The 61568-nt window shown below is 47.7% G+C and overlaps 4 protein-coding genes across 4 annotated transcripts; 2 read left to right on the top strand and 2 right to left on the bottom strand.

The window, feature by feature from the left end:
• Positions 1-1308: 1308 nt before the first annotated feature.
• On the top strand, positions 1309-36332 carry XNDC1N (XRCC1 N-terminal domain containing 1, N-terminal like). Its single transcript, XM_023736494.1, has 19 exons — positions 1309-1353; positions 3284-3425; positions 4213-4368; positions 5701-5879; positions 9844-9929; positions 10173-10345; positions 14291-14478; positions 17740-18412; positions 20018-20214; positions 21224-21388; positions 22956-23130; positions 25992-26048; positions 26202-26419; positions 27468-27580; positions 31510-31702; positions 32261-32388; positions 32511-32589; positions 34896-35025; positions 35941-36332. Exons 1-19 carry the CDS (start codon positions 1309-1311, stop codon positions 36330-36332), a joined length of 3489 nt encoding a protein of 1162 aa, XP_023592262.1.
• A 798-nt stretch (positions 36333-37130) lies between these two features.
• ART5 (ADP-ribosyltransferase 5) lies at positions 37131-40172 on the bottom strand. The gene is made up of 4 exons (XM_023736484.1): positions 40037-40172; positions 38403-38928; positions 37310-37342; positions 37131-37234 (listed from the first exon to the last, which is right to left on the bottom strand). Exons 1-4 carry the CDS (start codon positions 40091-40093, stop codon positions 37131-37133), a joined length of 720 nt encoding a protein of 239 aa, XP_023592252.1. The 5' UTR covers positions 40094-40172.
• A 5394-nt stretch (positions 40173-45566) lies between these two features.
• Positions 45567-50762, top strand: ART1 (ADP-ribosyltransferase 1). The gene is made up of 5 exons (XM_004381931.2): positions 45567-45863; positions 46520-46637; positions 46924-47692; positions 48863-48904; positions 50544-50762. Exons 2-5 carry the CDS (start codon positions 46575-46577, stop codon positions 50639-50641), a joined length of 972 nt encoding a protein of 323 aa, XP_004381988.1. The 5' UTR covers positions 45567-45863; positions 46520-46574; the 3' UTR covers positions 50642-50762.
• A 1229-nt stretch (positions 50763-51991) lies between these two features.
• Positions 51992-55414, bottom strand: CHRNA10 (cholinergic receptor nicotinic alpha 10 subunit). The gene is made up of 4 exons (XM_012557183.1): positions 55234-55414; positions 54732-54886; positions 53271-53803; positions 51992-52505 (listed from the first exon to the last, which is right to left on the bottom strand). The coding sequence occupies exons 3-4, from the start codon at positions 53545-53547 to the stop codon at positions 52048-52050; spliced, it is 735 nt and encodes a 244-aa protein (XP_012412637.1). The 5' UTR covers positions 53548-53803; positions 54732-54886; positions 55234-55414; the 3' UTR covers positions 51992-52047.
• Between the last annotated feature and the right edge of the window lie 6154 nt (positions 55415-61568).

The following is a 61568-nucleotide window of genomic DNA, read 5'->3' as shown; positions in this document are numbered from 1 at the left end:
AACAGAGAGCCCCAGATGGAGCAGGAGAAAAGTGGGGTGCAGAACTCAAATTCTAGTAAGAAGACCAGACTTAATGGTCTGACTGAGACTGGAGGAACCCCGGAAAGCATGGCCCCTGGATTCTCTATCAGCCCAGAACTAAAACAATTTCCAAGGCCAACTCTTCAGACAGATTGGACTGGACTGTGGGATATAAAGTGATACTCGTGAGGAGTGTGCCTCTTAGCTCAAGCAGATACAAGAGACTAAACGGGCAGCTTCTGTCCAGAGGCGAGATGGGAAGCCAGAGAGGGTTAGGAGCTGGTTGAATGGACATGGGGAATCAGGGGTGGAAAGGAAGAGTGTGCTGTCACAGTATGGGGAGAGCAGTTAGAGTCACATAACAGCGTATGTATAAATTTTTGTATGGGAAAAAATAAAAAAACCACCTCAGACCAAGGAGTTGTTGAAGCTAGGTGATAGATGCATGAGTTCATCATACTAATATGTGTGCTTTTGAGTAGATTTAATATTTTCCTTTAAAAGTTTAGCAAAAGTCAATTAATATTAAAATTAAATAAATAAGCAAAACAATGGTGGTCAGGTAAGGCACTTCCCCTGATGAAAGGAATAGTAGGAGATGCAGCAGGAAACATAGAAATCTACATTGTAGATGCTTTGAGAGACCAAGCTGAATTATACTTATTAAGTACCTACCGTGTAGCAAGGAATTGGTATAATCTACAAGCCATTGAAAATTTCTAGTAGAGGAGTAACTTAAGGAAAAGGCAATTTAGGAAGATTCATCTTACGGGAAAAAAAGCTAACAGAAGAGACTTGTATCATATTTAGTTGAACATTTGTTGAACATACTTACTATGTGCTAGGCTGTAGGGATCTGAAATGAATGATTTAAGGTGCCTTGTGCTTGTCTGTAGGAACTTATAAATCCAACATCAATATGTTATTATATTATTTTGTACTTGCTGTTCTGTTGCCCAGTGGTTGCATTCCAGTTGTTTCACATTTGTTGGAGTCTCATCAGCTGGTTCAGATCTGCTCCCTGCCCACCACCTGCACCAGGCCAGTGGTGGTCATCAGTGACAGTCTGACTGACTGCTGCAAATAACCCCTCTTACCAGAGAATCAGCCATGAGCAGTTTGTTTTTCTTTTGTTCTCTTCTTCAGGAGTGACGTGCACATTCTTTCTCTTCTGGAGGCTGACAGGACCAAAATACAGGCAGTGTGAAAGTGGTGACAGAGTTAGAAGAAATCTTGGAAGAAAACATTTTTGACTTGGTCGTGGGACAGCTAGCTGCTGGGCCCACCATGGCACCGGTGAAGATCAGCCACGTGGTATCATTTTCCTCTCAGGTATATTAGCAGGATTTTTTCTTGGTAGCTGGAAAGGAGTTAAAAAAAAAAAAAAAAATAGACTTGACTCCACTTTCAGCGAAATCCCAATCTAATAGGAGAGACATTGTCCCTTCTTTGGGAGTCCAGACTCTAATGGGGGATGCATAGCTCTTGCCTTTAGGTTGTCCCCCAGAGCAACGCAGGAGGCATAAAAGAAGTGTTCTCAGGAATTGATGGTAAAGAAGGAAGCACATTCAGGATCCTACACATAGTTTGGAGGGAGCTAGCAAAGCTGTAAGCCCAAAGTCTGCACCAGGGTCCCCAGAAAGGCAGTTTGGTCAATTTGTCGTTAAGAACAGGCCCAGATACTCGAGGTAGTCCCTGACCTGTGAAGATACCACTGTCACCATCAAGGGTGCTTCCAGCCTTCTGCCTAAAAGTCCTGTAATATCCCAATTACAGCCATATCCCTGGCCCTGGGTCCTAGGGCCAGCTCATTAGGGACTTCTCACCCTTTCCTCTGCTGTCACTGCTTTATCCATTTGCCCCTTCTCCCCTCTCCTCTCTTCTTGTTACCCTAACCTTTTTCAAGGGTTACCGCTGGCATTTTGAGTGGGATGAGTCTGCATTTTGTAGCAATGTCATTTGCATTGTGGGACATTTAGCATCCCTAGCCCCTGCCCCTAATGGCAATATTGCTCCCTGGTCATTAAATACCCCTACACATTTCAGAAGGGGTGGCACTGCCTCAATTAATAACTACTATATCAACCCCTATTCTAGGGAAATAAAATAAAAATTGCCCTTATCCTTAGCTGCATAGTCAGCCTAAATGGTTTTCTTCTCAGACTCTTAGCCTATAAAATGCTAGAGAACATTAAGTATCTTCTAATTATAGTGGTTTTCAAATGATACTCTGTGGGAACCCATTTTTAGAAATTGAAAGTAAGGGGGACGAGTATGTCTCTAGTCCTTCCTCCACCTGTGCTTTAGCCAGAGCTCTGCTTTTATTTGCTTAAAGCTATTTATTTGTGTGTGCATATGTACAAACACACACATACACACTTCGGTGTAAGATTTCAATTCAAAGAAAGCGTTATTGCTTTTTTTAAAAATAAAGTTGAAAATCATGAATCTAGTCTCTTGCTTCACTTACAAATGAAGAAATTTAGGTCCAGGGAGGCAAATTGGTTTCCACAAGGCCACTTAACCAAAAAAATAACTGACCTTGGGTTAGAACTCAAAATTTCCATCTCAGTACCACCGTTGTTGACTATGAACAAATCACTTTATTCTATGCCTCGGTTATAAAATTAAAATTAAAAAATTTGCCTTCTTTACCTCCTTGAGTTACTTTCAAGATAAAATAAATGTCTGTAAAGTCATCTTTTAAATGAAAAGAAGTGGTATAGTGTGGTGGCTAAGAGCTCTGGATTCAGAACCCTGAGTTAGAATCCTGACTTTGGTTGGTTATTTGGCCTCATGGCCTTGGGTAAGTTGGTGAACCTCTCTAAACCAGTTTGTTCATCTATTAAATAAAACAAAACAAAACAAAAAACCATTACTGTCAAGTCAGTTCCTACTCATAGCAACCCTATAGGACAAAGTAGAAGTGCCCCATAGGATTTCCAAGAAGCAGCTGGTGGATTCAAACTGTTAACCTTTTGGTTAGCAGCCAAACTGTTAACTACTGTGCCACCAGATCTCCATCTATTAAACAGGAAGTAATAATAGTGGCTACCTCAGAGTTGTTAGGAGAATTAAATGAGATGATGTCTGTATACCACTTAGCATTTGATGTATTCCCAGGTCTCCTGACTAGTGCCGTTTCTGTCATGTTTGGATGCCTAGAAAGGTTTGGGAGAGTGGAGATCCCTCATTCATGGGCATCCTCTTCTCCCTTGGACTCAATAATGTTCTTGATCTTCTCCTCCTCTCTCATACTTAGGATCCCAAGTATCCTGTGGAGAACCTACTGAACCCAGACAGTCAGAGGGGACCTTGGCTCAGCTGCCCTCAGGACAAAAGTGGGCAACTGAAAGTGGAACTGCAGCTGGAGAGAGCAGTGCCCATTGGCTACATCGATGTTGGTGAGTGAGTTCTCTGGGGCCTGAGAACCAGAGAAGTAATATTCACCCCGACCCCTCAACTAGAATGTCTGAGTTAAATCTAGCTGAGCAGCCTTCATGGACTAAGCCCTACCTGGGAGTGATAGAGAGATATGGCCCGAGAGCTTAGGGCGGGTCTGTGGTATTGCAAAACTCCAGGAGCTGTGGAATACAATGTGAAAGGTGCTTCTGGAACTGTGCAACGTACTGCCCTGCTTTGGTCTGAGTAGTCTGGATGAAGCCATAGGACATCATTATAAATGCCAACAAATAGAATCTATACGCACCTCTAAATATCAGTGTCAAGAAGATGCTGGAGGGATGAACTATACAGGGTTAATCCGGGAAGGTTTACTGGAGGAGTTGGGAGTTTGTGGACTGAGAAGTTTGACCCTAGAATTGTCTGGAATTGAGGACTGGTGAAGACCGTTTGTCCCAGCTCTGTCCAGACAAAGAGATGTCAGACTTCCTAGCAAATATTTAATAGAGACAATTCAGTACTGCCTGCCAGGGTCAGAGGACAGGCAGAGGCAAAGGGAAGATTTCTGATTAGGAGGAACCCAGTGAACCTTCACATGGTCATTTAGTGGACTGTGGTCCCATTTCACTTCAGCTGCTGGTTCCCTGTGGGACTCCACATGTTGCTTGACTTTTCTAGACTTCCAACAAGCTCTAGAATGCCCTTTTCTCACCCAATTCCCTTATCTACCGTTAGAGGGGCCCCTGTCATCCCATCACCTTTATCCTTCTCTCAACTTTTTGTCCCCAGGTAACTGTGGCTGTGCTTTCCTGCAAATCGATGTGGGTCGTTCGTCCTGGTCCCTGGACAGGGCTTTCGTCACCCTGCTCCCTGCAACCATGCTAATGTCCTTAGCTGATTCAAAGCAGGGGAAGAACCGCTCAGGGGTCCGCATGTTTAAAGATGGTAAAGAGGGCAAAAGCAGAAAGGAGGCGTTGGGTTGGGGGGAGAAAGAGAGAGAGTGTGTGTGTGTGTGTGTGTGTGTGTGTGTGTGTGTGTGAGAAAGAGATGCAGTACTATAGAGGGCTGTAAGTACTGTTGGGTGTATATTGTGGGAGGGATTCTATGCAGGGGCTTAGTTATAACTGTTGGGGGAGTTGGGTCAGTAATGAGTGAACAACAGTGTGGTATATTTGTGTGTGAGTTCTGCATGGTAAGTGTACATGATAAACCTGTTGCTGTCAAGTAGATTCCAACTCATAGTGACCCTGTAGGACAGAGTAGAACTGCCCATAGGATTTCCAAAGAGCAGCTGGTGGATTTCAACTGCCATCTTTTTGATTAGCAGCCGGGCTCTTAACCACTACACCACCAGGGCCCCAGGATACATGATAGCTAGGTATATTTATGAGCTATGATTTTACTTACGCATAACATGGGATTCCATAGAACCTATGTAGAACCCATATTTGCAATTAGTGTGCTTTTTGTTCATATATCTGTACCAATAAGGGTGTAGGGTAAATCTTTACATATGCAGTGGAAAGCTATGTGATGATTATAGTATGTAGCATGTGGTGTTTCCTGAGTTCTGTGCTGTGCCAATCTCTGAATTCAGCTGACACTGCAGAAGAAGCATAAGATATGATTCTTGGCTTCTGGGAACTTACAGTCTAGTAAGGGTTTGTCTGTGTTTAAGTTGGAGGTGTTTATAATGTTGTGGAGGAAGAGTGATATTGCAGGGGCACATGAGGTGGAGAGATGAGGTACTGATTGGCTAGTGTTGGGAATAAAGTGTGTGAAGGATTTGTGATATTGGTGATGTGGTACTGTGAGTATATGGGGCATGTTGTGGTGTGAGGAAGGTTGAGGTCAAATGGTCAGGGAAGGCTAGATATATCTCAGCTAATCATTAGGCAAGTGGTCATCCCAGACCCTAACATTCCATATACCTCCTGTTAAAATGAGATATTGATGAGGTCTCTGAAGAGGTGCACAATGAGAATGTACTGATGTGGGGAACAGTGTGGAACCATGATAGACAGACAGGAGCGATGGTGGGAAGGCAAGGGATTGGATCTGAGAGGGCCCTGATTGGCCTGTGTGGCTCTACTAGACCCTGAGCACCAATGCCTGAGGTGGTCAGTTATCAGTGATCTCCATTCTTCCTTTTGTTGGAGTTTACTCCACATAGCCCCTGTCTTCTTTTCTTTCCTCTTCTCAGTGCTGACCTTCTTTTCTCCCTCCTCCCACTAGTGCATTTCCTTTCCCCTCATGTTCTTTCTTTTTTTTCCTTAGATGATTTCCTAGCCCCAGCCTCAGGTGAGTCATGGGATCGACTTCGCCTCACCTGCTCCCAACCCTTCACACGTCATCAGTCCTTTGGCCTGGCCTTCCTGCGGGTTCGTTCCTCTCTGGACTCCTTAGAGGATCCCATGACAGGCCCCTCAGCACTTGTGAGCTCTGGGCTGAGCCAGGTATGTATGATGGTAGAACAAGGACTTAATGATCTACCCTTTCCGGGTTTCTGGTTAGGAAGCTGCTGTCTGACTGAGGGATAGACGCATACATCACACATACATATTCAAATATGAGCACAAACAGGCTTGCTGCTCTCTCTTATAGGAAGGAGTGAACTCCTCTCCTTCCCTCGCTCGTATATAGAAGATGCAAGTGAGTGAGCCTCGAATATAGTGTTCACAGAGTTGTTGGACCATTTGTTCTTCTTGAGTACAAAGTTAACCTCATATTTCCAGGTTTTTGGTGGCTGTAGCTTTTACTGGAGCCCTGATGGCACAGTAGTTAAGCGTTTGGCTGCTAACCAAAAGGTCAGCAGTTCAAATCCACCAGCCTTTCCTTGGAAACCATACGGGGCAGTTCTGTTCTGTCCTATAGGGTCACTATGAGTCAGAATCGACTCGATGGCAACGGGTTTGGTGTTTTTTTTTTTTTTTTGGTAGCTTTTATCAGACTTTTCCTTTCAGCGCTGGAAAATCCCAGGGCTCACTTATAATCTCTCTGTCCTTTTTGTTCCCTGCTTGACCTGCCCAGCAAAGCCAGTTATACTGTTAGATGTGTGCTCTGCAATTTCATTTGTTCGCCTTTTCTCCCTCGCTATACAACACACATATACTCCTAAGAGAAGATGTGTGTGAATGCTAGTCTCCTGTTCTCTACTGACTTTCTCGCCTTGAGTTTATGTCAGTTTAACTCACCTTTTCTCAGGCAGTTTTCTAGGTATATTTTCATCCTAAGTCTGTTCTGACTCCTGTCCTTCTGCTTTCTTGTCATTGATGCCTCCATATATTTTTTGAAGCCTGTACCCTCCACCACAATCCACTCACAAACAAATATAAATAAGTAATCAGAGAAAACTAAAGTCATAGAATTCTAGAGATTTAAAAAAACAAAACTTAGGAATCATCTAGCCCCAAGCACTTCATTTTATATCTCAGATGGAAAACTTTTGTGTATTCAGTGAGAAACTAGAAGTCAAGTCTCCTGTCATCACCCCACATTGCTTCCTATACACTCAATACATTCTTAGAAGCTTCAAACATATTTGACAACCAAAAGAATCAGTTCACAAGAGTTTCAATCTACTCCTGTTGAGGTTACTGAGAAAAAGAGGAGACTGGGCATTAGGAAGAAAAAATGGAGTTAGAGCAGAGAGCAGGAGTAGATGCTTTTATAGTACAACCTTGGGAAAGACCCAGAGAGTAGACACAAAGTAAAGCTTGGTCTGAGGTTTGCTCTCCTATTTCTGAGAACGGCTGAAAAATGCAAAAGGACCGACAGAGGCAAATCAGTGTGCTCCACCATGTTCTGATATTCTGGTACTGGGAGCTGACACGAGTGGCGGTAGATCTTTGTGATCCTGGCTGTTCCATAAAATGTAAGCTCCGTGAGATTAGAAACCTGGTCTGACTTGTTCAATAATATATCGCTGGCACCTAGAACAGACTTATAGTATAAATGTTCATTATATAAATAACCTTTTGGGAGGAGTTATAGATAAGGTCACTGTATAGTTTATCATCCAAACCGAGGCAAAAGAGTGTGCTATTAATAATTGCACTAGGACAACAGACATAAAGCTGGACTGTCTCAGGCAAACCAAGACATATAGTCACCATAGTTTTCGGATAAATTAGGGCTTCCCAGAGGCTTTTCGATTTTAACCATCTAAATTAATCTGCACCTCTAGGATTATGATGGGATCCAGGAGGAAGGGAGTCAGCAACTCCAGAGCCATAATAACAGAAAGACATTGAGCAGTAGCAAAAGCAGAACAAAACTCATGTATGCAGGTACCTCCTTGAAAGCACAGAAAAGGGAGGTCCTGAAACATTTTTACAAGAGAGCGATGGTACATGGAAATGAATCAGACAGCCCTCAGTTTTATAATTTAAGGGTCACTATGAGTCAGAATCAACTTAACAGCAAGGGGTTTGGTTTTGGTTATGGAGCTCTGGTGGCACAGTCATTAAGAGCTCAGCTGCTAACCAAAAGGTCAGCAGTTCTAATCCACCAGCTGCTCCTTAGAAACCCTATACGGCAGTTCTACTCTGTCCTATAAGGTTGCTATGAGTCAAAATTGACTCATTGGCAATGGGTTTAAAATGCTGTAATGTATCACTCTAATTGGTATACTATAGCGAAAGCAAAATATAAGTACTTTTAACCCTGTGAATGGTGACTATGTGATTCAGAATAGAACTGGACTCTGTAAGGTTTTCAGTGCCCGTGATCTTCTGAAGTTGATCATCAGGCGTTTCTTCTGAGGTGTCTCTGGGTGGATTCGTCTTGAGTTGGAGTTGACTCAGTAGCAACTAGTTTGTTTTTTTGTTTCTTTTTTTTTGGTTTAACCCTGTGAAATAGGAGCTTTTATGATCACTGATTTCCCAGTAAGGAAACAGAAGTGCAGGGAAACTTAGTGGGATATCCCAGGTCACACTGCTTAATAAATCTTGGAACTGGATTTGAATGTAGGCCACCTGACTCTACCTAGCTTGTGCTCTGAAGCTCAGTTTCTAATGGTTAATCTTGTTTAGCATTAAGGTTGAATAAACCATATCTACATACCTGTCTAGTTACCCTTTCTGGTAAGATTCACTCTAAAACTCATGAGACAAGGTAAAGAAAAAATGAAAACTCTGGAAAAGTTAAACAGAATATTTCAAAATTGATGTTAGGTCCAAGACGAGATTACAGTGGCAATTAGAAAATATTTAACAGTGAATGAGAATGAAAATGCTATTTAGCAAACTTGTAGAAGGAATCCAAAGCCATGTTTACAAGAAACACATTTACCTTTAAAAGAATCTGTGATAGAAGAATCAGAGTTGAAAATCAAAGAAAAAATTAAGAAATATTTTAAAATGTAGAGAAAAAAGGAAATTTGGAAAAATGAAAAAAGGAAATAGTCATAGATAAATTGAATTTTGACAAAGAATTAAGGAACAATAAAAAAGAAAACCCAAACCCATTGCCATCAAGTCAATTCCGACTCACAGTGACCCTATAGGACAGAGTAGAACTGCCCCATAGAGTTTCCAAGGAGCGTCTGGTGGATTCGAACTGCTGACCTTTTGGTTAGCAGCCATAGCTCTTAACCACCACGCCACTAAGGTTTCCAAGGAACAATAGCATACCATATAAATAAAATATCTGTAGAGATGATCTGTTAAGAGATGGTTGCACAGAGACATTTCTGGAGCTAGAAGTAAAGAGGTTTATAGATGCCTGTGATAGATATAGTGGTTAATGCTAGAAAAATAACAGGTCATATCTATATACATACATTCACATCTCTTTTTATAGATGGCTAGAAATGGTGGCTAAAATTGGTAGGCTTTTAGTTGTAGGTGAACAAAATTGTTTATAAAATAAAATCATACTGGAAATTAAGCAATATGATTAAATAGTTTGTAGAAGGAAATGATGAAAATGTCCCCAAACAGTTCAAAATAAAGCTGTTTGTCTGTATGAAGAAATATATGTGTATGATTTTTTCCTTTTGAAGGTATGTAAAGAGAGAAGAGTGATTTGAGTTTTGTTCCTATGTTAGTCAATTTTATATACATACGAATTTAAACACACACATATATATGTGTATACTTCCAGAAGTTTCACATCTGTCGCCATAGCCCTGTTTTTCCCAAGAATATGTAGTCTCTTACCTGGGAGCTTTCAGGAACACGATAAAACTCCTACCACTGGGGAACTACATACACAAAAATCACCAAAGCTCAGATCTTAGAGCTGGAAGAAACTCAAAAACGTGCTCACACAAGCAAACATGCATGTAGGAGTTATTACAGATACATTCATTCCTTAAGCTGAGTTCCTCAGGTTTGGGAGTAGGCCTTGGCACTAGGTGGCAGTGTCCCCTGGTGGTGAAGCTCTTTATTTCTTATTTCTCCATTTTCTTCTCCTCAGGGGTCTTCTGATGCTCAGGAGTCTGGTCCTAGCCCCTGGATGGCTAATCCTTCTATCCGGAGGACATTCTTCCCAGATCCCCAGACGTATGTAGCTGCCAGAGTGGAGTTCTTCCAGTCACTTCACAGTTCTTTTTCCTGGAAGAAAAATGCTACCAAGTCTCTCACAGGCACACAAGCCCAGTTAATCACATACTCTAAACCTAGTCTTATCTGTATGTCAAACTGGCTTTTTTTTTTATTAGATATCATTGACCTGGGTGAGCAGAAGAGTAACGTGGGTGAGGCCTCTGTTCTGAGTTAAGCCAAGCACTGTCTGTTTCCCTGCAGGAGCACCAAGGAAATTTCAGAGCTCAAGAATTTTCTAAAGCAGCTGCAGCCAGGGATTCTGGGGCGTTCAGCCCGCATGGTGCTTTCAGCTGCCCACAGGGCGCCCCCAGCCAGTGTGGCAGACCCAAGGAACAACCACGCAGAACCAGGTCACAGTCATCCTGATGGCTCAGGTGAGGCACATGACCTACCATTAGCTCCATACTCTCCCTGGCAGTCTCCTTTCTCCCTGAATCCACCACTACTGTAAGGGGATGGCTCACAAATGGGACTTCATGTGGGAAAAAACAAGACTGTCAGTGTCTTGTTTCTGTAAGAAAAACCAAATATTGTGTAGTAATTGAAAGAAAATCAGTCTAGGAATCAGAAATTTTTATGTTTTTGGGATTCAATTCCCTTATCTTCAAAGTGAAGAACTTTAAATAGTATCTAAGGCCTTTTATAGTAGTAATGGCCTGTGATCACCTCAGAAGGATGAGTAAGTCAGGGTGGTGGTCTGTGTATGACGCTTAGTGGGGAAATAAGATGGGGTATAGTGTGGTTTTATCGCAGAGGAAGAAAGGATGAGAAAACATTTTGGAGTTCCTACTTTGCATAAGACATTACTAGGCACTTTTACTAGCTGTCTTACTTAATGTTCACTACAAATTTATGCAGTAGATATCATTACTTTCATTTTACGGAAGAATCTGAGATTCAGGGAGGTTAAGTATTCTGAGTCACACAGCTAATAAGTGGTGGAGCCAGGATTTGAACCCCAAAGTGCTTATTCTCTTTACTATTCCATATAGCAAGAGGGAGGAAACATGTAGGGTTCTCACTGAAAAGTTAAGAAAACAGGATGGCTTATTATTTCATTGGAAAAATTTTAGGAAAGGAAAGGTTTGTCTGTCATTTCAAAGAAATAGAGTATATTGATCATTTATTGCTATGTAACAAATTACCCCAAAACTTAGTGGCTTAAAACAATGTTTATTATCACACAGTTTCTGAGGTTTAAGAATCTAGGCACAGCTTCGCTGGCTTCTGGCTCTGAGTCTCTTACAAGACTGCAGTCATCTCAAGGCTCACCTGGGAAGGGTCTGCTTCCTACCTCACTCACAGGGTTCTTGGTAGGACTCCTTTTGGACTGTTGGACTGAGGCTTCCCTCAGTTCCTTTGCCATGAGAGCCTCTCCATAGAGAATCTCACAATATGGCAGTTTACTCCATCGGAGTGAGCAAGCAAGAGGGCAAGACAAAGTGCCAGCAAACCAGACAATGCTAGCAAGACAGAAGTCACAGTCTTTTGTAACGTAATCACAGAAATGACATCCATCACTTTCGTCATATTCTAGTCATTAGCAAGAAGTTACTAGGTCCAAGACACACTCAAGAACAAGGGTTTACTAGGAAGCAGGAATCAACGGTACTAATTTCAGAAGCTGCCTACCACGTAAGAAAAGATGTTATTTACTATATTTTAAGAGAAGGAGAATGGAAGGGAACTAACCTCTTTGGGGGCACATACTATGGGCTGGACATTGGAGCTATGAAAGCACTTTGAAAAACATTAAATGCTGTACAAAGTGTTTTGTAAATTCTGAATAACTAGACAAATGGTTCTTACGGGACAAATGGTTGTTACTGGGTTTTGTATCACTCATTTGACATTGAACATCTCTTATGTGCCAGGCTCTGTGCTAGGTGCTGGGGATACCACAGTGAATAAAATAGCAATGCCCCTACCCTAACAGAGATACATGTGTCCATGTCACACAAAGAAATCTAAAACTTAAACTGTGATTAAGTGCTTTGAAACAAAAGCATATTGAATGACTAAATTTAGATGAGAAAATCAGAGAAAGTGCCTCATAGGAGGTAACAGTTCATCTAAGACTGAAAGAATGAGAAAATATTAACCGGGGAAAGAGAATAGAAAGTATATTCCTGGCAGAAGGAATGGAATAGGTGAAGACTTTTGTTAATGAGCTAGATTTGATGAGCATTTCTAACGCAGAGCCCAGAGCAGAGGAGCAAAACTCAGAGAATGACACAGGCAGGACGAAGAGACAGAAAGTACAGCACCGAAGGTAAGTAGGTCAACCTAAATTAAAAGACCCAAATCACCTCCCCAAACCATATTGCCCTCCTGCAGCTGTCCTTTTTCCTTCACTCTTGCTTCAGTTAGGTCAGAAAGTACCCTTGTGTCTAGGTCTTGATCTCTTGGTCTGGACCTAGAGGGTAGTGGTGAAAAAATACCCTCTTCCACACATTGTCAGGCTGGGAGCTACACAAGGAGACAGCCCTGTAGTGAACCAGAGTCTGAAGATGAATACTTAGTTATCTCAGGAACTATGTAACCTAATTCCACATCATCCTATATTTATTTAGCTTTGTACCATTCTGGATCTTTAATAAAATCTGCTTTAGATGTTGCATCCTGATCTTGGCTGTGATATAGAGAATAAATATTAAAAGAAGAGAGTTTGCACAGTAGGTGACACCTGACTTTTGTTTGGTATGGGGTGTTTTTAAGGAATATACCTTGAGATAAAGCTCTCCTTTCCTGTCCTCCTCAGGCATCACCATTCCTTGTCTTATATTAAGCAAAGTCCTTAATTATTACCCCTGAAGTAGTCTCCCCAAGGGGGCAGCAGCATAATTAAAAAAGCGTGCCTTTTTTTGGCATGCAGTAGGTACTTATTAAAATTAGTTGCTTAACTACTCTTAATTGAAATTGAAGGTGAGTCTTTAGAATGGGGCTAAAATTGGAGATGTGAGGGCCAACTCCCATCCTTTTCCCAAATGGCCAGCCTTAGACAATCTATGGCCTCTATGGCCAGCCTTAGATGATCTGACCTCTGTTTATTAAGAAATTCAGTGAATTCCTGATACCTTCTTCCTTGTGTTTATTTCTAAAATAGCAAGTTATTTCTGCTTTGCCTAGAGGTCATTTCAGACGTTCTGAAATGAAAGCAGTAAAGACAGCAGGGCATATTTATCCCAGGAATGCAAGGTTGGTTCAACAAGTGAAAATCAATCAATGTAATACACCATATTATTGGAATAAAGGACAAAAGCCACATGATCATTTCAACAGATACAAAAAAAGCATTTGACAAAGTCCAACATTTTTCATGATAAAAGCACTCAACAAACTGAGAATTAGAAGGAAACTTCCTCAAACTGATAAAGGGTATCAACAAAAAAACCTACACTAACATCATACTTAATAGCGAAAGACTAAAAGCTTTCCCCCCAAATCAGGAATAAGACAAGGATATCCACTCTCACCATGTCTATTCAACATTTACTGGAGGGTCTAGCTAGGGCTATTAGTCAGGAAAAAGAAATAAAAGGCATCCATATTGGAGAGCAAAAAGTAAAACTATTTCAATTCACAGATGCTATGATAATGTATGTAGAAAATCCTAAGGAATCTACAAAAACATTCATAATAGCCAAAAGGTAGAAACAGCCCAAATGTCCATCAACCAATGAATAGATAACAAAAATATGGTGTATCCATACAATGTAATATTATTTTGCCATAAAAAGGAATGAAATACTGATAACATGCTACAACATGGATGAACCTTGAAAACATAGTGAGTGAAAGAAGCCAGTCACAAAAGGCCATGTAATATATGATTTCATTCATAGAAGAGTCCAGAATACACAAATCCATAGAGACAGAAAGTAAATTAATGGTTGCCAGGGTCTGGGGTAAGGGAGAAATGGGGAGTAATTGCTAATGGTACGAGGTTTCTTTCTGAGGTGATGAAAATGTTCTGGAACTGGTTATTGGTGATGGTTACACAACTTTATGAGTATACTAAAAACCACTGAATAGTAAACTTTAAAGGGTGAATTTTATGGTATGTGAGTTGTATCTCATTTAAAAAAATACGATTCTTAGAGCAGTAATAGAAGCACTCTTCTCAGATATTCAAAGGTTAAATGACTTCCCTCCAGTCTGGTGCATTAAGTGGGGACACTAGGCCTCCAACCCAGGCCTTCGGGCTCCACATCAACTGTTTTACATTCTTTTTGCTCTAATTCTAGGCTCCTTCAGCTCTTACAACTGGTGATACCACCTCTTGCTAATATCTGGTCTTTAACTGTTCTTTCTCACAGATTTCTGTCTAACTCTAACTCTCGGCCAAACGGGAGGGGAACAGCACGACAACATCAACCCCAAACCGAAAGCAACGGACAGAGACGACACCAACCCCAAACCCAAAGCCATGGACAGAGGCGACAACACCAACCCCAAATCCAAAGCAGTGATGTCCAGGATAGTGGACAATGCCCCATTTGTGCTGGTAAGCTCCAGGGCTTGGGTACACAGGGTTGTTACGGGACCATTAGGCATCCCTTGAGGGAGAACTAGAAGATCTGGGAATGTCATCAGGGAACATTTGGGTTTGGACTCCTGGTCTCTGTTTTCTCTGCAATACCCAGGTGTATATCTATACTTTTAGCCAGCTGTAATTCAGGACAAGTGTATATTGAGCACCTGCTCAGGTTGTGTTCTCTAAGCTGAGGAAGGGACATGGGCCCTGCCTTCAGGAGAAGCATGAAACAATACAATGTAAAGTAATACTGGAGAGGGCCTGCAATTTCCTGCATAACCTTGTCCTTCATGTCCAAATTCTACTTACTTTCTTTCTTTAAAGTATAATTTATTTTATTTTGGTCATTGTTGAGAATATACACAGCAGAACATACACCAATTCAACAGTTTCTACATGTACTATTCAGTGACATTTGAACTGTACATTCTTTGAGTTGTGCAACCATTCTCACCCTCCTTTTCCAAGTTGTTCCCCCCCATTAACATAAACTCACTGCCCCCTAAGTTTCCTGTGTAATCTTTCAAGTTACTGTTATCACATTGATCCCATACAGACAGATTTTAAAAGTGCACGATGCTCAAGGCTGACATTCTTTACTTCTTAAGCTAAGTTGTTGTTGGGTTTTAAGAAGACTTCAGGGGATATTTCTGGTTTAAAGATTATCTCAAGGCAGTAGCTACAGGGGCTCATCCAGCCTTCTTGGATCCAGAAAGTCTGAATTCCATGAGAATTTTAAATTCTGTTCTGCATTTTCCCCCTCTTGATCAGAATCTGCATATTTTCTAAGTCTCTGTTCAAATGATACTTATTTGCTAAGTCTTGTCTGATTTGAAGTTCTCTCACCCTGCTGTGCTCCTGCAGCATTCTCTGATTCCCTTAGGTTTAACACTCCTCTCTTTCTGCTTTGTGTCATTGTAACGTGTGTTCATGGCTTATCTTCACCACTAGACTCTGCATTCCATAAGGCAAGCCTGGGTTTATATCCCTAGCTCCTAGCACAATGCTGGGCACATAGTAAACACTCAGTAAATGTTTAGTGAATACATGACTAGATAGTGTCTCTCAGATGTAAAATATTGAATGATGATAAATTTCCTGCATTTTAACAGCAGATGCTCCCTCAGACTGCTTGGGATGGCATTCTACCTGGGAGCGGGTACATTTTGCTTACCTCCTTCCTTCTCTCCCTCTTAGGCTCCTTCACCATTGAGATTCTCCCCCTGCATGCTGCCACTTGTGGAGAGACCTCCCCACCTCGTCCAGCCTCTCCCTCTTCATCACCATCTTCATCCCAGTCTGTAGTATGGGTTTCCTCCCCAGAGAGCTCACCGCCACCCATTTCCTGGGTCCAGTGCCCTATCTGCCAGTTCCAGTTCTCAGCGGGAGAAGTGGAAGAACATGCCAGCATGTGTGGGGAGCTAACTCAGGCATGAGCCAGGAGGGCCTGTGGTTTTGCCCCCCATCTCTATGCTGGTGTGACTAAGGATGGGGATCACTTGACAGCTGAGAAGTGCTGACGACGCCTAGCCTGTCTCCTTCCTTCGCTCCATCCATTCCCTCAGGAGTCTGTCTGAAGGCACTTCTGGGCCCAGCTTACTCCCTACTTCCAGTTGTCAAGGCTTCTGTCGCCATGGCACCTGATTCTCCCAAGGGCAGCCCTGTCTTTTTCCCCCTTGGAACTTCTAGGGTAGGATTAGTGATCTCTCTAGGGCTTTGGAACACAATCCAGAACTTCTACCCCTCTGTGAGGGGAGCACATCCTCTTGACCACTTTCCTGAAAGGAAAACTGAGGCCCAGTGAAGAGAAAAACACTACCTAATAGATAAGATCCTGTGGCATACTAGGAAGATGAGAGTGGTTTTGAGCTGTAGACTGGAATTCCAGCATCTTTTGAACTTAGCTCTCAGTATCCTTTGTAGGTTCCCATCCTATAATCAGGTAATAGTGCCGCTTTGTGACTTTATGCAGGTTACTTATCTTGGGCCCAGAATTAACCCTCAGTAACTGAGAGAGAAAATCCCCCTTCGTTTCTGCTCACAGAGGTATTACAGGGACTAGATGAGTTAATGACTAAGGAATGGTTCTAGGCCTGGCTGTGGAACCTTGGGCAGATCCCATTCCCCATCTGTACAATGAGGTAGTTGGACTAGAGGGTCTCTGCATCCTCTCTAGCTAGAACATTCTAAATTCTGTTCCCACCTTCTTTGATCAACTATGTCCTCTCTCCCTTTTCCCAGAAGATTTGATTGTATGACACTAACACCAGCTACCCTGGTCCTCAGGGTACAGGGCAGAGGGGGAACAGCTGGTCCTGGCAAAGGGAGGGCCCAGGGCGGGGTTTTAAATGGGTAGAACAGAGGATGCCAGGCACCATCAGGGAAGCAGACGGCACGAGTTCAGTCCTTCAGTCTCTGCCAGCATAGGTGGGTGCTGCCATGGACCCCTTCATGGTAAGAGGCCTGCTGCTCCCCTGCCTTCCTGCATCCTAGTCCCATTTCTGGCGATGAATGAAACAGCAGTTTGACCCAGAGGGGCAGCAGGGACATCCTAGCTGCCAGACATGTGGCGGGCATCTCCTGTGGGTGGGAGAAGAACCCCTGGAACCCTGAACCTGGACTTAGAAAAGCAGTGAGGATGGGGCTGGGCCTCGGAGCAGTGAGGGGAGAAATGTCCCGCAAAGCAGAAGAGGACAGAGCTAAGGGAGTTTGGTGGAGGGGAAGCATCTGGGGACCCTTCTAGGAGGCCTGGTCAGTGCTGAAGAGCTTAGTAAAAGCCCAGTTCAAAGACCCTCCTGTGTGGAACTATGTGGGACTGCCTGTTGGAGATTCTCTGAGACTTCCTGGAGGAATGAGCAGATGGGAAATGAAGTCAGCAAGATGAGGGCTGGGTCCTGGACAGATCCTGTGTGCTTGCATGTGGAATTGGGCTCCTAGCCCAGCTCCACCCAGACTACCCACATTTGGCCCACTGTGTGTGTGGGTTCCTGTGAGGTGCAGAAGTTATACTGAGGAAGGGGCCCCAGTCAGACCCAGTGCTGACACTTCCCTAGCCTGAGAATCCACACAATAAAATGGTAAATAAAAATTTTTTTAGTATGTGTTTGGGACAAGGAATAATAGTGGGCTGGGTGTCAAGGGTTAAAGGTTTGAGAGTAGGAGGGTGAAGGGGGCCCCAAAGCAAAGGGGCTTAGAGATTTGGAGTTCTACCCTATCCACTCCTTCATTTAGCCACAGCCTAACTGGACCGAGATCGTGAACAAAAAGCTGAAGTTCCCATCTCAACTCCTGGGTGCCATCCAGGAGGGGCGTCTAGGCTTTGTGCAGCAGCTGCTGGAGTTGGGGGTGGAGACGACAGGTGGCAGTGGGCCCCTGCAGAATGTGGAGGAGGCCGAAGACCGCTCCTGGAGGGAAGCTCTCAACCTGGCCATCCGCCTGGGCCATGAGGCCATCACCGGTATACTGTTGGCTAATGTCAAGTTCGACTTCCAGCAGATCTATGAGGCACTGCTAGTGGCAGTGGATACAAACCAGCCAGCAGTGGTGCGTCGCCTGCTGGCCCGGCTGGAACGGGAGAAGGGCCGCAAAGTGGACACTAGGTCTTTCTCACTAGCTTTCTTTGACTCATCAATCGATGGCCCCCGCTTTGCACCTGGTGTCACTCCACTCACCCTGGACTGCCAGAAGGACCTGTATAAGATTGCACAGCTGCTCATGGATCAGGGCCATACCATCGCCCAGCCCCACCCAGTCTCCTGTGCCTGCCTCGAGTGCAGCAACGCCTGCCACTACAACTTGCTGAAGTTCTCCCTGTCCCGCATCAACACCTACCGAGGCATTGCCAGCAAGGCCCACTTCTCACTGGCCAGTGAAGATGCCATGCTGGCTGCCTTCCAGCTCAGCCGTGAGCTCCAGGCTCCTTGTTTAAGGTTGGTTTCTCATTCTTCCTTCTGTCCTCTATGCCCCATGTATGTTCTTCGACCAGAGTGTGGTTAGGCCTGTGGTAGGTGTTCTGGGAAGTAGGAAACAACAGAAAGATGAGGCCGTGAGGGGGCTTTCATTCTAATGGCAGAGAGCAATCCCTCTAGGGGCACCTAGTCTTGCGGTGACACAAGCTCCACCCTAGAAGTTCCCTGGGTCTGAGAGAGGAGAGAGAACATAGACTTATAGATTGAAAAACAGCTGGACAGACTTAGAGATGACAGTACGTCTTTTCTGAGTACCTGCTGTGTGTTCCCACCTAGAGCACTGAGTGTTGGAGATCAAAGGGACCAGAGGATGGGGCTCTCAAGCTTGTAATCACAAGCAGGGAGAGAGCTGAGAGGGGGAACAAGACACTCCTAGGACACTCAACTTCATTATCTCTGCATGTTGCTAACAGGGTTTCCAAAGCCCTGAAAACAAGTCCGCAAAGCTGTAGCTGTTGTGTTGAGGGAAAACTCCATGGAAGAAGCAGGATTAGGCTTAGCTACAGAAATGGGTGGCTTAACACAGGTGAAGAGGAGCAGGGAGGGTACATGGGATAGGGATGCATTCCAAGCAAAAGTAGAGACAAGATGTGTAGGACAGAGAATGAATGAGGGGGAGCCAGTGGAGGCCTGGAGGCAGGGACTGGCTAGGGGCCTTGAATACCACCTTGAATTCTGGTTCAGTTCCCTCATCCACTGACACCCACTGTGCCAAGCAGACTTGGTTCCTGTCCTCAAGATTACCATCAGGTGGGGAAATGGACAAGGAGGTCAAAACAGAAGCCTAGGTCAGGATGTAGCTATGCCATATGAGCTGAGGAAAGAAAGATGCTGCTTCCCACTCTGGGCTGTGGCAGAGTAGAACAATGAAAAGCCTCCACTTCACAGGTATCAGGAAGGGGGAGTCCTTTCCAAAGGACATTCACAGGTATAATTCCCCCCCCCCCATTCTAACAACAGCCCGTGGAGGGAGGCAGAGCAGGAATTACCATCCCCACTTCTTGGCAAGGAAGCGGAGGGACAATGTTATACTAGCTGAGGGATAGTGCTAGGACTCAGACCTAGCCTCCTGAATCTTAGCCTGGATTCTCTCTGGGGTAAGGGCTCCACATAAAACTGAGAATGGAATGGGTAAAGTGGAGGCAAGAACTACCATATTCATTTCTGCATCTCCTAAAACTGCCAGCATGGGATCTCATGTAAGGTAGGGGCTCAGAAAAAATTAACTAAATGAGCACATGAAAGGCATAAAGAGTAGGAGTAAAAGTGGGGCAGGAAGTAGAGATTAGGAAAGGGACATACAAAGGATGGGCAGAAGTGATGGGGTTTGGGGTTGAAGTGACTTGGTGATGAGGCAGAGATAGCGTCAGATAAGCAAAGGTGACATAGGAGGTACCTCATAGCAAGAAGACAGGTGGGGTGGTCAAGAAAAAAGTGTTACCCAGGGTAACACCAGACGTAGGAAAGAGGTGGCCCAAGGGCAGGACCCAGACCCAGGCCCACTGTAGTTGGGGGTTGATTTAATTGGACTGGGTCCACAGGGGGCAGGTTTGCTTCCGTACAGCCTAAGTACATTGCCCTGGAGTCACTGAGCCAGGACTACGGCTTTGAACTGCTGGGCATGTGCCGGAACCAGAGTGAGGTGACTGCGGTGCTCAATGACCTGGGCAAGGACAACGAGACTGAGCCTGAGGCTGAGGGCCTGGGCCAAGCCTTTGAGGAGGGCATCCCCAACCTAGCAAGGCTGTGACTGGCCGTCAACTACAACCAGAAGCGGGTCAGCCAGGCCCTAACCATCTCCCTTTCCCTGCCCTGATCCCTTGTCCTGCCACTTCTAGGTATCCTCCACTCCAAGTCCTTTTCCTACCTTCAGGACCCTTCTTAGACCTTGATTTTGAGTGCACTTCTGTCTAGGCTCTTGATCCCATGGGTCCCCAACTCTCCCTTCTTACCTATAGTCTAAACCTCTAATCTCTGCCCAGTCCTTAGGAGTCCCATTACCTAACAGGACGCTACCTTCCAACCAGGACATCTAGGTCTTGACTCAGCTCTACCTCTGACCTCCTGATTACCTTTGAGCTGGTTCTTTTCCCTACTTTGACTCTGGTATCTCTATACAGGAAGTAGATTAGACTAAACCTCTCAGGGCTTAGATAGCAAGTGATTCTTTTAGTCACTGTCTAATTAGATGCCCCATCACCACCACCAGGCTAAGGACATGCTCCCCTTGCTCCCCTTTCCGGCTTCCTCCAGCGCTTTACTTCTCATTCTCCTCACCCACCCTCAGATATCTTAGCCCACCAGTACCTTAATCAAAAACCTTCCTTCATAGTAGCTCCCCTGGCTCTGCTGTCCAAGACACGAAGCCCCCCTTCCCTGTTCCTCTCCTCCTTGAGACCATTCAGGCTGGTGCCCCATATCTCTTAAGAAGGCAGGGAATCCTGGGGTTCTGGGACTTGGGTACCCAACTTCATCCACCACAGACTAACTTAGGGTCAAGAATGTGAGATATAGAAAGTTCAGAAAAATCCCTGAGTTCAGCTTCCTCCTTTGTAAAGAAAGTAACCAAGGCCGAGAGGGGTGGGGTCTGCCCAAGGTCACATGGCAAGTGAGTTGCCAGTCTTCTGGGCTGGCTGACCTAGGGAGGAAGGAAGGCCAGCTCAGTCTCTGGTAGGGAAGTAAGGGCTGTGCACCCAAGTGCTCCCCTTGTCTCCTCCCTGCCTAGTGGTCCTCTCTGCTCTGCTTAGTTTGTAGCACACCCCATCTGCCAGCAAGTCCTGTCCTCCATCTGGTGTGGGAACCTGGCCGGCTGGTGTGGAAGCACCACCATCTGGAAGCTCTTTGTCTTCTTCCTCATCTTCCTCACCATGCCCTTCCTCTGCCTTGGCTACTGGCTGGCACCCAAGTCCCGGGTACTAAGAATGAGACTGATAATAACTGTCACTTATTGAGCACTTGTTCTATGCCAGGCCCTGGACTGGGCATTAAGTAACTGGAAGTGACCCTGGAAGGTAGGTGTTACACCTCCATTTTATAGAGGAGGAATCTGAGGCACAGGGAATGCAAGGGCTCCTTTTGTCCATGGTAGCAGTAAATAGCAGAGTCAGGATTTAAACTGAGGTCTCCCTGCCTCCAAAGCCTGAATCCTGTACCAAAAAAACCCTTGCTGTTGAGTCGGTTCTGACTCATACTGACTATGGGACAGAGTGGAACTGCCCCATAGGGTTTCCAAGGAGCAGCTGGTGGATTTGAACCTTTTGGTTAGCAGGCAAATGCTTAACCACTGCGCCACCAGGGAATCCTATACACAGCCCTTAAAAAAAAAAAACCAGACCCGTTGCTGTCAAGTTGATTCCGACTCATAGTGACACTATAGGACAGAGTAGTACTGGGTTTCCGAGGCTGTACACCTTTATGGAAGCAGACTGCCATATCACATCTTTCTCCTGTGGAGCAGCTGATGTGTTCAAACAGCCAACATTTCAGTTAGCAGCCAAGTGCTTAACCACTGCACCACCACGGCTCCTTTATACACAGCCCTACGCTCTCTTAAAGAGGCCCCACCCCATCCTGGAAATTCTTTGGGAGCCCTTGTGGTCCCAGATATTTTTATTCCTTCATTCAACCAATGTTTCTTTGAGACCCTACTGTGAGCCAGGCATTGTGCCTAGCACTGGGGATATAATGAAAAACAAGCCCTGTTCCCATTAACCAGGTAAAGAATAGGAAATGGGATTCTAGAAAGGAACAGCATTATGAAGGCCCAGGGAGCAGAGAATGTAAAGCATTAGACTGAAAAGAATTCATGTTTCAAAAGGGTAAGTGCAAATAGTGATTGGTGAGAGGGCCAGGGTCCAGATTGTGCAGAGCCTCATAAGCCATGTGAAGACTTTGGACTACATCCTGGGGCAATGGGAAGCCACTGCAGAATTTTAATGAGGTGAGTTACCCCATAAGTTTTGTGTTTTGGAAAGATGTCTCTACTAGTGGTACGAAGGATGGATTGGAGGGGGAGCCAGGAGTTAGGGACACTCTCGGAGTGTGGAAAGGTATGTGAGAGAGGATGCACAGCTGCCTCTCAGGTGCCTGGCCTGGGTAATTTGGTCATTTTTTGAGATGGGGACACAGGAGGAGGAGGATCAAGTTTGGGACAGAAGATAATGAATTTATTTTTTAACTTGGTTGAGTTTGAGGAGCCTACAGGACCCCTAAGGTAAAGTTACTTTACCTCTGTGATTCTCAGTTCCTTATCTGAAAAATGGAAATAATAATACCTACCTCATTGTGGTTGTAAAGGAAACAATAGATAAGAACGTATAGGGCCTAATATGTACATTCTCAATAAATATCTGAATAAATGAGTGGGTGAATCTGAGAAAGGGAGAGTCATGTGGACTGAACAGTACAGAAGGGCTTGCAGAAGGGGGAGAGATACGAACAGGATTCTGGGAGCCACGCTCTCTTCCTTCTCCACCCAAGCTGGGCCGTCTGCTAAAGATCCCAGTGCTGAAGTTCCTGCTGCACTCCACCTCCTATCTGTGGTTCCTCATCTTCCTGCTGGGAGAGTCCCTGGTCATGGAGACGCAGCTCAGCACCCTCCGTGGGCGCAGCCAGCACATCTGGGAGACTTCCCTACACATGATTTGGGTCACAGGTACATGTGTGGGGCCCTTTATTTGTAGCAGTCTCCTTTGGGGGGCCTCCTCACTGTTCTCCATGATAAACACCCCAGTGGGGAACCCTGCCCCTGCAGGTGCCCACTGAACATGTAAGCAGACCCCTCTGGGCTTTAGCACACCAGGGGACACCTCCACTTCACCCTCAGTCAGGGCACCTAGCCCTGTGACAGGCTTCCTGAGCAGGGGCCCCATTCTTCTCTCACCCTAGCACCAGTCACTATCCACTCTAGAGGTTCCTCTCTTCTCATAAATAAGACTCTGGCCCATAGTGTCAGATGGGAAAATACCTTGGTGTAATGGTAGCCTGAAAGTACACTACGAAGCAAGCTATCCTAGAGATCATGGAGCGGAAGTCTCACAGACCAGATTAAGGTGCTCAAATCGTACCGTTTATTAAATCAATAAATGGTGTAGTTATGATGGTGTTGTTATGAGGACCAGAGCTGAGGTTCAAGCAGAGGGCATGCTACAGACAGGTGCCTGGGACCAACACTTGATCTATGGGAGAAACATAGGGCAAGTCTGACTGGCCACAGCTGTAGCTTACCAATTATCCTGATGAACAGCTATGAATTGTATTTGCATTCCTTGGGCAGAAGACACATGGGGCCAAAATGGGCATCACCAAAGCCTGGCTGATTTAAGATCTGATGAATAGTGAGGGCCTCACATGCCTCATGCATATTCAGTGTATCATGAATATTTAGTGTCTACTAGTCCTTTCACCTCTTTCTATGTATGTTCACATACATATGCTCTACTTAATTTTTTTTAACATGTCACCCAGGTTACTAACTTATCTAGTGCTAACCCGTAAGTTTCATCACTCAATTTGTTTTCTTTTTTTCTGTAGCAGAATTGTGTATTCTCAAACAATTCTGCAAATGCACGTTACCTGCAAGAATACCCAGAGCTCTACCTAGCCTCTGGCTGGTGAGGTCAGCAGGCTGTTTGGGTGGCCCCTTTCTCTGCTTCTCTCCCCTCATTTAGCTCTAACTCAGCAAAATCCCAAGCCACTAGTATACCAGGTTCACTACTCCGCCTGTACCATACCAGACAGTGATGTCAGAAAGGAAATTTGACCAAGAAACTTTAGGGAAAGAAAATAAGATCAGTCCAAGAAGGAGTTTCTCACCCAATTATTTACTAAACATTTACTGACTTGTGCTGGGTGAAGATAAAACCAATATACTTCCTGTCCTTGTGGAAGAAAAGTCTTATAAACATATGAAAACAAAACTCACCACTTACTCTTGCAGTAAGTATTTGCTAATGCCCTACTGTGAGTGAAGCTCTGAGAATATGTGGATAAATTAAATATGGTTCCACTCATCCATTCAGCATACAAGTACTGAGCAACACCCCACCCTCACAAGGTACCCTCCTGGCACACGGATCTGATTTCAGTTCCTGAACACATCATGCTCCCACTTGCCTCCAGCCTTGGCACATCACTCTTCTTAGAGCCCTCTCCCCTTCCCACACTGCCCCTTCACCTGGCTGGCTCCTTCTCTTCCTTCAGGTCTCAGCTTAAATCTCACTTTCTTTGAGAAGCTTTCCCTGACCCCCAAATCAGGATGAGGATCCATTCCTAAACACTTCTATAACAGCCCCTCTCTCCCCTGCTCCTCAGTCTTAGCATTTCATTGTATTGTAACTACTTGGTTACTTGCCTATTTCCCTTACTGAGTTATAAACCCTGGGATGACAAGGACTTTGTCTGTATTATTCACCACAAGACCCCAGTGACACATGGTAGGAACTTAATAAATATTTTATTATAGTGAATACTGGGCCTTGATCTGGGTAATGGGGACAAAGAGATGAATTGGACATGGTCCTTGCCCTTGAGGAGCTCCAAGTTCAAGGGGAGACAGAAGACAGAGGACAGGCCCATGGAGAGAGATTCTGCAGTGCCCTACAGCAGTGGCATCACAGAGAGATGAACAGAGTGCTGTAGGAACACAAAGCAGGGAGCAACTCACTCTGACTGCTTAGGGAGGCTTCACAGAGGCGTTAATACTTGACCTGGGCCACGAAAGTCAACAAAGCTTCAAAAAGGTATGGAAGGACATTCAAGGTGTAGGGAACAATGAATGAAAAGGCACACAATTATATCCAGAGGATAGAGAAGGGTACAATGTGGCAGGATCACCTGGCTAATGGGGTCCAGCTCTGAAGCCCCTCACCCTAGGTCTGACACCAGACTCCACCAAGACATTGGCATCCTGAGCTGGCTGATAATTTGGAGCCCTTTCAAAGCAACATTCTTTACATATTTGTCCAGCACTTCTTTGGTAGAGGGCAGAGAAAAAGTGATTTTCTCGTAATTGTATACTTAGTAATTCACTTCCACTGGCCAAAGCAGAATCATTACTCTGGAAAAAAAATAAAATGACAAAAACAGTTTTACTTTTTAATAGTTCTTATTTCCTTTTCAAGTTGTTCGGTGATTTTTCAAGCCAAACAACTCAGAAGGCATATTAAAGATTTAAACTTCACATTAAAAAAAAAAAAAAAATCCCTCACTCTCAAAAACAGCCTCTCCCTGGTGTTACATACTCACTTTCTGGACATCACCTGCCTGTGACCATTGGTGCAGGTCACACCAGAGAGTTCACATCAGGGAGGAGTGTTTCATATTTTCACATAAGATCACTGTGTACTTAAGTAGATCAAATGCTTATGTTTTATCAACTTATCCCAGTGATGTTTTAGCCCCCACCTCCCCTCAAAGATAGTTTTTCCCCCATACACACCTCTAATCCAGCTCTGACCTGGAAGGAGGAGGAGAATTCTGTCCCATCCTATCCTGGCCCTCTGTCCCTGCTTTCAGGCTTCCTCTGGTTTGAGTGTACGGAGGTGTGGATCGAGGTGGAACTTCCTGGATGTGGTCATCCTGTCCCTGTACCTGGTGGCCTTTGCACTGTGCCTCCTCCTGGCTGGGCTTGCCCACATGCACTGCCAGGATGTTCCAGATGGGACTGCTTGCCACTATTTCACTACTGCTGGTGAGAGCCACACCAACTCATCCTGAATCCCCCAGTCCCTCCTCTTCCTTGGCCCTCGGCCCCAACCCCCATTCCACCCTACACTGAGAGAAGTGAGTGGTGCACCGAGGATCCCCAGTTCTTGGCTGAGGTGCTGTTTGCTGTCACCAGCATGCTCAGCTTCACCCGCCTGGCCTATATTCTGCCAGCCCACGAGTCACTGGGCACTTTGCAGATTTCCGTTGGCAAGATGATCGACGACATGATACGGTGTGTACCACCCCTCCTCAGAGCACCCTCCTCTCTGATAAACTCCACTTAACCTCCTCCTGAAATTCCCCAGCTCCAGTGTAGCACATGAGTTCTTAACCTGGTTGCTTGCATAGACTCGAGGGACCTGTGACTCACTGAAACTATAGGCAAAATTTACAGTATAAGTGTAAATGTGTATTTCTCTGCAGAGAGGGTCTATAACTTCCATCCAATGCTCCAAGAGGCCCATGACTCCAGAAAAGGTTAAGAACCCCCGACCGCAGAAAGAGACCTGTGTTGGGAGTTCTAGTCTTAGTTCTGTCCCTGTCTCTCTATGTGATCCCTCTCTAGGCCTCAGTTTTCCCATCTGTGTGGTAAGGGTGCTGGACTCAGGTCCTTTTGGATTCTTTCCACTCTAAAACTTCCCTTTGAACCCATGACATTATCTGGTCTTCTTGGTGCTTATCACCTAATCATTTACAGCCAAACTTGGCCTCTTGCCCTAATCAGAGCCCACAGTTAGTACCTGCTCCCCTGGTAATCCCCTCCCTGAAGTGGGACTGGAATGAGTTACCTTGGTGGGAAAAGCCCTGGTTGCATCTGTGACCATGTTCAGCTCAGCTTAGCTTGGAGGAGACCCTTCTTTCCACTCCACCCCTGGGCTCTCTAGCCCTCCCTGTTGCGGGTTTACTCATCCCCACATGTGGCTTTAACTCTTCTGATGACAACTCCTATTCAGAAGGACTCTCTGATGCCCACCCATACCTGTACCACATCTCACCATCTCAGTCCCTCCCTGGGAGACTGGCCCATCTCAGCATTGACTGATTGGACTCAGTACCCTTTATTCTTGAAGGAAGGCGCCTGCTTTGGCACCCACTTTAAATCTCTTCTCACTTCCCACCACTAATTTCTCTATTCTTAATAACAACAAAATTAAATACTTGTCAAATAGAGAAGCTGGGCTAGGGAGGCGATCACCTGCCCCCCAATCCGTCTTCTTTCCAGAGCCTGACTTTTCCCACAGTGGAGACCTGCACTGACCCTTCCCTGTCGCACCCCCTGTCAAGTTCATGTTCACCCTCATGATCATCCTGACCGCCTACCTCTGTGGCCTCAACAACATCTATGTGCCCTACCAAGAGACACAGCGGCTGGGCAAGAATGCTGGGGCAGAGACAGGGTGGGCAAATGGGAGTATGGGACCTTGCAACTTGGAGCTTTAGTGTCATTCTTCCTTCCCCCTCCCTCCCTCATTTATCCACCCAGTAATTAATTCTCTCGTTTGCTTTCTCCCTCATTGATTCACTCTGTCACTAAGTCATTTGTTCATCTACTCATTCATTAGTTCAATCTCTTACTTTTCCCCCAAACTTTTTATCTTGAAAAACTTCAATCCTATGAAAAAGTTAAAAGAATAGTACAGTAAACATCCATATGCCCTTCATCTAGCTTCAATTGTTAACGTTATTCCACATTTGCTTGATCTATTGCTCCCTTTATTCTTTTTTCTGAAATATTTAAAAGTAAGTTGCAGGCACCATGACTTCACCCCTAAATAGTTAGCATTACCATAAAACCATTATCATCCGCAAAAAATTTAACATCAGTACCATAATATTATCTATTATATAGTCCTTATTCAGATTTCCACAATTGATAAACAAAATCTTTATAGCTTTTTAAAAATCCAAGATGATCTAATCAGGTATTATCCATTGCACCATGTTATCATATCTCTTTTGTTTTCTTTAATCTAGAACACTCTCCCTACCTTTTCATTGTCTTTCATGACAATTAAACTTTTTTCAAGAGCACAGATTAAGCTATTGTGTAGAGAGCATTTGCCGCAATTTGGGTTTATCTGTTTTGGCAAGAACACAACCTATCTAGATGAGGTGTACTTCCCATTGTATCATATCAGGAAGCACATGATGTCAGTATGGCCCATTGGTGATGCCACTTGGTTAAGACAGAGTTCAGCAAACCTTTCCATTGTAAAGGTATCTCTTCCTCTTTCAGTAATGGGGAAATATATTGAGACTGTGACTAAACTGCTCCCTTGCAAACTTTCACCCACTGGCTTTAGCATCCACAGATGATATTTACCTGAATCAGTTATTACAATGGTGGTTGCAAAATGCTGATTTTCTACTTCTATCATATCTGCATTTGTTAGCTGGCCTTCTTCTATAAAGAAGTGCTTTCTCCTCCCCTTCTCCTTTGTGAATATCACTACAGACTCAAAGACCTTTTAAATATAATAATCCATTACAGTCATAATTCTTTTTGATGTTCAAATTGTCCTAAATATGGCAAAATATTCATTTTCATGTTTGCTAGTTCACTCATTCATTGTTCATTCATTCATTTACTCACTTTTTAAATTAATTCACTTTCTTAGTCATTCAGTCATTAGCTTGCTTTGGGTTTCTGGTTTTTTTTTTTTTTTTTTGAGTTTACACCCATTTACTGACACCTTCTTTGTAGTAGGTCCTGTTCCTAGCACTACAAACAAAGACAGGAGAAATGAACTAGACCCAGTCCCATGGACAAGATAGCCATGTGCACAAATAAGTGCAATTTTGGAATGATGAGATAGAGTGACACAGTGGCTGAAACAATGGCCTTAAGCATAACAACAACTATGAGGACGGCACAGGACTGGGCAGTGTTTCGTTGTGTTGTGCATAGGGTGGCTATGAGTCGGAGTCGACTCAATGACACCTAACAACAAGTGCTATGAAAAAGGAGGGCTTATGTTGAGGGTGCCTAGAGGAGGAAGCCCCTTCCTCTGTGTTGGATAATCAGGGAAGGCTTCACAGACAAGGGAGAATCTGGACTCTACCTTGAAGGATCATGGACTTCAGAGAAGAGACAGAGCATCCCAGGCAAAATGGGGCTATACCAAAGCAAGGAGTTACATTGGGAAATAGTAAGAAGTCCCCTGTTGTTGGTGCATGAAGGAAATTTTGTGAGAGGAGGCTGGAGAGGATAGCAGGAGCCAGGCCTTGGAGTTTGAAGGTTCTGATGAGAAGCTTAGACTTTCTCTAGCAGGCCATGGAACTCCAGGTGGCCTCCCAAGCAGCCACCCAATCATAAAGTCGCATGAGTACAACTGTGTGATGGTTTCATTGGTGATGCTGAAGTACCCACACTTGGGCCTGTGGATATTTGTCAAGGTTTTTTCATGGTGTATATGGAAACTTTATTCAGACCACTCCTCTTACCGTGAATCCTTGTTCATGTCCCGGCTTCAGGATGTCAGCTTAAAGGACCTGAGCTTGCACAGTTTAAAGATAAAGCTCAGCTTGAATGTCATCTGCCATGCCAGGGATAGTAACTACCCATTCCAGCCTGCTTCATGGCTCCTGGTGGTATCAGTCACTCCACAGTAGCAAGGGAAGACTGTACCCTCCTGGGCTGTTCATTCATGGGTGGCAGCTAATTAAGTCAAAAGTATTTTTACTATAGACCAGACTTAATGGTTTAATTGAGACTGGAGGGACCCTGGAAGATGTGGCCGCCAGGCTCTCTGTTAGCCCAGAACTAAAACCATTCCCGAGGCCAACTCTTCCGACAAAGGTTAGACTGGACTATGGGTCATAAAATGATACTCATGAAGAATGTTCTTCTTAGCTCAAGTAGATACATGACATTAAATGAGTGGCTCTCATGCGGAGGTGAGATGAGAAGGCAGAGAGGGTCAGGACCTGGATGAATAGACACGGGAAATCCGGAGTGGAATGGGAGAGTGAGTGTGCTGTCACCATATAGGGAGAGCAAGTAGGGTCACAAAACAATGTATGTATAAATTTTTGTATGAGAGATTAACTTGAATTGTAAACTTTCACTTAAAGCACAACAATAAAAATTAAAAAAAAAAAAAAAAAAGTATTTTTACTAAAAATCTCAGGTAGGCTGCATGGTGGACATCTGGACTGAGGATAGTTAGGAACGTTTAATGGTTGACAAGTAGAAGTAGAACACATCAGATTAGCATTTAGAAAGAACACCCTAGATACAGTGTGGAGGATGAATTAACAGGAGAAATATTGAGGCCAGGAGACCAGTGTGAGGTTGTTGCAGTAATCTAGGTCTGAACTGGCACTGAGATGGAGAAGATAATTCACAAAAAAATACAATAGGAGGAAGAGTCTGTGATTTGGTCTGTGACTAATAGACATGCACATTCAGCTGGGGGATGGGGAAGGGAGTTCAGGAAGGGCTTCCTACAAGAGGTGGCACTGGAGTTGCTACCACTGTGGTCCAAACCACCATCATCTTATCATCCAGACCATGGTGACAAGTTTCTTAACTGGTCTCCATCCCTCTACTGTTTCACCTGCTTCCTTCCATTCTACTTAAAGCAGCCAAAGTGGTCTTTTCAAATGTAAATTAGGTATCACCCCTCCACCTAGAACTTCATGGCTTCCTATTGCTCCAAGGCCACAGTAAGGACTTTTGTTTTTATTATACAAGGTCATGCTTGATCTGGCTGGTCCCCACTTACCTCTCAAAAGTCTCTCTCCCCTTTACTCTCTGAGACCAGCCATGCTGGCCTTCTCTGAGTTCTTCAAATGTCCCCATGTTCCTTCTACTTTGGTAATGCTCTTCTTCACCCTACCTTCCTTTTCAAACCTGGTTGATTTCCACCTATTCTTTAGAGTTCAGCTTGAATGTCATTTTCTCAAAGAAGCCTCCCTGACCCCCAGACTAGGCCACACCCAAGTTCTACATCTCATTGCATCCTATGCTGCTCCTTCATAGCACTTACCACAATTTTTAAGTGTTAGTGTAATTAGTGTCTATCTCACCCCCCAGAACATAAGGTCGTTGAAGACAGGGACTATGCTTATCTTATTCATGGCTGTATCTTTAGCACCTGTGGTGCTACTATGTACTCAATAATTATTTATCAGTTGACTAAAGAACAAAAATTGGAGCTCAGCAATGGCGAGTGTCTGTATGGACCAGAGTGGCCCAGAGGGCTTCTGGGAAGCAGAACACCTTTGTCTGGGTCCTGGAGGGCAAGGAGGAGTGTGTCTGGGTGGAGCTCAGGCTCATCTGCCACCCCTCACTTCCTGTCCCTTACTTGGCCTGGCATATTAGTTTCAACGAGACATTCCAGTTTCTGTTCTGGACCATGTTTGGCATGGAAGAGCACAGCGTGGTAGACATGCCTCGGTTTCTGGTGCCTGAATTCATGGGCCAGGCCCTCTACGGCATCTTTACCATCGTCATGGTCCTTGTGCTGCTCAACGTGCTCATTGCCATGATCACCAACTCCTTCCAGAAGATTGAGGCACGTGGACTGAGGTCAGCTTAGGGCAGGGAGAAGAAGGGAAGAGCTGATGGAAGGGAATAAGGTGAAAGTTGTCAAGACCCTTGGGTTCCTACTCTGCCTCCACTATTGCCTTGTTCGAGACTTCGGACAAGTTTCCTCTTTAGGCCTCATTTTCCTCATCTGTAAAATGAGGATCTTAGTGATGTTATCAGAATCTCTAGACATCAAGTCTAGTGCTCTTTCCACTTTATGATGATTGTGGGAGTTGTGGAAAAATAGGTGGGAACATGAGAAGAGAGAGGAGAGGAGATAGATGGGTTAGAACTTGAAGGCTGGAGAATAGGCTGGGTGTCAGAATGGTAAAAGAAAATGGAGAGGAAGAAAGGAAAGGCAGAAGCCAGCAGGGGAAATGTGGGTGATAGGTGAGGATGGAGATAAGAACAGGGGAGAGGAAAGTGTTTGACACGATGGAGAATAAGAGGTGTGAGGATTGGGGAAAAGAGAAGGCAGACTGAGTGGGCAAAAGGGCTGGTACCAGAGTGATCCTTGCACAGTCTCCTACTTTCTGGTCTCCAGGATGATGCTGATGTGGAGTGGAAGTTTGCTCTCTCCAAGCTCTACCTGTCCTACTTCAGAGAGGGCCTGACGTTGCCTGTGCCCTTCAACATTCTGCCTTCCCCCAAGTCTATCTTCTACCTTCTCAGGTGATTACTTCAGAGCTTTCACCCCCAGTTCCCCAAAGATCCAGCCCACTTCACCCCCTCCCCAGCTCCTGCCCCAAATTTCCTAGGCCCTGTCACCACTTCCCACTATCTAAATCTCTCAGGAGAATTTTCCGGTTCATTTGCTGTTGCTGCTCCTGCTGCAAAAGCAAGAAGCCAGACTATCCCCCAGTCCCCACCTTTGTAAGTACCTCATCTGCTTGTTTGTCTCCCTCATATCAGGACTTCAACTATAGTGTCTATGCCATCTGTTTGTCTGTACACGCTTGGCTTGTCTGTCTTTCCATAAAGCCTCTTCTCAATTCCCGCTCTCCCACGTGGCTTCCCTTTCCCTCTTTCTGGCGCTGGCCATTTCCTAAATTTCCAACTCTGTTGTCACCAGGTTAAAGAGAAGTTCATACATCCTTCTCCCAAACCACCCAACACCCTCTAAGCTACAGACCAGCCTTTTGCCCTAAACTGGGCCAAGACCTGGTTGAACCTTTTTGAAAAAATGTATTAGAGAGCCAAGGGAAGAATGCCCCTACAAACTTGGAAATTAAAAGGCTGATAGAGGCCTGAGAGAGGGGGCCATGCCTGCAAGGCCTCCCTGACCCTTCATTATTGCCCCTAACCCAGTCTGGCTTGGTAATTAAAGCCCTTTTCTAATTCAGACCAGCATTACTGCCAGGTCTGCAGAGGATTCTAGCCCCTTAAAACTTTTTACCTGAGGATCTTGCTAAGCTAGAGCCTCCAGGCCAGCTATATGGGACTACAAGTCATCGCTCAAGCTCTGAGGTCCCTGGATACTCTGGTTGGTCAGTAGTTTGTTCAACAAACACTTACCAAACAAAGCACACCTATGTTGGAAACAAAGAGATACATAATGATGGTCCCTTGAGGTGCTGACCAGTACAGAGTAACAGACAGAAACAGATTGTGATAGAATGACAAACCTATGATAGAAAGAAGCACATGGGGGCTATTGGAAGCCCAGACTCAGCCTCAGGAATCAGGGAGGCATCCCAGAGGTGCTGAAGGCAGAACAGAATCCTGAGGGGTAAGCAGGAGGTTGGTGGGCAGATAAGATGGAGAAGGAAGTTCTGGGCTCAGGAAACTATATGTGCAAAGACATGGAGAAACCATGACACATTCAAGAAACTAAATGCCAAAGATTCCCTAGTTCCCACCCCAGCCTGGCTCCAGGATATCCTACATGGACACCTCTTTAAACACCTTCCCAGATCTCTGACTCTTAAATCCGGAATTACTGCCTTTTCCCTCCAGCTACTTCCTGGCCCTGTCCATATTACCCAATGCATATTTTTTAGACTACTTGTCAGGGTTACTTCCACCCTTGGGTGAAACTCAGCTTCTTCACCTGAGGTTGTATTCAGTTCCCTGGCCCTGTGCTTGTCTGTCTCACTGCTATGGGCAGAGTCACTGTGTCTACCAGATCTCTCCACACCAGCTGGGGGTCTCCTCAATCCTCCATTGCACCTCCACTGAGGCCCCACGGTCTTCCAGCTGCTGCCACCTCACTAGCCTGCTCTTTGGTGATTCAGTCAGGTGTCCCTTCCCCACCTGTCCTGCATCCTCAGGAAATGACCTCCCCAAGTTCTTTATTTTACACAAGAAAAATGCTTTAATATTCTGTAGCCAAAAAGGGCCAATCATTCTCTTTCATAACTCTCCCTGTCCCATCTCTGTCTATCTCCTTTTAAGATATTTAATAAAATGTTTTGCTTTTTTACATTATAAAAGTAAATACACTAAGTATAAAGTATTTAGAAATTAGATAAAACTAGATAAATAAAAATAATTATTTCTTAAGAATTTGCAGAGCCCCTACTCTGTCGGGCACTGGACCTCCCTGAGAAGTAAGTATTAATACCATCTCCATTTTAAATTTGGAGACATTCAGGTTTGGAGAGGTTGAATAATTTGCCTGAAGCACACAGCTGCTAGGTGGCTTAGCTGGGGTTTGAATCTGTGTCCCCCAAGTCCAGTGCTCTGCCTACTACATTGCTGCTACCACTTTTCATCATCTGCCCCCATCTGGTACTGTCCCAAGGTCTAAAACTGGACCCAGAATCAATCATTCTAGTTTGCATGATGATTTCCACCCCATATGCATGAGCAGGTCCATGCAAATGCCTCCTCACATCCCTAGCTCTACCCCTGTATGGAATTTGAAGGGCAAGGTTAGCTTGGGCTAACTCAACCCAACAAGTCCAGGGTTGAGTCAGTGGCAGGAGAGGAAGCTTAGCTCTGTACTGCTTGATCTCTGTCTCTGTCCACCACCCTTTCGCTTTCCAGCCCCCACAGCTCAACCCATTCCTCTATCCTCTACCTTCCAGGACTGCACTGTGGGAGCAGACCAGGGTCTAGGTGTGTGGCCTCTAGGGATAGAAAAGCTGCACAGGCTCTACCTCACTCCTTTATTACCTGGTGATTAGAGGATGCTGGAGGACGGGAATCTCCCTCACCTTCCTGTCTTTCCACTCCAGGCCAATCCCGGGGCAGGGACAGGGCCTGGTGAGGGAGAGCGAGGATCCTACCAGCTTCGTGTCATCAAGGCCCTGGTCCAACGCTACATAGAGACTGCCCGGCGTGAGTTCAAGGAGACTCATTGGAAAGGTTAGTCGCCCACCTCCAAGACTTCCCCATTCCTGTTCCGTTGCTCACCTGGGATAAATGCCCCACACCCAGACTCACACCCCTCACCCAGCCTGCATTTATGTGTCCGCATCCTACACTGCCCTTGGAAGCCACACTTGCACAGTGTAGCCCCTTGTACTCAATTACCCCCTGGCCCATTCAAATATTTATTCCACTCATTTCATGTAATCCCTCATTCCTGCCCTCATTCTCTCACGTGCTCATTTATTCTCTCATTCACTCACCCATTCACTCATTCACTTAATTCATGATTCATTCATTCATTCACTTATTCACTCATTTAACCAACATTTATTGCTATGTCCTCCTTTGTTCCAGGCCCTACATGAGGGTGGGGGACTGTGTAGAGCAAGGACACATGGGAAACTTTCAGTTTGGTGAGGAGAGAGACCATCATACCAGGCAGAGAGCACTTAGCTAAGAGAAGCACAAATTGCAGTGTGAGCCCAAAGGAGGCAAAGAACCTATCATTTTGAGAATATCATGGAAAGTAGTTAGGGAAGGAGGAGGTGGAACTTGAACTGGGCCCTGAAAGATGAGGATGAGCTGGACAGGTGTAGATCAGGGAGAGGGCTCATAGAGGTAGGTGTACAAATCTCTCTACCCATTAAAAACTTTTCCACCCGTATGACGCCTGATCCCTTTTCTGGCCCCAAGACTTTCCTTCTTTATATCTCCTAAACTAATCCCTCCCTACCCAGATTTTGCCTGCCCACCTGATCCCCAGCCCATAAGGTAGTCCCTCACCTCCTCCAGTTCTCCTCCCTCAGGACCCCCAGACAGGGCATCCCCTTGTGTACTGTTGGGGGTAGAAGTAGCACAGGGTAGGCTTATCTTCTGAGAGACCTCCCCTCAATACTCCATCTCCCCCAGACCTGGGCAACAGACTTACAGAGCTGACCAAGACCGTATCTCAACTGCAAAGTGAGGTAGCTGGTGTACGGTGGACTCTCACAGAAGGTGGGACACCCCGGCCACCCAGCGGTGCCAACATCCTCAGTCGCTACATCACCCGAGTGCATAACAGCTTCCAGAACCTGGGGCCCCCCATCCCTGAGACCCCAGAGCTAACATTGCCAGGGGTTATGGAAGCCCAAGTGTCTTCAGACACTGGGCCTCAGAATGCGGGAAGGGCGAGGACTCCAGCTTCTGGAGAGTCTGGCCCCTCCTCCCCAGCTCAAGTGCTAGTGCATAGAGAACAAGAAGCAGGTGGGGCTGGGGACCTGCTCCAGGAGGAGGGTTTGGAGACCAAGGGAGAGTCCTAGACAGTGGGAGGGTCCCTTTTTCTGTTGCTGAGTAAAACAGCCTAGATGAGCCTAGTAGAGGCTATGTTGCTTTCTTTGCCTCAATAAAATTTCTGTTCCTGTTGTTGGATGCCTCCAGAGTGTGTGAGAATCCCTGCCTCTTGATGTTTTGAGGTCCTTGCATCCCCACAGAAACGGACCCTTGAGGGAGCAGGGCAAAGAGAAAATGGCTTGCTCTGGGGTCCCAGGTATTTTGGGCTTAGGATTCGACTTTGGGCTTCCTCAAGTGCTTTGGTGGAAGGAGTTCTGGGCTGAGGGGCAGGAGACCTGGTTTCACCATGGCAAGTGGCTTCCTTCCTTGGCCTTTCATTCCTCATCTGACAAATAGGGCCTTCAGGGTTGTTGTGAGGAACCTCTGGCTGCTAATGCTTCCAGATTTGCAAGTTACAATGTATGACAGGGACCAAGAGGTTATTCTTTTTAGTCCCTCAGTCCTGAGTCTGGCATGGCTACAGCAAGGCAGATGTTCCAGCCTCACAGAAAACAACAATTGTGAAATTTGATGTCTCCACACTGCAACACCATTTAATCAAGTGGTCATTACAGCACTACCCTTGTTTGTCCCAGAAAGTCTCCACCACATAGTGAGGTTCCCTCCACCCTGCCATGGCCTCAAGTCCCCCCACATGCTGGCCCTGGGGAAATGGCTGCTAGGGCTAGGTCCAGAACCATGTGCTTGCTTCGAGGCTGATCAAAGACCCCTTCCTTCATATGAGAGCCACGAGTTCCCAGGACTCCTAAACGGCAGGCATTGGATTTTCAGGGGTCAGCTCCTGAGAACTGGAAGCCCCCAGGGGCCAAAATCATGGTCTTCCAGGAGAGCAGAGAGAAGGCGTCCTTGGAGGGTGAGTCTGGCTGACCCCCTGCTGGAGAGAGAAGGAAAAAAGTTGGCAGTGGGAGTGGAAACAGCTGAGGGAGGGAGCAGGAGGATAACTCACTTGGTGCTGACACACAGTCCCGCCTCTTCTCTCCTGCAATAGACAGCACAGTGAGGCCTCCATGTAGACAGACCCTCATACCCCAAACTTCCCACCAGGCCCCAGCACGGGCCAGTCTCCCTCTCAATCCATCTTTTTCTTCTCTTAAATGCAAAATTCTGACTTCCCTTCCTTCTTTCCCCAGGATCTTTCCAGATTGCCCATCCATCCCTGCTCCCACCCAAGCCCATCACTCCTCCAATTCTGTTTCCCACTCAGCACTCAGGAATAGCATTTCTGTATCTTTTTTTTTTTTTTCTGTCCAAAAACATTTATTGAGCATCTACAATGTGCAAGGCATGTAAGCCATGCATGCTGCGAGGAGAGTGCACAGAAGAGTCAGATTAGCTGCGCCACTTCTGGGTTGATGAAGGTCCAAATGAACAAGCCCAGAATCTCCTGGGTGGTGTGATGGTCCCCACTGGGCCACCGGCCAGCCCTCTCACCCACATTTCTGTATCTTGTCATTCCCACCAAGCCCTCAGCCTCCTGAAATCTGAAGCAGTACTCATTTCTCCTTCCTCTGCTTGCTAACCTCCTTGACCAGGTCTTTTAATTAAGGCTAGGATCAGAAGAATGTTAACACCCTCTTAGGTTAGACTATCTAAAGATAGCGGATAGAACTTTTACAGAACATCTGTGAATCATCTGAGCATATTCACAGATCCAGAAAACACTTAGAGGACCTTCTGAGAGTTAGTAGAACCTGAGTCAGTAAAGGACAATAACCCCAGCTGACTTCTAGCCCTCAACTTTCCCCATTAACCAAGTGGGTCTCCTTGAAGTCCCCGGAGATTGTGTAGGGACATCCTGGTTTATTTCACACATCATTTCCCCATGCACAGCTCACCACCCAGATAGGCGCAGTTAAAGTGGCTGCAGGTCTGATTATAGCTCCAGAGAGTCACTAGGCTCCAGGCTCCATCCTGGGAGAACCTGGTGACCAAGAAGACTTCATGGGGGGGAATCAGCACCTCACGCTCCTCGGGAAAGACAGACAAGGCCTGGATAGGGGCCCCAAAGCAAGTCCTTAGAGAGAAGAAGGTGGCATTACCAAATCTGCGGGCCACTGCCTCATCCAGGGAGCTGGAGGCGAACTGTCCCAAGCGAACAGAGTCCCCCAGCTTCTTGGGTTCAAAACGAAGGCTTCCCACACCTCGGAACACCACCTCCCCAGGTTCCCCGCTGCAGCCCCCACTGCCCCGCAGGAGTTGCAGGGCCCGGATCAAGTAGAAATGCAGGGCCTTGAAGCGGAAGTGCCTCATGTAGAGGTCCCGGGAGCCACCACCCGTCCGCACAGCCTGGTTCAGCTCCGAGTACAAGGTGTTAGATGAGTTGGTGTAGACCATGATGGCCACTGCGTGCTGGGCCTGGAAGCCAGGGGGCAAGGTGAGCCCTCGATGCCTGTGCTCCCAGGCCTCCTGGGCTGCCTCCCAGGACTCCCGCAGCAGGGCATGGCGGGCCATCTCCTCCTTTAGCAGGGTGGCTGCCTTCTCCTCCATTTCCTCTGAGCAGCCCACATAGGCATCATCAAAGGTGTCTGGGGCCAGGCCCAGGGGCAGGATGGGAACAGCCTGGGCCTATGGAGGTAAGAAAGAGAGGAGCCACACAGGACACGGTATGAGTTCAGAGCACTGGACAGGGGTCCCGGTGCCAGATCAGTTCAGAAACACAGAATCTTTTTTCTGTGTCCAAATATCTGATGTATGCAAACAGTTTGGCAAGGGCTCAAGAGGAGGCTTAAATAACACAGGCTTTGGAGTCAGACATACATGGATTCAAACCCTGACTTCACCACCTACCAGCTGTGGGATCTTGGGTAAGACTCAAATTCTCTGGGCTTCAGGTTCACCACCTATAAATTAGGGATAATTCCAACCTCATAATATTACTGTGAGGATTAACATATAGATCTTCACTCTGCACAACCTAAAATGGGTCATCTTGTCATTACAGAAGTTCCCGCATTCAGTGGGAGGTGTGTCTAGACAACCTCTAAATGCTTTTCTGGCCTTAAGATTCAGTCTACAGATGATACACAAATGTAGAGCCAATGCCAACTTCCACCTCTGATATCTGACCCCTTCCCATCCTCCTTAGACACTCTCTCTCCTCCTTAGGAAGCCGTAGCAGGTACTCAGCCACCACACCAAGTCATTGTCAGCTACTCCTGCTTTTGAAGCTCTATTCCCAAACCTGGAGGAGGCGGGTGAGGAAGGGTCAAGTCCTCAGCCACCACACCAAGTCACTGTCAGGTCTGAAACTCAAGAGTCCTCTACTGCTTTAGAAGCCCTTATCCGCAAATCTGAGGTGGTAGATGGGGTGGGGGAGGTCAAGCCCTGGCTGCCAGGACTGCAGCACACAGGTAGCCCAATGGGGTTTGCCTAGGTTGGACCTATGGTGGGAGGTGGGAAGTGTAGAGGAGACAGAGGCAATCAGTTGGGAGGGATGGTATAAAGGAAGGACGAACACTGAGGGAACTGTGGGTGGAGGTGGGGATTCTGGGAGTGGTGATGTGAACTTGGAGCTCCCTGCAGGGAAGGAGGTTCCTGAGAGGAAGACCATTAAGAGGAGTGGGATCCTAGAGACGAGTCCCTGGGAGAAAGTGTTGAGTCAGCCTCCCACTTCACCTCTTCGGGGTGTGTCCCCCAACTACCCTAGTGACAGAGGATAGGTCCCCAGTGTTACCTGCCAGAAGGTGTGGAGGCCCATGCAGCTGAGGGCGATCAGCAGAGCCACCAACATCGTCCCTGGGGGAGACTCTGGAGGGCCAGGTCCGGGTGAGGGTGGGGCCAGCGGCTGCGGAATTCAGGCTATGATGGGCTGAGGGGTGGAGATCTGGACCCCTTCTTCTGCGGTGTGAGGGGTCCTTGGCCCAGGACTGGGGCTCGAGTGGGGCGTGGGTGGGTTCAAGGGCGGGCCTGAGGGCGTGGGCAGGGCCTTGGCCTTTATTGTCCCCCAGCACAAAGCCGGGTTTCTCGTCCCCAGACTCCTGGACGCCCCGATGGTCAGCGTCTCCTGCCCGGGGGCGTTTTTGGCGATGGTAACGGTGGGGCAGCCGCAGTTTGGCTTCGCTGGATAGAAGAGAGCGAGGGGGCCGAGGACCCACCTGGAGGTCGCGGAAGCAGAGAGCGGGAAGGAGCACTGGTGTTTGGCGCTAGCCGGGGGCTAACGTCTGGGCGGGTGCTGCGCAGTCCCGGAGTCCACTGATAAATAAAGTCCCAGCAGCTAACTATAGCCCCCGCGGCGGTAACCCGACACCGCCCTTCCCCTACAACCGACACCGGGGTTGGGGGGAGCGGGAGTGGCTGGGGAAGGGGCTGTGGGGCGAAACTCCCCTTCCCTAGGACGATGGGTACTTTCTCGGAACACGCTTTGGCTCCGGGGCGCGGGGGGGTGGGTGGTGGGTGGGAGTGGACTTGTGAGACTTGGCTTCTCCCTCTCCAGTCCGCTAGGCCAAGGAGCCCCGTGAGGGTCCCGCCTGCCTAGAGGTCACCCTCGGGCCCTCCCTGATTTGCGTGTAATTTGCACATGGCCCGCGTGTTGCGTCACGCCTCCAAGTAACTGAGTTCCCATTCCCCTTCCTTCTCAGTCCCTTTCCCCCACCTCCCCCAGTCTGTAGACCAGATACAGAGCTCCTTGTCTCAGATCCTCAGAGTCCAGTCTTGCCCCCTCCCACTAGACCCTCTCTCTCTGAGGGTGACTCTCAGACTCAGGTAACCCAATGTTTATAAACACTAGCCTTTCCTCCCACCTCCTCTGGGTTTGTCTATAAATACCCTGGCTCCTAGTTTTGGATGCCCAATCAAAGGTAATGGGAGAAGGGGCCAGCTGGGAATCAGTAAATGGCTCTAGGAAGGGCTTTCTGACAGCCTGAGCCTGGTAGGCGGAAGGGTAGTTCCCCTAAAGTGGCCAGAGGAGTTAGGGGTCCTGAATGTCAGAATTTAAGCGATGCTGCCTGCTAGAGCTGGGGTGGGTGTGGTAGGGTAGACCTACCAAAAGGCCTCCATTCTAGTCTGACTCATTCATTTAGCCCCATCCCTGTTCCCTCCATTCCCTCATATTGTCAGCCAAATAAAGTTTCTTTCACCCAAAATCCTTCCTGTGGACCAAACAGGAAGAAAAACTGTGTGTCCAAGTTGGGGGAGAGAAGGGAGAAAGGTAGAGTGACATCCCCCAAAACAGAGTGCCTGTTAGGCAAACACAGCTTTAAGACAAGTTGTTGAATGAGATTGGCCACCCCAAAGTCCCCCTAGATTAGAAATTCAGGAGCCCTTCTACTGTTCACCATTATTGTGAAAAACAGCATCTTGCCTATATATCCTGCCTGCCTCTCTCCCTGAGGGGACTTGAGTGTATGTAGTTGCTGGAATAGAAGATCTTGTCTGGGGGACAGCAAGGACAGTCTCTGGGTCCAGATCAACTGCTTTGTCCTCTTCTCCTTAGCTTCTGGCTTTGGAATTTGCTACTTCCATCCTGGTACCTGGTACCTGAAACTCCAAGAAAGACCCCAAGAGATGGAGTCAAATCTACTCATTGGACATTGGCCCAGGGTGGGGCAGAAAGTCATCCAAGGTTACCTGGCAAGTCAGTGGTGGAGCTGGGACCCAGGACCCAGCCTCCTTAATCCAAGAATCTCTCCTTGCACCTAAGGTGAGTCTCGAAGTTCACGTGAAAGGAACACAACGTCAGGAGATGCTCTCCGAGGCCTCCTCAGTCTCTTCCCCTCGGATGATCAGAGCACAGGACCAAATTCAGCAAGGAGGCTTTTGAGCATAGTTGTCAGAGCCTGGATCCTTGCTGCCTCAACCCACCTTTTTGTCCCTAGGGATTCCCTTTTTCATGTGGGGAGCACTGGCCCAGGGCAGACTAGGTGGAGGCTGGTGTTCCTGAGCCTTGAGGGAACATCCAGAAATAGATGGGATGAGTGTCACATTTCTGAACAGCTGTGTGGGGGAGGTGAAGGGGGGGGATTGACAGTATAAAGGAGAAGCCTGTCCTCCCCCTCCCCTGGAGGCCAGTGCAAGAGCCCCGCACAGGCTTCCCCTCCCTGGAGAAGGCCCAGGTAAGGGGTACCTCCCCTCCTTCTAGGGGCCAGGCATGAAAAGGGTTTTTTGAGGGGAAGTTTGGGGGATTAATGGAGTTTTAGGATACATGAGGGGAAGTTTTGGAGGACCTTTGATTAAGAGATTTGGGATACTTAGGGATACTAGGCAGTTTGGGGAATCCTGGGGAGATATTTGGGGTCACTGCAAGGAGCTTTCCCAGAAGGGAATGTTCAGCAAGTGCCTGGATGAGGGGACACTAACAACAACAAAAATATATATATATGCCCTGGGCAGGATTGGGGGAAGGACAGAAAAAGGAACCCCAGTATCTCTACTTTCTTGCCTTCCATGCCCTCCCCAAGCCATTAGCCTAGCCGTCACCCCACGTTTCTTCAACACTAGTCACCAAGGTCAGCAATCCACCTGCTCTGCAGTGATCTATACTATTAGCTATACCCTGAAAGCCACACAGACTCTCAGCAAACATTCCTGGAGGGCTCACCTGTGCCTGGCCTCGGGCTGAGCCCTGGGAACAAAGAATCAGTCATACCTGGTGCCTGCCCTCAAGGAGCTCACAGGCTGGGAGCAGAGACAGACAAACACAAGGGCAGCACAGCGTGATTAGGGGGTGACAAGGGAAGGCACAGGGTGATATGGCAGCCCATAGGAGTCAGAGGGCTTCCTGGAGGCAGTGACCCCTGACCTAAGCCTTGAAGAATGGGTAGCCAGGAGAAGGGCATCCCAGGCAGAAGGGCAGTGCGTTCAGAGCTACCATGAGGGAAACAGCAGAGTCTCACCTGGAACTTTGTTCTGTACTGCAGAAGTCAAACGCAGGTGGTGGAAAGCTGAAGAGGTCATGGAGGGCCTCAACTACCAGGGTGAGGAGGTTGGGCTCTGCCCTGAGAGTATGGAGGAATTTTATAGTTGGTTTGGTTTTTTTTTTTTTTTTTTTTCCCTGGATGAGTTCTCATCTTTTCCCTCATAATTTTCATTCTGCAGTTTTACTCGGTATTTCGAGATATTTCTTCCAATCAGTTTTTGCACAGAGGGCTTTTAAGCAGGTAAGTAACACGGCCAGAGTTGTGTTTTAGAAGCATTGCTCTCCCTGTTCTGTGGAGGGTGGCTTAGCAGGGGTGACAGTGGCAGCAGAGGGATCAGTGAGGAGGCAGGTGCAAACCTGAGCCAGGGAAGGGGCAGTGGGGGTGGGGAAAGGGAAGAAGCTAGAACTTCTCTATGTTGTGCCCAGCATTTGTTGGCAACTACATTAATGTTTGATGACTGATTGAATGAAAGGACACTGGGGTGACCAGCTTGGGTGACTGGGTGAATAATGAGGATGGTACATTACATGAAACTCTTCTAATGGCAAGTTATCAGAAACCACCCTGAGCTAGATAAAGCCTAAAGAGGAACTTTTCACAAGGATACAAGGGCATCTTACCGAACCCGAGGGCCAGGAGTGAAGAATCTTCAGGAACCCGAGGAGGAGTCTTGCTCCACCTGTGCTTTGGCTTCCCCCTTCAAGTAGCTCCCTTTCCTCTCAGCCCTCTCTTTCCTCTTTCCCTGGGGATCTCATCCCTCCCCTGACTTAAATACCCCTATGACTCCCAAATCTCTCTTCTTATTGTCCATCCTGCTACCTCCTGGACATCTACCCCTGGAGAGTCCACGTATTGCTAACTGAACTCACCATTTCCCTTCCAAACCTGCTCATTCATTCAATACATTTTTAATTGAGCACCTATTATGTGCCAAGTACCCTGCTGTTGCTGGGACTACAGAGATGAGCAAGATGAGCTTTTAAAGTCTATGCTGCTCCTCCTCTGTGCTTGTGGGTTGGAGAAAGGAGACCTGGATGATATACCTGATCTTCCCCTCTCTCTCATTTCCTATATCCTATCAGACACTAAGTCTAGTAGATGCTACCTTGTAATTCTGGGTCCAGCCTCACTGGACCACTTAAGCCACATCATTCAATGTCCTTAGTCTGACTTCACAGTTCTCCCTCCTTACCATAGGACTTTTTTTGATCTATCTCTTTTACTACTTTGTAGGGCAGCAATGGAGATAGAAATAGGGCAGTGAAGAGGCAGCAAGAGAGGAAGTTGGCTCAGTGAGCTTTCATTACATATGCTGTAGGCCACAAAATCACAGTGGCATACAAGAAACACTTACTCTCATGAGTCTTCAAGTTGACTGTGGATTGGTTAATCTTCAGGCTTCAGGGTACCCGTCTGGCTCAGCGGGGCTCCACTTTGTTGTGGGTTGGGTTCAGGTCTGCTCCTCCTGTTCATTCTGAAGGAGCAATTCTGTTCCACAGTCATATAGTTTGAAACCCAAAAAAAGACCCTCTCTCTTAGTTTGGGTTCCCCAAAAGCAGACTCAGAGACAAGGACCAGAGATGAGGTTGGAGAGATCAACCAGGCTGATCACACAGAGCCTGGGAAGCCATCGCTATAGGAACTGGTGTGTTAGGACTTTACTTTAGGCCTGTTTTAGGGCCTTCCAGGTCTCCTATGCTGATTTCATCCTAGCTGAGCTCTGATTTCTTCTAGAAATCTTTCCTATAAAAATATGTACACAGGTACACAAGGATTTATATACATGGATATTCACTGCAGTATTATGTGTAATATCAAAAAAGTAGGAAAAAACCTAACTGTCCATCAATAAGGAAACGCTTAAATAAATTATAATTTAACTTATATTATGAAAAAGGTAGATATGTATGTACTGACATGGAAGGAAGTCCATGATATATTATTTCCTGGAAACAAAAAGTTATAGAATATGTGTGTGCTTAAGCGTGCTCCCTTTTTCTTTTTGAAAAAAATGATAAAAAACAGAAGCAGACTGTAGACAGAAAACTATGCTTGTTTGTGTGTGTGTATATATATATATAAACAGAAAACCAAACCCATTGCCATCGAGTCAATTCCGACTCATAGCGACCCTTTAGGATAGAGGGAAACTGCCCCATAGGGTTTCCAAGGAGCACCTGGTGGATTCGAACTGCCAACCTTTTGGTTAGTAGCTGTAGCTCTTAACCACTATGCCACCAGGGTTTCCTTATGTGTGTGTGTATATATATATATATATATATAAATATATACACATAATTAAATATTACGTTATTTGTAAATGCATAGAAAAAGGCCCCTGTGCAGGGGTCTGTATCACTGGTCACACCTCCCTCCCTACAGACAGGCATGGGGAAGACAGATGAAGAGAGAGACAAAAAAGAAAGGGGACTTGGTGATCCATACACTTTTTTTTTCTTTTTTTACAAACAAGCACACATTTCTTTGTAATAAACAGGAGGAAGAAAAAAAAAGTAATGACGTAGAAACCATCTGTTTTGATCCTGATCCAGTGCTGGATGCCCTCTTTTTGGAGCCACTTCAGGCCTTCCACATGCCCCCTCACAGGGAGCTTGTGGTTCCCTCTCATTTCCCTTGGGGAAGCAGGTACCCTCTGTACTCTCCCCCCAACTACCCCTTCCCCCCGTCCTGGAAGTCTATATCTGTCCCTGCCCTGGAAGGTTCAGTCTGCAGTAGGACTGCAAGGAGAGGGGAGGACCCTGCACCTCAAGCCCTGCTCTAAGCCTGTCACTGGAGTCTTGCTATCACCCCACCAGCTAACACCCCTGGATCTACCCCTGTTCCAGCCTCACAACCCCCATGAAGTGAAGACCAGACCCCTTACCATGGCAGCCAAGTCCCTTCATGCTTGGCCCCAGTCAGTCTTTCCAACATTCCTACTGCCCAAGCTCTGCCAGACTAGATGACACACCTTCTCTCTTTTATATTCTATGAGTTCCTACCTCCAATACCTTTGCTCTTCCCATTCTTGATCCCCAAAAGTTCTTTCCCACCCCAAACCTCAATCCTTTTTCTCCCCACCTCTACTTGTTGAAGTCTTATTCACCTATTCATCCTGCAAAACCCTGTTCACACATCACCTCCTCCAGGAAGTCTCCCATGTTCCTTTCAGAAAGAAGGGTCCTCTCCTCTGAGCCTCCATTTCTATCTTGTGATTCTCTGTGCCTAGCACTGGGAGTGGCACAAATTAGGTGTTGATTAATATTTATTAAACTGAACAGATTGACATTCCCATTTTCCAGATGAGTAAACTGAGATCCAGAGAGAGACAATAACTTGCCCAGAGTCACCTCCAACATGCAGACTCCTGCCATGATGTCTCTGCTGCTTGTGTCCCTTGGCCTCATGGAGGCACTTCAGGTATGGTCCTCTTACACTGTCCCCATCCAAGCAGGGAGTTGAGCTGTTGGATTTTTCCAAACTCTGGGAAGAGGAACAGAGGGAAGAGAAAATGCCCAAAGTTTCCTTGGTCTTAGGGAGCTTGCAGCCAGTAGTACCAATCCCCTTCCCCTCCAGGTGTGTTTGGGGCCCTAGGAACTGTCTCAGCAAGACAAGCCACACCTCAGTGGAGGGAAGAGCTGGATGATAAGGGTTAAATTCTCTCAGGGGTCCATCTTCTCGGGCCTCGATGCTCCCTTCCCTGCAGGCCCAGAACCACCTCATCAAACGACGAGACCTCTTCTCTCAAGAAACCCCCCTGGACATGGCCCTGGCCTCCTTCGATGACCAGTATGCTGGTTGTGCAGTGGCCATGAGAGCAGCTCTCCCAGATCTCAACCGCACGGAGTTTCAGGCCAACAAAGTGTATGCCGACGGGTGGGCGCTGGCAAGCAGCCAGTGGCAAGAGCACCAGGCCTGGGGGCCAGAGTGGGGCCTTATCGCTACCCTTCCGCCTCCGCCGCCCCCGGGCTTCCGCGACGAGCACCGGGTGGCCCTTCTGGCCTACACAGCCAACAGCCCCCTGCACAAGGAGTTCAATGCAGCCGTGCGCGGGGCAGGACGCTCCCGGGACTACTACCTCCGCCACTTCTCCTTCAAGACACTCCATTTCCTGCTGACTGAGGCCCTGCAGCTGCTGGGCAGGGGCCAGTGCCGCCAGGTGTTCCGAGGGGTTAGTGGGCTGCGTTTCCGGCCAGCAGGGCCCGGGGCCACCGTAAGGCTGGGGGGCTTTGCCTCTGCGTCCCTGCAGAATGTCGCGGCCCAGCATTTTGGTCAGGACACCTTGTTTGGCATCTGGACCTGCCTTGGGGCCCCTATCAAGGGTTACTCCTTCTTCCCTGCGGAGGAGGAGGTGCTGATCCCCCCCTTCGAGACCTTCCAAGTAGTCAACGCCAGCAGACCAGCCCAGGGCCCCGCACACATCTATCTACGGGCCTTGGGCAAGCGCAGTACATACAACTGCGAGTACATCAAAGGTGAGGAGGGCGCACGTGGTCAGCGAATGTGCGGAAGGTGGGCTTCCCCCGTCCTCGAGGGCCTTTGGCAAACCCAAGCCCCTACCCCACGCTTTCAGAGGCATAAATATTAAAAACAAACAGTGAGTAGGACCCAGTCACGTCCACTGATCCCTCCATCCCTTCCTTTCAAGGGGAGACATAACATTCCTAAGTAGTTTACTTCTTGTCCCAGGAGGTATCTAAGCTAACATTCCCACACCCTAACCTCTGCCACACTAGATGGCACACCTTCTCTCTTTACATGAGTTCCTACCTTCAATACCTTTGCTTCTTGGGAGGCTGAAGAGGGTTTCCTGACCAAGCCAGGGGTCATTCGCCATTTGAGAGGGCAAGCAGACCTGGCTGGCCTTTCTCCAGCTGGAAGCTGAAAGGGAATTAAATTCTAGCCCCAGTCCCCACATGCAGACTGCTGGTGCCGGAAACGAGTAGGAGCCCCAACCTCAGTTTCCGAGAGGAGCATATTTACTAGACTGAGTAGAATTATGAGCTGTAGTGTGTGTCTAGGGGTGGTGGGAGAGACAGTAGTTGGTCCTGTCCAGGCTGTGGTCAGGCACATCTCAGATGCTCCAGCCAAAGGAGGAACCATATGGCTGGCCCAGGTGCTTAATCTCTGAATGGGCTTGCGGGCTGCTGTTCCTAGCTGGGCGGTGTCCAGGGGCTTGTGAGGCTGTTTTCACAGTTAGAGGCAGGTTGTTGGCCAGAACTCCAGACCACATCTACGATGGCAGAAGGTCCAGGGTGGCTTCAGTTCTCACTTTGGATAGCATCATGAGCATGGAAGGGTTAATGGAGGAAGACAAACAAAAGAACACAAACTAGCCCCTCCTTGGCTAAAACAGGGCGGGAGAGGGAGAGGTGGGTGTGGCAGGGAGGCAAAGTCACAGGCCCCATGAGCAGGAGGAGTGCCCCAGAATGGACTTTGGCTTTGACAGCCTGCCCCCTTCAGACCCAGCTGCTCCCAGCTTGAGTCAAACCTAGCCAAGTGAGGTCCCACCATAATGAAGCAGAGTTAGGGAAAAATGCACCAGTTTTTTCCCGGCCAAGTCAGGGCTGGACTGCCAGGCCTCTGAGGTCCCTTCTGTCCTGAGAGCCCTTGAGCCTTTGATTCACTGCTGTTTTTCCCTCTAGATAAGCAGTGTAAGTCTGGGCCCTGCCGTCTGGATAATTCAGGTAAGGGATACAGGCATCTGTTGGGTTCAGTCTGCGGGTAGATGGACAGGCTGTCCTGGGGTTGGGCCCCTCACTTGGATGTATATGTGTGTAGGGGGTGGTGGTGGAAGGGAGCTGATACACCTGTACTCCAGTTCGGGCCTGCCCCCTCCCTCACAGGATAAGGCCACCGGTCAGGCCCCAGAGAGATCTGGGTTGTACTGAGGTGATGGGGGGGAGGGCTGTTCCCCACAAAGTCCTCCCTTGCAGCTTCTCCTCCTCTAGCTGCAGAACCCACTGTGCCTGTTACTGCACTCAGGGCTCCCCTCTGACCCTCCTTTCAAGGTCAAGGCCAGACCTTGGGTGCTGGAGACCTGGGCTCTAGTCCAGGCTCTGCCCTGACTCTCTCTGTGACCAGCCCCTCTTCTCTCTGGGCCTCCTCTCTCTCTAGTCCTATCTGTATGATAACAAATTGGACTAGATGATCCCCAGGTCCCTTTCAGCTGTGACTCTTCCCTTGAACACCTGCTGTGCCAGGGCTCACCTGGGCCAACTTTGGTTCAGGTGAGTAGCTCTGCCCATTGTTCTACGTGGGAACAGGTTTTCCCAGAGGATTCTACAGGAACAGGTCATTCCCAGGGAAGAAACCAAGGCCCACTGTGGCTCCCTCTCTTGGATCTCTTCTCCCTCCCTCAGACTCTGTGAACAGTGGGCACGCCTCTACATGGTTCCCACTATTCTCCATGACATAGCAACACCCTGAGTGCCAGGCACATCATGTCATTAATCTTCACCATAACCCAGTGGTGTAGGTACCATTATCATCCTTGTTCTGCACAAAGTGGCACAACCAGCCCTAAATTACACAGCTAGTAAGGGGTAGAATCCAGACAGCCTGGCTTTAGAACAAACTCTGAACCACCACACCAGGCTGGCTCCCACGCTTCCCCAGACACCATTTCATTTTATCTTTACCACACAATAATCTGCTGGAACAGGGAGTATTACCCCCATATAGTAAAATGAGACCCAGAGACAGAAGTGACTTGCTCAAGGTGACAGAGTGAATTAGTGGCAGGGCCAGGTCTCCAGCCTCTAACCCAGGCCTCTTTGAGTTCTGATGGTATAATTTCAGGCACTGAAAAAGTTTAGGATTTTTGCCCCATATCTGCTCAGCTCTTCTCACACCAAGGTTTGGGCTGAGGAACAGATCTCGGCATCAACAGATGCCACTGAGATCTCTACCCCATGTTCTGTCCCACCCTGCAATGCCTCACTTGTGTGAACAGAAGGCAGACAAGTAGATTTAATGACCTCTGGAAGGAGAACTGGTGCTCCCTTGTGGTTTGTGAAGTCAGTAATGCTGATCTTGAAGACAGGGTATGCTTTTAGGCACGGTGGGAAGAGATTAGCTAGAAGATCTGAGGGCCAACAACCACCGCGGCCTTTGCCATCCGTCTGGAGGTGTTGTGGCTGCAGCAGATCCCTGGTCTCTTCATCTCTGTCCACCTTCCTCCCTAAATTCTTGTACTTCATTTCTGTCTCCCATTGCACTTTGTGGATCAATCTTTCCTGCTGACTGTGCTTGTCTTCCTTCATCTTGTTTTTTCATGGACCTCACTTCATCTCTCTCTCCTCTCTGTCTCTGTTTTTCCTGCAGCCATGGGTCAGGGTACCCTTTCTGGAGTCTGGGCTCTCCTGCTGCTGCTCTGGTTCCTTGTGGTGGAGGCCTTTACAGAGAGTCCAGGCCTCCTCTGATCGAGCAGATTCTGAGCAGCCCTGCCTGCCACCTCTGCCCAGCATGAGGATGTTGGCCACATGTGTGCTTTAAGCATAGCCAAAATCCCTGGTAACCCATCTGCAGGGAACTCTGGGACCTCCTCTGGTAACTGCCAGGCTTGCTGGTGGAGAAAGAGGAGAGAATGTTGGGACTAAGCCTTACCCAGGGCTCTAAGAGTGAGGCTCTGGATAGAGGCCGGGGCACTCCAGGACTGGCAGCAAGTCACTCAGAGGTAGAAGAGACTTCAATTAGTTTGGGGGATGAGTGGGGATGAAAGCACTTGGCCATGGTACTTTCTCATATCACTCAGATGCCTCACGTGCCCACCTGGTAAGCTCCTATTCACTCCTCCAGGAAACCTTTTATGACCTCTCTCACCCCCTGGGTTAGGGGCCCCACCTCTCTGCTCCCAGAGGCCCTTGGGTGCTTCCCTATACCATGTGTCCATATCTGTCTCCCACGTCTGTCTGTGAGCTTTCCAAGGGCAGAGCCTGGGTCTGATCCTTCAGAGTCCCAGGGCCTTACTGAGGAAGAACCAGTAAATGAATGAAAATTAGAAAGGAACAAATACTTTGTGAATGGCTGATCCCTGTATGGCCCCTCCCTTGGACATCTCTGAGCTCTCAGAATGTCACTGTGTGGGAATGGAGTGGACTGTACCTAACTGCAGAGGGTGGAGTGCCAGACAGATGGCAGAGAGCGCTTTGGGCCCTCTGCCAGGGTCTCAGTCAAATCTCAAGTCACTTTCCTGTCAACAGATGTAACTTCTGCTCTGATTCATGAGTCCTGAGGCCTGTATCCAGAAAGCCAAACACAGATCCCCAACTTCCACCACCGGGGCCCCAAGGATAAGACAGGATGTCGAGGAGGTGCTGGACACACACACACACTTTATTATGAATTGAGGCTTTGGTGACAAATCCCTGTATGGGCTCTTGGTCTGGAAACTAGACCATGAGCCCCCAGACCCCATCCCTGAGCCCCCAGTTAGGGATAGGCAAGACCAAGTCCCTGCAACAGCAGCCGCAAATGCAGTTATTCTTATCTAACAATCTGTACTCTTCCCACTAAAAGCTCCAGTACCTGGCATGGAAGTTCAATTCTGTCCCTCCAACAGTGTACTCTGATCTTGTCCCTCCTCTTCAGGAATTAGTGGAGTGGAAGAGCTCTGGACTTCCTTCAGAGGTTAGGGGATGTTCCCAACAAGTGTCCCCCTGTGGTTTGTGAAGTCAGCAGTGCTGATCTTGAAGAGAGGGTGTCTCAGGCTCTTAGGCACAGTGGGGAAAGCTGGAAGATCTGAGGGCCAACACCCACCACAGCCTTTGCCATCCCTGTATGGAGGTGCTATGGCTGCAGGAAATCCCTGGGTCCCAGCCGCAGATCCTCACAGGGCTTGCACCAGTACCAGGAGGCTCATGACCAAGGCCATGGAGAAGAAGATGCCCAGGAAGAAGCGGTCCATCACACGGGCCAGGCGTTTCCAGTCCTCATGGCGGCGCTGGGCAGCCTGGTGGCTGCGGAAGGTGTTGGCAATGGTGGCTACATGGTGCAGTAGGGCTTCCTGGTGGCACAGACACCGCAGCTCATGGCAAGGGCCTGCTAGAGGGCCGGCCCCTTCCTCAGGAGGCTGGGGACTGGGGGGTGACTCAGGTGGCCTGAATTGCCCACAGGGCTCCCCCCGTTCCCGCACACACAGGCCCCGTGCCAGGCGTCCCAGCAGGAGGGTCCGAGCCCAAGCTGGCACTGGGCGGGCACTGGGGCCACAGTAATGCAGATTCATGATGAGGATGGTGAGCGCCGTGGAGAATGTGACCATGGTCATAGTGGCCATATAGTACTTCCCTGCAGGAGAAAGATCGAGCCAGCGCCAGCAACAACAACTTAGGGGGCCTGAGCTTCCCAGCCTCCAAGGCACAAATAGAAACAAGCCTACCTATGAAGCTTTCAGGACCCTCAACACCCAATGATGGAAGCAGGAAGGAGGTAAGGGCCAAGGTCTCCCCATTCCTCATTCCTACAAGTCAGTTATCAGAAGCTATCTGCTCCCTAGTTGTCCCCCTCGCTGCTGCAGGCTGCATGCACACTCACCCAACCCATGGAAGTCCCATTCTTCAATAGTACCGGCATGACCTTGCAACTTACTGATCCTTTCTGTACAACAGGGATAACAACCCACCTCCTAGGTTTGTGGTGATGCTTACCTGAATAAATGTCAAGTGCTTAGGAGAGTGGTGCACAGTGATCACACAATACATTTTACCTATCATTATGATACTTCCTCCTTGCTCATCAAGTCCTTGAGAAAAGACCCACTGCTTCTTCCCACCCCTGCCTGCAAGGAGTGTTCTCTCTGCAAGGGGCCTACTCCTTTCCCCTCAATTTCAAACTGAGCGCATGTTCCCAGGACGCAACTCTTCTCACACCCCAAAGCAGGGGCCACTTTGCGGACAGGGGCTGTCTCCCCCCTTCCTTGCTCTCTCTGCCTGAACTCTACGCTCCTCGACTGCGCCGTGGTGGAGCCCCAGGCACTTCAGTCAGGGTTGGGTGGGGATCTTGGGAAGGGCAGCTCTCCCCGGAGGAGTGTACCCCACGCCCTCACCCGCTCACCGATTAGCGGTACACTCTCGGCCGGGGGCATGCTCTCTGCCAGCAGCAGCTGGAAGACGGTGAGCGCCAGCAGCACGGTGACGCCGAGCGACACCTTCTCTCCCGAGTCGGCGGGCAGGTGAAAGGCAAGCGGCGCGAGCAGCGAGATGAGCACGCAGGGCAGCAGCAGGTTGCACACGTAGGCGGCAGCGCGACGGCGCAGCAGGAGCGTGAAGGTCACGTCCGGGTAGGGCTCAGAGCAGCAGCCGTAGGTGAGCACGCGCCGCCGCGCAGGCATGCCCAGCACGCGCCACTCCACGTTGTCCACGAAGTCGGCCAGGCTCGCGGTGGCGCCGCGCGGTCGCACGTCCAGCTGGTGCCCGCCGTGAGTCCACGAGCCGAACGTCAGGCCGCAGCGCTGCGCGTCGAACGGGAAGGCCGACACGTCCACCCGGCAGGAGCTGCGCGTGATGGCTGGCGCGTCCCAGAGCACCGCTCCGTCGTGCTTCAGAACCACGTTGGTGCTGGCCGACGCTTGCGGTTGCGCGTCCGCCCTGCGGACAGGCGGAGCGAGGCTCACTGAGACGGCCCCGGGGCGATGGAGGGGTCACAAAGCTTTAAAGCCACAAAGTCAGCACAGGTAGGAAAAAAAAAAAACAAAAAACACCCATTGCCATCGAGCTGATTCCAACTCATAGCAACCGTATAGGTCAGAATAGAACTGCTCCATAGGGTTTACAAAGAGCCGCCGGTGGATTCAAACTACCAACATTTTGGTTGGCAGCTGAGCTCTTAACCACTGCGCCACCAGGGCCCCACGGAAGGTAGAGGATGCCAAAAAGAGGCTCTCTGTGCTTTTGGAGGACTAGAAGGACCCAGGAGAAATAGAACCAGGGGCCCAGAAGGGACACAGATCTGGTCCAGCGCAGAGTAAAAGGCTTCTACAAAACCCAGAGGTGGTGCAGGGCGGCACAGTGAGTGCCCTTGGGGTACATCTGCAAAGCTTGTGGAGGGGCCTAGGAAAAAATATGCAGAGCCGAGTGTTGGCTGGGAGACACAGAGCTCGTTTAGGCTAGGGGCCATAGAGGAAAACTCTAGCGGGGTTAAGCCCTGGAAGAAATAGATCCCTAGGTAGGCCCCTAAAGGAGCCCGGAGAGACTTAGAGCTGGCCTGGAAAGGTGGAGTGTGCCATAAAGAGGCACCTATGTCCCAGGCCTCTCTCCTTAAGACACAGAGCTGGCCCTTTGTTCCCAGGAGACATTCACCCTGGGTTGGCCTGGGACAGTCTAAATTGGGAGTGCCATGGGGGCATGGGCTGTGAGCCCCCAGCAGCTTAGAAAGGTTCTGAGGACGTGGACAGCTTCCAGGGCAGCATGGCAACTGGTTTGGGTGTGGGGGTGGGGGGCAGGGAAGGCGCATGCCCAGAGGCAAGGGCAGCTGTAGGGAGAGATAGGAGAGGGGAAGGGACCAGGTGAACAGTACTTGTTATATAGGACGATGTCTGGCCGCCACACAAGGCTGCTGGGGATGCGGATGGCATCCAGGCCACCATAAGCATCTGGGTTCCATCGCAGGTAGGCGTCTGTCCACTCCTGTCGGATCCACAGGTACAGGGTCAGCACCTGATTCCGCTCATCCTAGAGGGTTGCAGGGAGTGGGCACCAATGTGGACATGTGTATATGCACACCCTCCCCTGTGCAAGCACACACCTCCAGAGCTTTGGTCAGCACCCATAAGCCTAACTTGCCCATACTCCACTTCCTACCCAGGCCTGACCTTGCTGTGTGATCTTGATGCGTGTCTTCTCCAGGCCTCAGTTTCCTCAGCAATAACATGGGGTGATAATCCCTGCCTAGCAGGGATTCAGGGCAATCAAGTGTGCAAAGTGTTGGGCACACTGCAAGCATCCAACAGTTAGTAGCTGTTATTATTGTTAATATTAAGGTTTCCAGAATTGTTCAGAGAAAAATCCCAGTTTGTCACCCCTTATTCCTTGACAGTGTTATAGGCACACTACCACAACGCACCATGTCAATGATCTGGGACAGTGTCACCTCCATGGTCACATTCAGAGTCTGGTCTGTGTCTGCCACAGGTCGCAGGGCACTTGTATAGTTGGCAAAGAGGTCACGAAACAGCTTGTGAGCCAGCCTGCCCTCAGCTCCTGAGCACCCTGGGGGACCAGTAGGAAGGATTGTCTGCCCCAGGCCTTAGTCCAGGGACCTCTACTCACACCCTCCACCCCCACAAGGCTGAGTCCCTGTCCCCTGCTCCACTGTTCTGATGTCTGGTCCCTGTCCTCTAGCCATGGCTCTAGTCCCTTTGTGGCCTGCTTCCAGGCATAAATGGGGTAAAGACGATAGGGCAAGTTGGGTCTATCTCCCATCCCATCTGAAAGTCTCTTGGAACCCGGTTGACTGGAGGTTTCTACCCCACTTTGCCCCTTCCAAGGACCAAATTCTTCTGTCTACTTTGCCACAAATGCTAACTAGTTGTCGCTGAGTCTGATTCTGACTCATGGTGACCAGATGTGTGTCAGAGTAGTACTGTACTCCGTTGGGTTTTTAATGGCTGAATCTTCGGAAGTAAATCACCAGGCCTTTCTTCCAAGGTGCTTCTGGGTAGACTCAAACCTCCAACCTTTTGGTTTGCAGCTGAGCACATTAACTGTTTGCACCACCCAGGGACTCTGCCACAAATGCTATAGGGACCCAAATACACCATGAGAGTCTGAACTTTCACCGAGGCATTCTGAACCCCATTGCTCTGCCCCTTCAGTCTCTCAAACTTGTTTCCATTTCATTGGCACATTTCAGTTGGTTTCTTCAAAGCTTGATACTGTGGGCCACTCCCTCCTCCTGAAAACACCCTCTTTCCTAGCGTTTTGTGACATAACACCCCATGTGTGTCAGAGTAGAACTGTGCTCCATAGGGTTTTCAGTGGCTGATTTTTCAGAAGTAGATCGCCAGGTCCTTCTTCCGAGGAGCCTCTGGGTGGATTCGAACCACCAACCTTTGGGTTAACAGCCAAATGCATTAATGTGTGCACCATCCAGCGACTTCTCTGACAGATCAAGTCTTTCAAAATGCAACCTGACCAGGCCAGTAAGCTGCTTAAAACCTCCAGGATAAAGCCCAAACGCTTAGCCTGGCATTCAGGGCCCTTCATGGTCTGGCCTCTCTGACCTTTCCAGCCCCATCTCTGGAAGCCCCGCTCACTGCTTCTACCCAAGCTAGGTTAAGTCTCCTCTAAACCTCTTTAGCACCCCTCCTCCATGCTCCCCACATAGAAAGTTTGTTTCCAGCACAGGTACTGAAGAGAAAGATAGAGACTATGTGGGGAGGTATTTGGGGAGGACAGCAATGCTAGGAGAGGCCAGGGCTGGTGGACTGAGCTTCATACCTGGCAGGAGCAGGATCAGGAACAGAAGACCCAAGCTGGAGCCGAGGAAGCTGAGGCTGAGGCGGTTCCTGTGCCCCATGGCCACAGTTGCAGTAAGAGGTGGACAGGTTTCTGTATGTGAAGCCTCCTCGCCAGACCTAGGGCAGCATTAGGCCCTTCTGGAAGGCAGAAGTAAGACAGATCTCTGCTGGGCCCAGCTATCCGCAGGGGAACCTTCCAGTTATCTGACCCTCCATTTGTACCGGCCCTTGGATTTCAGTACTGCTCCTTGGCATCTGCTGTTTCTCCTCCACTGGTCCTTGCCTCTTCTGGCCCCTGCTCTTTTCTATGCTTCCCACCCCCTTTACCTCTCTCTTAGCCTCTCCGCCGGATTTCCATTTGTCTTTTCCTCTGTAACTCTTTGTTGGTCTCTCTCTCCCTGCTTCCCTGGCTCTGATCTTCCTGTCAGTCTCCTACTCCCTCTCACTTTCTCCTACTGCTAGTTCAGCCTCCCTGGCATTCCCCTTCCATTCTCCACACCTGCTGTCTGGGTGAGCCTGGTTCCCTCTCAGCAGAACAGTAGTCTGTCCTTGTCACCGTCGAGGGGTCTGAGGCACAGGACAGCAGAGCCTCTCCTTCTTAGTCCTTTTCATTAGCATAATTACAGGGCAGGGTACATCTGTGCCCGTGGGAACAGAGCAACTGAAACCGACACCTCAGGCTACCAGGATGTGAATTATTCAGCATGTGTAAGGCAGCACCCAGGCTCAGCTCAGGCCCAGCCTGGGTGGCTGGAGAGTCCAGGGACACAGGGGTCAGGATCTGGGGGGGCCTGGGGCCAAAAGGCATGTGGACTGGTAACTGCCCTCCCAGCTCGGCTACCATTGCCTGAATTCTGGAGGCTTTTTTAGACCTGCACCTTCCTCCTAGTGAGGAACAGAATACATCTGCCCAGGTGAGGCGCTGTGTGCCAAGCAAACTCTCCCGTTATGGTGGGAGTGGTTCTGAGCCACAGGCCACTCCAGGTGGCCCCAAAGAGCAGGAGATGTGGCCCACGTCCTCTCTTCAGAGTGCCTGCAGCCATTCCAATTGGAGCCTGTCTTTTCTCCATGCTCAAACACTGCAGGTAATATGGGGTAGTAGGGATAACACAACCCTCAACAAGATGGACTGACACGATGGCTGCAGCAGTGGGCTCAAGCATAACAGTGACTGTGAGGATGGTGCAGGACTGGGCTGTGTTTCGTTCTCTTATACATAGGGTCGCTATGTACAACACCTAACAACAACAACAGCTTTAGAGTCACTTTTAGCTCTGTCTTAGGACCTGTCTGACCGGAGAAAGTTACTGAAACTTGCCACGCCCCTTCTAGTCTCTCAGACTTGTTTCCTGTTCTCTGCTGGGTTTCAGTTTTCTCAGTCTGGATAATGGGATTAATAGTACTTACCTCAAAAGTTGTTGTAAGGATTAAATGAGATAATACAGTAATGCAAGGTTATCTAGCCTAGCACATGTGCTGATGCAAAGTAGACGATCAGCAGTATTTGCACCGTGGTCCCAGGGAGTTATTCAGGATATCTTCAGGAGCACATGCTTAGATTCACAAATAGTCATTAGCTGTGAAGTTGTTCATGACTTTTGTCAAAGGTGGTTGTCTGAACAACAGCCCTGGAATCACATCCATGGCTATGACTTCAGGTATCATGGATACACCGATGATTCTACTTTCTCCAACACAGTCCCCTCCCCTGGACACTGCATGCTTATCTCCAACTGCCCTCCCCATTATCTCCCTCTGGATGCTGCACATGGCATTTCACATCGTTTTAAAATGGAACTTCTTTCCTCCTCTCCTCTTCCCCCATGGTCTCTAATTCAGTTATGGTACCACCATTCATCCAGGTTGAGAGGAACCTCTCACATTAATCAGTCACTATGTCTTGTCCATACCGCCTCCTTAACATGTTTAGAAGTTGCTCTCTGCAGCCATTGCAGCTATCCTGGTTCAGACTCATCCTTTCCTGCCCATACTGTTGCAACAGCCTCCTCACAGGTCCCCTCCAGTCAGTTCTCCTGTGGGTGGCTTCCCCATAAGAGAAACTACAAACTCTTTAGCCTGACACTGAAGGTCCTTCATCATCTGACCATCTACCTACTTTCCAGACTTGTTTCCTGCACTCCTTTGTAGTTCATGCTTGTGAAGCAAAAAGACTGCCTGTGCCTCATGAAGCACCATTCCACTATCTGGCTTTGTGCCTTTGTGTATGTTCATCTGCCTGCTGTGCTGTTTCCCTCCTAGAGACACAGCAAACTCCTTTCACCCTTCAGGCCCATACTTGGATGCCTTGTCTTCTGTGAAGCTTTCTTTACCCCGCCACCTCCCTGACATTGCTCTTCTGCAGTTAGACATCCTCTCTGTAACTGCATATGCTACTGGATCATCATTGTGGAGTGTCTTTTTCTCCTCTAGACTGTAAGCTTCTTGAGGGGGTGATGGTGAATGTTTGTTACACTAAACTGAAGAAACAACCTCTTCCTCCAGCTCAAACACATTTCAACCCACTAGGCCTGGCGAATAGAATCATATCCAAATACTCCTCGATTCCCCGGTATGGCTCTGCCTTCAGCTGCCTTGGCCTCACCTTCCCTCTTCCTCTCCATATTTTCCTGCCTGTTTGGTTTTCGTTCTCACAAACTGTTGCATTCACCGGGGCCAAAACAATTGCCCTGGAACAAGAGAATAAGGGGAGAGGTGCTGGTGCCTTTGGAGACTTCCTCCCCACTTCTTTTTCTGTGTGCTTTTCTTCTGAGGCGCCTCTGGGTGAACGTGAACCTCCAACCTTTTGTTAGAAGCCGAGCACACTACCATTTCCACGACCCAGGGACTCCACACATTTATTAGGATAGGTAAAATAAAAGACACTAACAATACCAAGTGGTGGAGATGTTGTGTGGCTACTGAAACTTTTTTATATACTGGCGGTGGGAGCGCAAAATGGTATGGCAGTTTCTTATAAAGTTAAACATACACTTACCATATGACCCAGGAATCTTACTCTTGGGAATTTACCCTAGAGAAATGAAAACTTTTATGTTCAAGCAAAAATTTGTGTATGGATGTTTATAGCAGCTTTACTCATAATTGCCAAAACTGTAAACAACTCAGATGCCCTTCAGTGAGTGAATGGATAAACTGTAGTATAGCCATACAATGAAATAGTTACTACTCAGCAATAAAAAGGAATGAACAGGCAACAACTTGGACGAGCCTCAAAGGCATTGTGCTGGGTAAACGAACCTAGTCTCAAAGACGGAAAACTGTATTTCCATTTATATGACTTGTTTTTAAAATTGTGCTTTAGGTGACAGTTTACAGCTCAAGTTAGTTTCTCTCTACAAAAATTTATACACACATTGTTATGTGACCCTCGTTGCCATCCCTATAATGTGACAGCACACTCCTCCTTTCCACCCTGGATTTCCCGTGTTCATTCAACCAGCTCCTATCCCTTTCTGCCGTCTCATCTTGCCTCCGGACAGGACCTGCCCATTTAGTCTCCTGTATCTACTTGAACTAAGAAGCACACTTTTCACAAATATCATTTTATGTCTTACAGTCCAGTCTAATTTTTGTCTAAAGAGTTGGCTTTGGGAATGGTTTTAGTTCTGAGTTAACAGACTCTGGGGGCCATGTCTTCCGGGGTTCCTGCAGTCTCAGTCAGACCATTAAGTATGGCCTTTTTACTAGAATTTGAGTTCTGCACCCCATTTTTCTCCTTCTCCATCAGGGACTCTGTTGTGTTCCCTGTCAGGGAGGTCACTCGTGGCAGCTGGGCACCATCTGGTTCTTCTGGTTTCAGGCTGATGGAGTCTCTGGTTATGTGGCCCCTTTTCTCTCTTGGGTATTTTCCTTGTCTCTTTGGTGTTCTTCATTCTCCTTTGCTCCAGGTGGGTTGGGACCAATTGATGCATCTTAGATATCCGCTTGCTGGCTTTTAAGACCCCAGACGCCACTCACCAAAATGGGATGTAGAACATTTCTTAATAAACTGTTACACCAGTTTACCTAGATGTCCCCTGAAACCATGGTCCCCAGACCCTCACCCCTGCTACTCTGTCCCTCGAAGTGTTCAGTTGTATTCACAAAACTTATTAGCTTTTGGTTTAGTCTAGTTGTGCCGACTTCCCCTGTAGTGTGTGTTGTCCTTCCCTTCACCTAATTCTTCTCCACTATCTTGTTAGTGAATACCCCTTTCCCTCCCTCCCCACCCTCGTAACCATCAAAGAATGTTTTCTTCTGTTTAAACCTTTTTCTTGAGTTCTTATAATAGTGGTCTCATACAGTATTTGTCCTTTTGTGACTAATTTCACTCAGCATAATGCCTTCCAGATTCATTCATGTTATGTTTTGCAGATTCATCATTGTTCTTTATTGTTGCGTAGTATTCCACTGTGTGAATATACCATAATTTGTTTATCCATTTGTCTGTTGATGAGCACCTAGGTTATTTCCATCTTTTTGCTACTGTGAACAGTGCTGCAGTGAACATGGGTGTGTGTGTATCTATTTGTGTGACAGCTCATTTCTTTAGGAGTGGGATTGCTGGATCATATGGTACTTTTATTTCTAGCTTTATTTTTCATTTTATTGTACTTTAGATGGTTTACAGAACTAGCTTCTCATTAAACAGTACATATATTGTTTTATGACACTGGTTAACAACCCCATGACATATCAGTACTCTCCCTTCTTGACCTTGGGTTCCCTATTACCAGTTTTCCTGTCCCCTCTTGTCTTCTAAGTTCTTGCCCCTGGGCTGGTGTGCCCCTTTAGTCTCGTTTTGTTCTATGGGTCTAATATTTGGCTAAAAGGTGAACCTCTGGAGTGACTTCATTACTGAGCTAAAGGGTGTCCGGGGGCCATACTCTTGGGGT

Source organism: Trichechus manatus, unplaced genomic scaffold (genome assembly GCF_000243295.1).
Source record: "Trichechus manatus latirostris isolate Lorelei unplaced genomic scaffold, TriManLat1.0 scaffold00088, whole genome shotgun sequence".
Taxonomy (NCBI): domain Eukaryota; kingdom Metazoa; phylum Chordata; class Mammalia; order Sirenia; family Trichechidae; genus Trichechus; species Trichechus manatus.
Note: the sequence above shows the minus strand (reverse complement) of the source record. Positions and strands in the feature narration are given on the sequence as shown.

Bases quoted from the DNA above. Each gene is read 5' to 3' on its own strand.
- XNDC1N (XM_023736494.1), top strand. From the start codon at position 1,309: ATGGCACCGGTGAAGATCAGCCACGTGGTATCATTTTCCTCTCAG. The intron at 3,426-4,212 runs GTGAGTGAGTTC...TTTTGTCCCCAG, and splicing joins CATTGGCTACATCGATGTTG to GTAACTGTGGCTGTGCTTTC. The intron at 5,880-9,843 runs GTATGTATGATG...TCTTCTCCTCAG, and splicing joins TGAGCTCTGGGCTGAGCCAG to GGGTCTTCTGATGCTCAGGA.
- ART5 (XM_023736484.1), bottom strand. From the start codon at position 40,093: ATGTTGGTGGCTCTGCTGATCGCCCTCAGCTGCATGGGCCTCCACACC. The intron at 38,929-40,036 runs GTAACACTGGGG...TTACCTCCATAG, and splicing joins GCCTCCACACCTTCTGGCAG to GCCCAGGCTGTTCCCATCCT. The intron at 37,343-38,402 runs GTAATGCCACCT...TGTCTATTGCAG, and splicing joins GGCAGTGGCCCGCAGATTTG to GAGAGAAGAGGCGGGACTGT.
- ART1 (XM_004381931.2), top strand. From the start codon at position 46,575: ATGCAGACTCCTGCCATGATGTCTCTGCTGCTTGTGTCCCTTGGCCTC. The intron at 47,693-48,862 runs GTGAGGAGGGCG...TTTTCCCTCTAG, and splicing joins CAACTGCGAGTACATCAAAG to ATAAGCAGTGTAAGTCTGGG. The intron at 48,905-50,543 runs GTAAGGGATACA...TTTTTCCTGCAG, and splicing joins CTGCCGTCTGGATAATTCAG to CCATGGGTCAGGGTACCCTT.
- CHRNA10 (XM_012557183.1), bottom strand. From the start codon at position 53,547: ATGCCTGCGCGGCGGCGCGTGCTCACCTACGGCTGCTGCTCTGAGCCC. The intron at 52,506-53,270 runs GTGAGCGGGTGA...TTTCTCCTGCAG, and splicing joins CGAGAGTGTACCGCTAATCG to GGAAGTACTATATGGCCACT.